This window comes from Perna viridis, chromosome 7 (assembly GCF_037379345.1).
Source record: "Perna viridis isolate PV_CMFRI_1.1 ecotype Kerala chromosome 7, ASM3737934v1, whole genome shotgun sequence".
Classification (NCBI taxonomy): domain Eukaryota; kingdom Metazoa; phylum Mollusca; class Bivalvia; order Mytilida; family Mytilidae; genus Perna; species Perna viridis.
Window position 1 is genome coordinate 14706058 of NC_142451.1, and position 72089 is coordinate 14778146.

The following is a 72089-nucleotide window of genomic DNA, read 5'->3' on the forward strand; positions in this document are numbered from 1 at the left end:
ACTTAATGTCATGAAAATGAAGTCAAAATAAGAAGTTTGTTTGTTGTTGTTGGGGTTAAACGCCCGAGCAGCAATATTTCAGCTATATTCAGACGATGAACATGGAATTAATGATAAAATGAACATGAAGTGATGATGAAATGAAAAAGGGATGGGACACAAGGACAATGGGGTCGACAAATTTTGATTGACACTGGAAAAAGGGAGAGTGGGTAGGGTCGGGCAATTTAGCCTCCTGTGGCGGAGCCCTAAGAGTAAATTGATTTAATCCTAAACTTTGTGACACGGAAGAAAAAATTGAATAGGGTTTTAAATGCTTTACATATAGTACGCGTGTCAGGGGGAACTTTGTAATGTTCAATACCCGATGAGTTGCAATTGAACATCTGCAGACACTTGTTACATCCGGGCCATCGAATGTGTAACTCATTTGCGTTTTGCCTGGTACATGTAAGATAAAAATAGAGAGATTGGTGTCGACAGGTGCCACCCAAAATAGATTATTGTAGGTCATCGTCTTTTCACTTCAATGTAGATAATTTCATGAGTTGCAATTGAACAACTACAGGCACTTATTGCATCAGGGCCATTGAATGGCGAAAAATAGTACAGCCATGTGTTACCCAGTCGTGTTTTGCCTGGTAGGGTAGACATAGAGAAATCGAAGTCGACAGGTGCCACCCAAAATATAAATCGATTAAGGTAGGTCATCGTCTTTTCACTTCAACGTAGATAATTTTACTTCGATAATATAAATTTTTAACATCTTCTACAATAATTCAATCGCGTTGGAAATATCGGCCTGGCTATCGTACTCTTAATCCGGTTGAACTATCCATAGAAAGCATAATCTTTCTTTACATTATATCACTAGACTCCTGATTTTTTTCAACAAGCCATGGCAAGCTTAAAGAGGGTAGATACCTAGTGCCATTTGTCCAGCCCGACAATCGAGACTTTTCATTAAAACTCAGTAGTGATATAAAATAAGAGTACACCAGTTTGTACACAACAGAAAACAAGCTGATAATGATTACAAATTTTGAAAAATATTTTGCAAAATACCGAAGTGTCAGGAGTGGGATAAACATATTAAATGGTTGAGTTGATATTAGGAATTAAACTACCATATTATCTTCCTTGTTCTCGGAGGGTCCGTAATTGACCGCCGTTAGCTCAATGTACCTAGAACTGTCACTTAAACGTAATCCCCATCACGCCAAAAAACAAAAACAAAACAAAACAAAACATAGTTCTTGCTGAATTTTTTTCAACTGTTCAAAAATTGACTTGAATGCCTTGTTTTACTTTCTTAACAATATTGATTTATCCGTTGTACATAGTACGTCCATTACACAGTACATCTAAAAGAGAAAAACAATGTTAGAATAACATTGAGAGTAACAAATACCAAGATCATACATTGATCAGGACTTTGTATGCCATTATAACATAGTCTTCCGATAAAAGCATAACATGACTTTGTTATATCATACAAATGTACATTTGTGCATACGAATAAAGGATACAATTTCCGGTCGGCCTAGAGCTTATGTAGGGTGATATCGGGTATGTCGATCTTCGTTGGCGGTTCATCATTAAGTTTGTACAAGCGAGGCAAGTTAGGAATTGCCCAAAATGACACAAAAATATAATCTGTCGTCATATCGTAGTTAAAGATTCCGTGACCAGCCAAAAAAAACAAAAAATACAATCTTAGAATGAGAGGACATGAAAAAAAAATTGACAACGTGACCTAAAATTTAACCCGTAGATTTGATTAAAAATAAATGGTATGCCTTAGAGGAGGAATAAAATTATCTACAAAGAAGAAGGTGTTATTTTACAGCGTTGAAGAAACAAAACCTACCCTGACTGAGTAGACCACACTAAAAGTGCTTAAAGCTGTATAAAGCCAAATTTTATAAGGGCTACTAGAGAAAGAGAAGCGAAGACGCCCATACCTTCAATCTTAGTTTCCATTATACGCATGATGTATTATCTCTGAATAATCTTGGTTTCATAGATTACCCACATCTCTATCCAAATGGACTTGAAATTAAAGACAACAGATATACCTTCTGCCTCATATCCATACTTTAACTTGTACATACATTATACAGTACGTCTGAAATCGAAACTCAATAACCAACGTGCAATTGGCAATGTACCAACATTTCCTGTCTATGGAGTATAACATTTTACGGACTTTCTCTGTAGAGCCCGGATACTGTCAAATAAGCTGGAAAATCATGCTACAAAGCCAATGTTAATATCACCACTACAAAAATTTTAACTCTAGAGTCAGATGAATTTATCTTTACAATTTACATGAAAAAATATTTTAAATTATTGCATTATAAAATGTCATAACACCAAGATACTGAAAAGAGACCTCGACAAAAATTAAGATTTGAGGTGAAAGAGGCTATTACATGCACTTTTCCACCAAGAAATGTAAACATATGACAAAATATATGGAAAAAAAACTAAAGAAGAACATGGTCATATTTGTCTAACTTATTTGTGAAAAACTGAATCAAGCTAACACAAATTTTGCCTTAACCAACACATCATAACGATGCCTTGAGGAAAATAAATTTATCCCCTATACAAACCTTTGGTATGACTATGTAAGTTTTGTTTGGGCGCAAACACATTGATATGATAGCAAGATAGAGCTACAAAACAAATCTTTAAAAAGTCTGAAAATATGACCTACCCAGAGATCCTTCGCAAATTAAAATTAACAACTATGCTAAAGAATGAAAGAAGGGAACATGATTGGAGTTTACAAAGTGTTCAATGATACATGTTTGTTCATATCTTCCATTCGTCAAAGAATGCAATCTCAGAGTAAGTGTAGGAACGAATATTGATCAAAAACAGCATTGAACAAAGAAGGAGATCCGTAGAAACTTTTCTGCCATTAGAACAACTAAACCGTGCAACAAATTACCGGATGCAGCAGTTTAAGCATCTTCACTAAATAGCTTCAGAAACTGATAATATAAATTTCGGAACAATTACATACGAGGTATTTCACGATTATTATTTTTTATATTAGGTTTGAAAATTTGCACTAAGGGAGAAATGACAAATAAAAGTAAGAAACGCCTAAATACTAAACATCGGGTGTCAGTCTGTTATCACCACAACTGACGGCAAAATTACCTTTCAAATTGCAAACAAAACCAATATGCCTATACCCAAACGCAAAATGATAAAAAAAAAATTTTTGTACGACGTCAACCCAGCAAACGCACAATATCCTGATAGAAGCCAAAGCATTATTAAACTAAAAAATTAACACCTGGTGCATTCACTAATACCTGAACTCTACCAACTTACTGTGGCTCCCGTTTAATAAAGCAACATTCGTAGAAACAAAGGGATGCAATTGAGTATATCAATGTTCAAAACGTCAACTAATTACAAACGACGAAATTTTATTAAAAAATAAGCGACTGACACACTTATACACCAAAATATTTTTTTCATAGCATTTGAATAAACTCCTACAGCAAACTGTTATCATAGTTTCAATATAAGAAAGCTGCGGAATAGATGGAATAATCAACGACTGGCCTTCAAGGTTCCTTAATAATCGTGGTGTGAGAGCAGTACTTGATGGCACATTTTCGAGTAATGTTAGAAAAGACTGGAGTTCTACAAGATGCAGATCAGTACTACATAAATGATGTTTCGCACTCCAGTTTGATATGGCATCGAGTGAGACTCTTTTGTTTACCTAATGTCTCTACTTCAAATGCTTAGTGTTAGCCGATGTCAAATTTTTACCGAATCCGTCTGCTTCGACCCGTTCAACCCTAGAGTGGAATGCCTTCAATGTTCCGGCTGCTACAAAGAAAATGAACTATTTTCAAGGCAGCAGATTAGTTTTAAGTCAATCGTCAAGGTTACAGTACGTGAGTTTGTACTAAGGAGAGAATGTGTTTCCCGCTTCATATGGCTGTCTTTTGGGACTGTATTTTTTTTAATTTAGCTACCTTAACATCATCTAGACATCTAGAACTGAAACCAAAACAAAAAACAAAAAACAAAAAACAAACAAACAAAAATTAATTCCCACGGAACAAATTGTATGCTGATTTATAAAACTAACACTAGTTGTGCTATGACCAACATTCTAGCGGAAATCAAAAGAATGCAATCCAGGGGAAACACACACACGTGGCGGATCTCGGGAGGTGCAGGGGTTGGCATCCCTCCTTTTTTTATTCGAAAATGTGTCATTTTCATGTGTAAAATTGAAAAAAAAAATTGGTAAATAATGTCCTGGCACGCCCTTTTTTTCTGAGGAACAAAAAAAAACACGAAATATTCCATTACAGTTCATGATACACAAAAGAGGAATGAAAAACAATGACACGGCGAACAAATCGGTTCTCATGGCGCAGATAGATACATCGTAACGATCCACGAGTTCATGATGACAACCATAAAACGTTTGTAATGATGACCGCAATCTTGTAGTAACATAACCCTGCTCCGGACCGCGGTACAAACAGTCAACGTAGTTAAGGTAAGCTCTGGTAAGATCTTTGATATGAAAACTCAATAGGCAAGAGCTGAAGGGATGTTGCCACAGAAGAAAGGAGAGTTGACAATACGAAATGGAAAGTCGTTGTGTTTTTCCATCGATCTCTAAATATAGATCATGATATGAAGCTTACTTCACAGTGTCTGTAAAGTCACTCATGTATGAAGGAATAGGTCAGCGAGTAGAGCAGTTTATTTCCACTGGAATATCGAACGTTTGTTGCGCCAACAACACTGGACAAATATTGTTGTCGATAAAAAAATCATGCAGTTTGAATATATCTTCAGTATATTTGGAAGATGGTTTGGAATCGTCTTTTTTTTTTACAAAGAATGAAAAATCTCTACCATTTAATAGATCTACATATCTACCTCTTATCTGAATTGTTATGCTTTTGAGTTTGAATTTTAATTGGGTATGAAGAATAGAAGTGTAAAAGGTTAACAATCATATGTCTTGATGCTTTTGTATTCTGATGAATCTTGACTTGAGAGTTTCCGAAAGATCTTTCGAATTTTTCAGAATCCATATTGAATCAATAGCACTACGAGAGTAACAAGTGACCCTCGTTGAGAGCTGTGAGTTCAGAAGTTAAAAGTTTTGAAGGAGGTTTGGTGGTACGTTTTGAAGATCCAGCTGTGAAGCGTTGTATGGATTCTTGAGGAGGTTTGGAGTCCAATAAATACTTGGTAGATTACAATCGTCGCCTTTAGTAGAGATCAAAAGAGGATAACACAGGTATATGGTTTTCCACTATCTCTTCTTTGAAAACTTCGGTAGTAGTAAAGGCCTTATTACTGCTATTATTTTCTACATCTACCCTGATGATAAGCATTGGGTGCAATGCGTAATGCAGACTTATTTCGGGCTTTGTCTGCTGGTACGCCAGCATAATTTTTCATGTTTAGTAGACAATGTTACGGCTACAACGGGGTCTTTTCTTTGAAAACTGGTGTAGCATTAAAACTCATTGGCTCACTCAAAATTTTCATACACGTTTAAATATGTAAAACCTCACTGAATTTACCCACTCTGACAGTGAATCAATGTCTCGTTTTCGTCTTACTCATTTTCGTGCATTGTCCTACACAGCTGGACCTGCACGGAGCAGCTGAAGTATAAGAATATGAAATAATCAATATTGTTTTGTCTTTGAAATACGACGGAATTTTGTTCGTGACGTTTTTGTGATGGAGGATGGTAGACAAATTGATTGCATCTATACCTTTGCTGACAGTAGGCAGTGGAAGAAATGAACGTTTTTCTTCATCTTACCTTTTAACACAAACTGGTTAAAAAAACTGTCTATATAAGTCTTAAATGATGAGATGATTTCAGAAAATTGAGTGTCATGACTTATTTTGTGAAGGGCATGTAGTTTAATGACAGGTATAGAAAAAAGTTTAGTCGAATTAGATGAGGTCCAAGAGGAATCAATGAAGACATCATGCATTTTAGGTGATGTATAGTGGCGATGACCACAAATCTTTGTCCGTCTTGTATTTTTGTCGAATAAATTCATCACATTGACGTTAGTTTTTTATTGACTTGAAAGGCTTCTTATTTATTTGATGTTGTCATTGCACCCATGAAGTATTGCAGTACCTAGTTTGCGTATACAATATTCATCACTTTCCCTGCGATAGTTTTTACCTATGACGGCACTGTTCGTTGGATGGTATATTTTGTTAAAGAATACGAAATTTCATTGAGAGGATTGAATGATCTTGTTGATTAAAATGTTTATAAACTGTCGGAAAGTTGATTGGTGCTTTATTTGAAATTACTATTCAGGTGTATTTAGTTCTCATCTTTTCAACAGCACCGGTTTTGATATTGTGTGTTGAATTAGTTACAATGTGTGTTTTTGATCCGCAAAGGTAATGTAAAATGGCTATAATAAAATAGTTTAAAATTATGAAACAATGTAATATTTATTATAAAACATGCTTCTTGTCTTGCTAGAAAAAAAATACCATAATTCTTAAATTTCTTTTAAACTATTTTTTCAAATTAAAGAGAAACAAGTTTTATTTAAAAGGTTCAGGATAAATTTCCACTGTTCAGTTCCTCTGGCAGTAAAAGAACCTATCCCGCCTCGAAAAAAAATAGCTTTGGTCGTATTATGTTAATCAGAGCATAACAATTCTTAGATAGGAAAGGCATTCATTATCCTCTTGAAATAGCCGGTCAGTTGCGTCAAAATTGTTGATGTTCATTTGTTAACGTCATGGGTTTTGTGTATAACTGGGATAAAGCAGATGACCGTAACAGCCATTACATTCTTCCCAAGATGGAGGATGGACATTTGGGTAAGATTATTTTTCTTTGATAAAGTTGTCTATTCAAATTATTCAACAAAATAAATATGACAAATAGTCATTCATTCATTAATGCTTGATATTTGAAAACATACGGGTACAATGTATGATTAATGAGAATTTATAAGGTATATATATCGACAGGTAAGACCGTAACGGAGAGACTTCTTTTTTTCTAAGGATGGCCATAACATGCGGCAAGAGATGTCCGTAACACGAGAAACAAAAATAAAATTCGTGATAACAGTTAGTACTTTACAATAATGACAAATGTTGAATTGCGTTAAAATCGATATACTTAAGCGTTGTATTGTAAAATAAAAATACTGTAAAAAATTACTTTGTTGAATAACTTAAATAGAAAACTTTATTAAAGAAAAAATATTCTTACTCGAATTTCCATCCTCCATCTTGGGATGACCTTAACTCACTGAGCTCGCCTTTGCAGGCCATGCCTATTCCGTATTAGTTAAGAAGTATGAAGTGACAGTGGCGTCCTGTATATGTAGATGCTCTGGGACATTACTGGCTCGAAACTATTCTGTTGGAAGTGACGTATTTCCGAAATGACGCATGCAGTTAGGAAGTAAGTGTTTGAATTTTAACACTTACGCTCAGCATATGTTTCACTTACATGTATGTCTAGCTTCCTGTTGGTCGATAAATCAGCGATATAACATGGTAGTTCATCATTTCGACAAAGTCAAATGTAATAAGGGTACACTCATATAAACAGCATAAACTCGTATTTAATTCAATAATGTTGAATAGTGTGTAAAATATGTGGAAATGTTTTTGTAAGTCTTACATAATTTACGTTACCTCAAGGAAAACTATATAAAAGTTCATATAATCAACAAATGAAACTTTTATTGTTCCGGTCCGTTGATTCTTATCTTAGTTATAACAATGAATAGAAAACTAATGCAATTAAGTGTAAATGCTTGTAAGAATCAGGCAAAATGGGAAAAAATAGAAACATGGATGTCAAATCCCCACTGATCTGATAATATCACTCAAGGATACTTTCTCTATTTGAAAAGATCATTATTGGATCTCTGCATCACTGGTTTTGCTAAGAAATTTTTCAATAGAATGTTAGAAAAATGGGATTTTTGACAGAGTTATCAGACCTTGAAATGGTCATTTTCATTTTTTTTTCAATGAAATTATAACTCAATGCACCATGATATGGAAAATATTGTCTTTTTTCCTTTATTCTAATGGTGCAAATGGTCAAATAACTATCAAAATAATGTTTTTTTTCATACCTGCCTGTTTTTTACAGAGACTGACATTTTATCATTTAGTTTTCCTTTCTTTTTTCACCTGTTGACCCGTGCAGGTCCGGGTGTCAAAAGTGTAGGCCTGCAGCAGCGCTAAGCTTGTCGTAAAAGGCGACTAAATAGTGCACAGAACCAGTTCATGTTCATCGCCTGAATATAGCTGAAATACTGCTACTCGGGCGTTAAACCCCAACAAACAAACAAATTTTTTTCAACTGTTCAAAAGGGCCATCTAAGCTATAGTCATTACATGTATTTGGCATCTGTTTCGTAGTTTATAACAATGGTAAATCACGCTTCTACTCTAAGACTACTTGACAGATAAGAACAACTTTTTTAGGATGTTTTTTCTAGAACTATATTTTTGTTATGTTGCTACAAGATTGAAGTTATCACTACAGAAGTTTTATGGTCGTCATCATCGTTATGGTGTATCCATCAGCACCATGAAAACTGATTTATTCAACGGGTCATAGTTTTCCTTTCCTCGTTTGTTTACCCCGGACTTGACTTTTTATGAGCAACTCGGCGGGTGTTTCTAGAAAAGCAGAGGACGCTTACCCTACCGGTGCAACTGGTCCATGCTACCAGTTTTTAGTGGAGTCCGAGTTGCTCATTTACTTTTGTTACTTTGTATGTATGATTTTAGTTACTTTATGTTCTTTGTTGTGTATGTCTGTTTTCCATGTCTGGTCTTTGTCCCTGGATTACATTCTTTTGATTACCGCTATAACCTTGGTTCCCTTGAGTACTCTTTGAATTGAGACCAGTATGACCGCCGTTACTAAAAATAGAGCACATGGATCAGAAAGCAGTTTTTCGCGTATATCGCCAAAAGTTTAGGTTAGGTTAAACCAAAGTCTGACTTCAAAAGTAAAAGTATGAAGCATGAAGAGGTCTATCTCTGGTCAAATTTTCGTGAAAATCTGATATTCCATGTTAGTTATTGCCTTTTTTGCACTTTTGTCGCTAATTTTAATGCTATTACTTTCACAATTCCTATCCTTTGACACTACTAAACAAATGAGAACCAAACTTGGTATGAATGTTTGCTAGAACTGAAGTTTGTCATTTTTAATACGTGGACAAACATGGCTACCGTTCCTAAAATAGAACATATGTGTCGGACAGCAGCTTTTCGCATACATCACAATAATATATATATAGCTGAATTCTATCAAATAGTAAAAGTGTTCAGCCTGATAAGGCCTGTCTTTGGGCAAATTTCCCATGAAACCTGTTATGCTATTTTGGAGTTATTGCCCTTTTTGGAGGTTTTTGTTGCCATTTTAGCTCACCTGGATGAAGACCATGTGAGTTATTGTAATCACTTGGCGTCCCTCATCGTTAACAATTTTTTAAAACTCTTCTCCTCTGACACACAATTGGAACCAAACGTGGTATGAATGTTCCTTGGGGTATCCTGTATAGAACAGACGTGGGGATTTTTCGATCCGTCAAAAATAGAAGATAGGGTCAGATAGTAATTTTTGGAAAATATCTCAATGTTTAAATTCAGCCAAATTGTGACCTGGAATTAATGTGTTCAGCATAATGAGATCTATCAGCGTTAAGATTTTTGTTTTAATCTGTTAAGCCATGTTATAGTTATTGCCCTTTTTAACTTTTTTTTGCTATTCTTAAAGTTATTTCATTAAAAAATCTTCTCCTCTACCAAACCATATCTGATGTGAATGTTCCTTAGGGATTTGTTTCATAGAACTGATGTAGGGATTTTTTTATCCGTAGAAAAACATGACTGTTATTACTAAAAATAGAACAAAAGGGGTCAGTCAGATTTTTTTTCTCATATATCTCCCAAATCGTTTGGTTAGCCTTTTTCAATTGCTAAAATGATCCTTATTTTAAGTCATACAGACTCAACAGGAATCAAGTTGTCAGACGACTCCATTATAGAGTTTTTGTAAAATATGCCTTCTTTTACAGTTTTTTTCATGAAAACTATATTATGCAGAATGAAACTTTCATTTGCTGAAATAATCCTTATAGCAAGGCCTACAAAAGTTTGTGGGTATCAAGGTTTTCGGACGACTCCTGGTTAGAGTTATTGCCCTTGAAAGGCACAAAATTATGTTTTTAGCAGTTTTCAGCCAATATTTTGAAAACTATAACAGATAGAATTAAACTTTCATTTGATGAAATGATCCTTTAAATAAGTCTTACCAAAGTCTTCTTTTGTGTCGAAATTTTTGGACAACTCCTTGTTAGAGTTATTGCTCTTGAAAGGCAAAAACAATAACCAGGCAAGCAATATAAGCTCCTGGTAGCCTCTTGTTAATTATACTCATTGACCAATTAGTAGCAAATGTAGCATGAATGTTTACATGAATATTGTGCTTAGCACCAATTTGAGGCTTTATTATCTATGGACAAACATGGTTTTTGTTACTGAAAAAGGAAACAGTGGTCATACAGCAGTTTTTCGCATATATCTCCAACACCGTTAGTTTAGTCTTATTCTGACATACAGGTAAAAGTGTTCAGTATGAAGAGGTCTATCTGTGGTCAAACTGGTTGGAGTTATAGGCATTTTTGGACATTTTTCTTTTTGCTAATTTTAATGTTATTACTTTCAAAATTCCTTTGCCCTGACACTAGTGAACCAATTATAACCGAATTTGGTATGAATGTTTCCTAGAACTGAAGTTTGGATTTTTAATACGTGGACAAACATGGCTACCATTTCTAAAATAGAACATATGTGGCAGACAGCAGCTTTTCGCATACTTCACCATAGTCGTGCGATTAGCTAAATTCTATCAAGGAATAATGTCAAATAGTAAAAGTGTTCAGCATGATAAGACCCATCAGTGGGTAAATTTCCCATAAAATATGTTTTTTTTTTTTAACTTTTTTATGTTGCCATTTTTAATTAAACTCATGGACTAATTAGAACAAAATTTGGTATGAATGATTATATGGATATTCTATAACCAATATAGGGATTTGTTATTTGTAGACAAGCATGGCTGTCGTTACTAAAAATATAACATATTGATCAGGCAGTGGTTTTTCGATTATATCTAAAAAAAAAAAAAAAAAACATTAGGTTTAGTCTTATTCTGACTTAGGTAAAAGTGTTCAGCATTGAAAGATCTATCTTCTGTCAAGTATTTTTTCTTGTCGATCTGTTTACCCATGTTGGAATTAATGCTTGTCTCAGATATTTTTTTGTGTACTATTGTCAAAATTCTTCTGAGAAACAAGCTACTGGACAGAATTCAATAACAGTTGTTATTATTATTCGTAAGGTATGAGCGTAGGGATTTTTCTTCCATTTAAAACTATGGGTTAATACAAAAAAAATTGAATACAGCTTCTCAAACCAGGTGCGCGATTCGGGATTTTTAGAGCGTAATTTTATCTTACTGCAGATACATTCAGATGAATTCTTTTTTGCGGAGTTACGGTCCTTGAAAAACATGAAATAACATAAACATAGTTATTAGCTTTTTCGTAGATATATATTAAATATTTGGTACATTACCATGACAAACCATATATTAAGTTAAAATTAATTAAACCATTGATTATTTGCTGATTTATGACCCTTAGACGTAGAATGTGAATGCAAAACTCAGCTTTCTGCACGTTTTTTTTTTGTTGTTGTCATGCTTATAGATATGTATTTTATATTTGCATTGGCATATTTTTAACCTTGACAAGTAACAGATCAAGATCGAACTTTGTTATGGTCTGTTCATTTTGTGCTAAGTTAAGGCCCGTAGTCTTAGAAAATTAATGCATAGAATACTTAGTTTTTTGCACTTTTCCGTTAATAATTGTGAATAAAAAAATGATTTCGTTTTCTTCAATAGAAGTTTCTTCCAGTAGGGGAGTTCGTATTGTCATGCATTGCTCTAAAATTGAACAATGATAATGCTCGCTTTTGTTTGGTGTTTTGGGATAAAGTTCTGTTGTCTCCTTTGCATTTGAAAATGTCACAGATTGCCGAATTATGAAAAAAATTCTGCTGGCTTAACAGGTTGAAAACAAATTATGTTTGTAAGAGTGCTGTAACTGTTTAATCCCTTTTGCAATACGGTTTGCATATCAAAGATAAAATGAATCACTAAGTTTGGAAATAACTAGATGAAGAATGTAGCACAATATATTCAAAAGATGATACCAAAAAATCATATTTCAATTAAGACTTTAAATGAGCAACAAAAAAGTTCCAACAATCTTTCAGTTGGTAAGTTGGCTTCAAAACACACTGACTCGCAAAACTATACATACTTTTATTAAACAAAATGTCTACTGAATATAATGAAAATTATGATATAAAAAGTAAAACTATCTCCATGGTAGAGAATGTATTAAAACCCCTTTGGAAGCATGGCTTATACAAATGTATTTATGAAAACTTGAATACATTCTCATTATGTAGTATCCCCGTGCAGGTCCGGGTGTTTAAAAGAATAGGCCTGCAGCAGCGCTAAGCTTGTCGTAAAAGGCGACTAAATAGTGCTCAGAAACCTAGCCGGGTGTTAGGCGCTCTGCCCACAGAGCAACTGGGATATGTGCCCCGGTGGTTGAATGGGGTACCCCTGGCGTGTTACATGCTGGGGTTGTCAGGCTATAATACGGAAAACCTGACCGCAAACCATAGTGGTGCACCGTGTTAGGAAAGTTGCAACGTTCCTCGCACGTTAAAGATCCCTGCAGTGGTATTCGATAGGAGTAGGAACCTTTGCGCTCCGCAACAGGAGGCTAAATTGCCCTACCTTACCCATCCCCCCTTTTTCCAGTGGCAATCAAAATTTGTCGACCCTATTATCCTTGTGTCCCATCCTTTTTTTTTCATTTCATGTTCATTTTATCATCCATTTCATGTTCATTGTCTGAATATAGCTGAAATATTGCTGCTTGGACGTTAAACCCCAACAAACAAACAAACAATCATTGTATAGTATAATGAGTATGTGTCGGTTTGTTTGAATGGAGAAGCCGTAGAAAATGACCATGCGGTATATCCTTGTATTCGTTATATAATGAGTTTCGTAGAAGAGTCGATAGTAACTCCAAAAACATAGCTTTATGAATTAAATTGGGAATACCGATCATTTAAAAGTCATTTGTTGTTGAAACTGCCAAGTGTATATGAAATATATATGTCAAAAATAATTTAGAACTAATAAATGAGCGGACAGAAATTCGAAATGAGGTGTATATTGAACTCGTTCAAATATGAAGTTTTAGTCAATATTAGAAGTAGTTCAATATTCACTTCATTTGTGAAAAAATGGGATCACTTTCATAACTATTAAATAAAGGTGTTTTCCATTTATATTGGTGAATATTATCCCACGAATAGTACGCTTTTGTATTCACTATCTCAAGCGATACATAATTTTCATCTATACAAGTGCAATAACCCTATGTTTTTGACCATTGTCATCTAAATATAATATTGCAAATTCATTTATAAGTTTTGTTTAAAAAGTAGTTCAAATAATTGTAGTAGTTATGCAATCTAATTTTGCAGCATGTTCTACATAGCGATACCCGTTTCATGTCTTAAGACGATTCGGAAAAAACAAATTGGCTTAAACGCAATTACCAAAACAATTTAAGAGCGATTTTTATTTAATATACAATTGCGTAGAACTTCAAATTGAACATCACAAATAATAATCTGTTTCCTTTTCTATGATAATTCAACCCTACTCATTTCTCTTAAGGAAATATAAAAAAGAAGACCATTATTGAAGATGAAAAAGCTAAAGCAGCTGCAATTATTACGAGCACAAAGGCAAAATGGATGTTTTGCAGAACTTGTGGATCGGAAGATGCCCCAAAAATGATGGCTCCTATCAAAATGCACACAGCTGGAAAAGATAAATGAAGTAGATAAGTTATAAATGTTTTCTTACAGAAACAACTTGTGTTTTAAAGGGTATAAACTTTGTCTACATAGCTTGGGTAAACCTGCATGAAGTAAAACAATTTTTCTTTGGTTATCTAATTTTATCTTCGTGGATAATTTCAAACCGAGGAAAATCGATATTAGAAAATAAAGTTTTCATGTTCAACAGCCAGACATTGTGTTCTTAAACAACGAAATACGCAAACTTAACTATTTCATATATTCATTATATTCTTTGTTGTGTATGTCTGTTTTCCTCGTCTGGTCTTTGTTCCTGGATTACATTCTTTTGATTACCGCTATAACCTTGTTTCCCTTGATTAATCTTTCTAGAAGTTACATTGTCCACTAATGTATATAAAAAATAAGTACGTATGAGCAATTATCATTCTAGGACGTTTAGTGTTAAACTTTATGGAATAGTGTGAAGTTAAGTACCAGTCCATAAAAAAAATCAGACACTACCAATGTTAGTGATTCATGGTGTAGAAAAAAACCCATAAAACAAATGATGCCTTTTCAGTCTAGCCCCGTGCAGGTCCGGGTGTTAAAAGAATAGGCCTGCAGCAACGCTAAGCTTGTCGTAAAGTCGACTAAATAGTGCTCAGAAACCTAGCCAGGGGCTAGGCGCTCTACCCACAGAGCAACTGGGATGTGTGCCCCAGGTGGTGGAATGGGGTACCCCTGGCGTGTTACATGCTGGGGTTGTCAGGCTATAATACGGAAAACCTGACCGCAAACCATAGTGGTGCACCGTGTTGGGAAAGATGCCACGTTCCTCGCACGTTTAAGAACCCTGCTGTGGTATTCGATAGGAGTAGGAACCTTTGCGCTCCGCCACAGGAGGCTAAATTGCCCTACCTTACCCATCCCCCCTTTTCAAGTGGCAATCAAGATTTGTCGACCCTATTATGCTTGTGACCCATCCTTTTTTTTATTTCATGTTCATTTTATCATCCATTTCATGTTCATTGTCTGAATATAGCTGAAATATTGCTGCTTGGACGTTAAACCCCAACAAACAAACAAACCTTTTCAGTCTACATATGCTATACTTTCTTATAAAAATAATTATTTCTGCATTCAGATCTGCACGTTTTAAACAATCATTGTTATATTCATCTCGCACTAAAATCAACCACATCAAATAAAATCAGGAGCAATAACTCCCGCAAAGTGCTAATTTCGTGTACAATCTAAATAAATTTCATCTCAAAAGTGTAACACCAGAATGAAAAACTAAAACTAGTTACGTGATCATTAACCGTTTCTGAACAAGACATGAAGCTGACTTCGATGGGTTTTTGACATGCATTCATCACCTTCTGTCTGGTTTTTATAAAGACTGCTACTTAAATCCATCATCGGCTGATAGCGAAATTTTGGCGACAATTTCTTCTCGCTTTTGCAATTTTACGGAACCTGTAGACATGTTCCTAGCATTGACATCTCATTTTTATATCTAGCATAGTTTCCTAACTTACCAGCAGCTATTAAAAGGCCCATTACCACAAACCTAAGGTATGTCTTCATAGGTTTGACGAACATCTTTATTATCAACACCACAGGCGCCGCTATCAGTAACAAGAGCGCAAGGGTTTCAAAAACTTCGATAATGATTATTGCTGAAAAAAAGTTACGACTGATTGACATTCAAGTTGTGACGTTTTGGAAGGAGAAAGTACGAGAGTGAAATTATTTTCTGATACCGAATTTATTTCTCAGTATGAAATATCGTATTATTTTGACTCAAGTTTACTTATAGTTAAAAATGAATAATGGGATACATGTTTTTTAAGGGTCATCGTTTTTTACGGTGGTTGAATTTTAAATTGAATTTCTGTTTCAGTGGTATTTGTACTTATCTGATTGACTTCGTTGCTTACGTATTTTGATTTATTTAGATACCTACATGTATATTTCGTTTTGTTTATTGATGCCTTGAAAGCTTAGATTGATGTTTGCTTTATCTGGGTAAAAGATAAGTCGTATAAGAATTGGATTATTTTGCACATGGAACATTCAATGAAACATTGTTTTTTATATAATAAAGGCATTTATTTGTTGTTTTATTTTAATCAGACAATACTATTGACGTACATATATTTCACTCTATATAAATTTGCACACTAGATTTACAAAATTTCACAATATTTGACTCCGTGATCTTGAACTAAACTATATTTTGTTATTTTTCTCAATTTACTTTCTCGAAACACCAATAACTGCTTAAAGCATATACATTACTTTATTAATAGCATCATATTTCATTACATAACTATTTTTAAATTTTCAAGAGCGAATAAAGTAGTAATTTTTTGTCTCGAAGCGCGCATCAAAATTGGTACGCAAAAAACCGGAACAAGCTCTGAGGTCCCACGGCTTCAGCTTATCTTGCAAATCAGCCGTTGGACGTCAGAGCAATATCGGACTATTCGGACTCCACTAAAAACTGGAAGCATGAATCAAGTGCACCGGTAGGGTAAGCGTCCTCTGCTTTTCTAGAAACACACGCCAATTTTCTCGTAAAATGTCCATGGAAGAAGATATAAAAATTAAAACTAGTGAATTCCATTATTTAGCCACTTTGACTTAGTGTATAAGGAGGTACTTTACTGTGGCTGGAAGGTTTGATGTTCGGTGGGTAGTCAATCCGGTAAGACGTCGAATCTAATAGGAACAGATATGATGAAATTTACTAAAAGATCAAATAACGACACGAAGATTCATTAATAATCACTATCTCCTGGGGCGTTTATAACTGATCCTTTCCAAAAGATGGAACCCCTTTTAACTCATTTTCTACTATGTCTTTAACCACCTATACTAGTTTCGTGATTTTATACGTTTCATCTATTGTAAAAACATGATAGAAAGGACAGTACAGACACCATGAAGTAAGCCTCATTTTAACCTACTTTTAGCGATCTTAGAGATCGAAGAAAAGAATAACTCATGACCAAACTAAACGACAAATGCTTTGACTTGTCATTCCGTATTGTCATCCTTCCTTTCATCTGTGTCAACAACCCTTTAGCACCTGCAAATGGAGTTTTCATGTCCCAACTCATACATTATGCCAGAGCTTGCCGAAACTATGCGAGCTCTACTTTTTACTATCAAGCGTCTGGAACAAGGTTATGTTGCTACAAGATTGAAGTTATCAAAGATTAATGGTGGTCATTATGAACTCATGGATTGTAATGGTGTATCCATCAGCACCATGAGAACCGATTTGTTTATCGTGTAACAGTTTTCCTTTCCTTTTTCGTCTACCCCGGACGAAGAATTTGTGAGCAATTAAGCGGATGTTTTAAGAAAACATGACGCTTTCCCTGCCAATGCACTTGGGCCATGCTGTCAATTTTGATTGGTTCTGGGTTTTGCATTTACTTTGTTTCTTTGTACGTGTTATTTTGGTTATTTCATGTTTCATGTTGTGTGCCTTTTTCCCCTCTCTTTGTTTTATCCAACGATACAAATAAAGACGGAACACTATAAGAAAATGTAAATAACCAAAATTATCAGCAGTCTAAGGACTTTCTTCAATACCTTAAACTAGGCGTGTAGGATACACAATTCACTACATAATCAAGAGAATATATGTGACATACTAAAATTGTATCGAAAGTGAACTCAGATCTAGAACATTGTGTAATTAAAACTTACTTGACCCGCTATTGGGAATGTTGGCGTAACTAACACATGTGGATATACCATCATTTAATGCAACGCACAAATTCCATATCCCAGCGTTGAACTTCGTTTCATTGAATTCATAGTAAAACCAATATGGCGCAGCAAATCCTATTATATGTATAATGAGGGCAATAAATACCATAACTAAAGTTCCGATTTGCTTTTTAGGTATAATATCCATTTCGTCATTTGTATTCGTAGCTAGCGTTTACAATCTTTGATGAAATGATAAAATGTTATAAAAGTCAGTCGTTTTGTATGGATTATTATCGTTCGGTAATCGGATTATCTTGTGATGTAGGAAATGTAATTTATACGGTTCTTATCTGACGTATGTTTCACTTTAATCTGCAAAATTCAAGAACCTGATAATTAAGTAGTAAAATTTGTTTATCTCAGAAAATGGTTTCATTTTGCCTAAGTTTAAATTAATAAATCTTTACAATAAAATGAAATTATTATGATACCATGAATCAGTAAGATCCCCAAAATATTTTTAACATGGAAATCAGCTCACCTGGACGAATATCTATATAAATTATTGCGTCCTTCGTCGTATGCAGTTTGTTGTTCTTAGTATTTTCTTACAAACATTCTAATCTGAAGCAACTCAATAAATAATCACCAAATTTGGTTACCAGCATATCTAAATATTCAAAACTTATTTCAATAATAGCAACCTCGCAATAAACGTAGCTTTTACAGAGCATGAGATTCAAACCTTCCTTCTTATATCACAAAAATGAGGGAGAAAAAAAATCAAAACTTTTTTTCTTTTGGCTAAGAAATCATTACTAACATATCTATGGATGTAACTTGTAGAAATATAATAAACTATTATAATTTTGTCTTTAAACGGCAGTTTATAGCAACTTATAGCAGGTTTCCTCAAGCAAAATATGAAAAAAACGCTCCACGGATAAAATTATCCCTATGATAAGGCTCTCAAAATTATCATTCGTCAAAGTTGCAGAAAGATGTTTTACAACCTGTTGAAAGAGCAATGAAGGGGCCAAGATTCTAGCGGAAATCAAAAGAATGTAATCCAGGGACAAAGACCATGGATAATTGACATATACAACAAGGAACATAAAATAACAAAATTAATACATTCATAGTAACAAAAGTAAATGGGCAACTCGGACTCAAGTGCAAACTGGGAGCATGGTCTAGGTGAACCGCTAAGGTAAGTTTTTATAGAAACACCTACCGAGTTGCTCATAAAAAGTCGTCCAACGTAGACGAAAGAGGAAAGGAAAACTATGACACGTTGAAGAATTCAGTTTGATGGTGCCGATGGATACACCGTAACGATTCACGAATTCATGATGACGTCCACAAAACTTCTGTAATTATAAATTAAATCTTGTAGCAAAATAATCCTGTTCCAGAAGCCTAATAGTAATAAATCTAGTGCGATTCAAAGGATTTGCATAGTTACAGCAATCTCTGACAATGTATACGAAACCTCGATACGCAGGTGCTGAAAAGCGTCCTTCTATGACACTTGCGCATTTTGGGCAGTATATTGAAAGGAAGCTATCTAACGATGGAATTTATTGTAAAATAACGTTTCTTTCAGGTTTTCTCTTGCCACTGGGGGAACGACGTTTTGTAGTTTTTAGTTTTTATCTTGAACAACCTTGAAGACAAAGAGAACCTTAAGTCGAAAAAAAGATTTTTTTATGATAAGACCTACATATTTTCTATTGCTTTAATATTGTAATATCTTCTTTTTGTGACGTAAACATAAGCGACTCAAGAATAAAGGCAGAGAGATTCCTATGAATGTTTTGAACTGAAAAGAATTTTTATATGTGAAATGGGGAATGGTATTTTGTGTACCATGAGATTTTCATAAAATCCAAGCGCTAAAGCAAGGTGTGTCGTACTTGAAAAATTGGCATTATTTCATATCTATAAAAGCAGCGACAAGTAACGGACTAAAAATAATTTTGATAAGGCAGTTAAACCTAACCTCATTTTTCAGTAGAAAATGTTGTTTCAAAATCGAATTTAAAGACGATACATAAGGCCTAGAAATAATTACACTGATTAATTTGTGAACTTATTTTGTATAAGGACCTAGGTTATAAGTAAGGGAGAACATGTTTTAAGCCGAGAATATTATTTTCTGGCTTAAAATTATTAATAATTTTAAGGATCATAATGTAAAACTAAAGCGTGATACATATTAATTTTACACAAGACATTTGCTCAATATGAAAAGAAGATTACGTACAAGGACGTGTAAATAAATGTAAATTCTAATTGTTAGTTTATTATTGATTATAACATGTCATTGTTCATTTGTTCATCTACAATATCAGCCCTAGGACCTTTTTGTTGGCGGTATTATGGTCTCACTAACCACTTCTAACGTTTCCATTACTTTACATGTTAAAAAAAGTAATTTTCAAAGTCTTACTGTGAATTCCCAGGACAAATGACATCTAAAAGCTGCATACCGTTGCGAAGTTTGGAAAATAAGGCTTCCAAAATCAGTATGCTAATGGTACGATGATAGTAGAAATTCTTCACAAAATGTACTTGAATAAATAACACTGAAAATCCACATTTTTACCTGTTCTGCTAAATGACAGTATGGAGGCAAATTACTCACACATGTAAACAATATTCATACACTTTTGTAGTTAATTACATATATGATTTGAAAGTACACATTCTCAGCTTTATTTTGACTACTTTTAATCATAATACACACAAATAATGCACTTACAATGCATATGTCTAGGTTCAGTGTGTTTTTGGTACTACATAGGGGTGTGGCCATTTGACCCGGAAGTGGTTAGTGAGATCTATATTTACAATGGTCTGATAGTATATTTTTGGAGTAGAAATGACATGCTTTGTAACCTGTACTTCAATAATGTTTATTGAATATCTGAGTTATGTATATTATGGATCTTTGATATAAAAAATCTACTTATATTTCTTTTTACAGTGAACCCAAAAATAAATATATAAAATGTATACTTAATAATCATTCGGGCCGAGGAAATCTACCGGTGGATTATTCTTCCTTTGGTGAATCGAAGGAGTTTAATTTGGCCCATTGCCAATACGCACCAGCTTCTTCGTCTTGGCATTGCCTATTGCCCATACCTTTCAGTTTCCTTGTCTTTGTCTAACCCATTATTTGTACACCTCAGTTTCTTCGTCTTGACCTGGCCCATTGCGTATACACTTCAGTTTCATCTTCCAGGCTGAACCATTGCTTAACCATACACTTTAGTTTCTTCATCTTGGCCTGAAACATTGCCCGTACTCTTCAGTTTTCTAGTATTGGCCTGACCTTTTGCTTATATACTACTGTTTTTTCGTCTTTGCCTGACCCACTGCCCATTCATTTCAGCTACTTTGTCTTGGTAAGGCCCTTTGCCCATATACTTTAGCTGTTTTGTCATGACATGACCCATTGTCCATGCACTTAGTTTCTTCTGCATGTCCATTTAAACTATTCTGAAGTGATTGATCTGCCTGACTTTTATTTGGTATTTGATAAAAAACCGGAAACGTCATATCACAGGGCTAAGACAAAGCTTTAGATTTAAAATTAATATACGTGTATAAATTGACAGTTTATTCTATGTTGTAATCATTCCTTTATTTTCTATAACTGATATACAATTAGGCCTCAGCAAGAGGCTTTGTATAAAACAATCGTGTGGGGTTGATAACCAACTAATTGTCTTCTTCATATCAAACTTGCCAACAGTGTAAAGTCGCTGGAAATTTGAAGTAAGGCTCATGGGATTTACAGACTCGTCTCGAGTTTAATCGCAGTCAGATATCCATAATGATATATATAACATATTACAAATAAAGTTTGTTTGTTTGTTGGGGTTTAACATTCGAGCAGCAATATTTCAGCTATATTCAGACGATGAACATGAAGTGGATGATAAAATGAACATGAAATGAAAAAAAAGGATGGGTCACAAGGATAATAGGGTCGACAAATTTTGATTGCCACAGGAAAAAAGGGGGGATGGGTAAGGTCGGGCAATTTAGCCTCCTCTGGCGGAGCGCAAAGGTTCCTACTCCTATCGAATACCACAGCAGGGTTCTTTAACGTGCGAGGAACGTGGCATCTTTCCCAACACGGTGCACCACTATGGTTTGCGGTCAGGTTTTCCGTATTATAGCCTGACAACCCCAGCATGTAACACGCCAGGGGTACCCCATTCCAGCACCTGGGGCACACATCCCAGTTGCTCTGTGGGTAGAGCGCCTAGCCCCCGGCTAGGTTTCTGAGCACTATTTAGTCGCCTTATACGACAAGCTTAGCGCTGCTGCAGGCCTATTCTTTTAACACCCGGACCTGCACGTGGCTATTACAAATAAAGAGTAAGTGTAAACTGATAAAGGCAGGTTTACTTATATGTTTAGAAAGAAAATATATTCTACATACTCTATGATACTTGAGATACTACGGACATTATGTCAGCTTAATACCTTGATCGAAGAATTTTTGTTCTGTATCACCAACGTTTCTATCAGCTGTGGCATTATCAGTTCAGCGTTCATATGATACACAACCTTGCCGAAACTACGCGGACGTTTTTCACCATGCTAGACTTCTTAGAAATAGTCTTCTGGAACAAGGTAACGTTCCTTGCACGTTAAAGACCCTTCTGTGGTATTCTCCCGGAGTAGGAACCATAGGGCTCCGCCACAGGAGGCTAAATTGCCCGACCCTGCCCACCTCTCCCTATTTCCAGTGGCAATCAAAGTTTGTCGACCCCATTGTCCTTGCGTCCCATCCCTTTTTCATTTCATCATCATTTCATGTTCATCGTCTGAATATAGCCGAAATATTGCTGCTCGGACGTTAAACCTCAACAAACAAAAAACTGGAACAAGGTTATAATGCTGCAACCTAAGTCATCTTTTTAAAGCCACCTTGAACTCGTGGATAGTTGTAGTGCATCCATCTCCATGATGAGAAACGATTAAATCACCTTGTAACAGTTTGTTTTTTTCTTTAGTGTAACAACTTAATGATCAACCCTGGGTGGGTGCTTCTAGAGAGGCAGACGTCGCTAACAAAGTAATAAACCTATTATTTTGGTTAATTCAGGTTTTATGTTATGCGTGTCTATTATGTTTGTCTGGTCGTTTTCTCTTATTTTTTGTTATTCATTTACGTTTTAATCTTGGTTCCCATTGATTTCCTTTTGAAGGACAATGGTTCAGCGTTCAAAGGTTGAATTGCCCAGTGCAATAGTTGCTTAGGTGATTTTACTTTGGCATTTAATTTTTCTATAGTGGATTATATTTTGTTTAAATAATGGTCTGCATATATTTGGGAGATTAGTTTTACTTGTGGCATGGTTACTTGAAATAAGAAAATTCAACTATTGTTACTCAGACTTATATTTTTTATGAAGTCTGACATGGTAAAAATATCCCACTGTAACGAGGGTAAACTTCAGCAAAGCAAATGTTAAATGATAAAGAATAATCAAGGAATAATCAAAGATTCTAGCAGAAATAAAAAGAATGTAATCAAGGGACAAAGATTTTTGTTTGTTTGTTAGTTGAGGTTTAACGTCCGAGCAGCAATATTTCAGCTATATTCAGACGATGAACATGAAATTGTGGATAAAATGAACATGAAATGAAAAAGGGATGGGACACAAGGACAATGGGGTCGACAAATATTGATTGCCACTGGAAATAGGGAGAGGTGGGTAGGGTCGGGCAATTTAGCCTCCTGTGGCGGAGCCCTATGGTTCCTCCTCCGGGAGAATACCACAATAGGGTTCTTTAACGTGCGAGGAACGTGGCATCTTTCCCAACACGGTGCACCACTGTGGGCACGATTTCCTTTCATCACAGGTTTAGGCAAAAGATGCGCTTATGATGAAAATGCTTATTTGTGGGAGTTTAGTTTTTGTGCGTTTTACCTTCTTTTTAGTTTTAATACGCATGTATGTACATATTGTTTATTGCTTTTGTTTCTTTCTGTTAGCTACAATGTGTATGTAGATCGACTTTGTTTTCTGTATTTCGTTTAGTCCATGTACATGGATTTTGAATTGTGCTTTTATTCTGACACTTTGGTAATTTTTTTCAATTTTCGTTTATTCTCAAGAAGAAAATAAAATCAGTAACAAGCAAACAGTTAAGTATAGATGCAGGTAGACAAAACTGTATGCCTCAAATCCGATTGTTTGTATTGTGGTATTACGGTTATTCACTTTGTTCCACAGATCCTACCCTCCATTTGTCGGTGATTCCAATACACAAACAGATGCTGCTTATAATAGTAAGGAAAGCTGCAACAACAACGAATGCGAAACCAAAGTCCAAGTTGTGGATCCATTGGTCATTAGCCTCTACTCCGTATATGGCTGTGCCAATTAGGACACAAAGGGCTATCAAAGATAGTAAATTTGAATTAAATTCTGTTAAGATATTTTATACGGTGGCATAATTTTTCTCCTCAAAATATTGCCATTTTTTCAACAGGAATGGTGCATGTACAAAATTGAAAAAAAGGTAGACTAGCAGAGGGTTCGTTGTACATGAAGCTTGAGTGCAAGGTACAAGTAATATACTATATCTTTTAATGCATTGCATTTACAGGACATCAAATTTTCAAATTTCAGTTGTCCAAACATTATGCGTTTTTTTAAACGGTAAAAGAAGAACTTTCGGGTGAAGTATGGTACATACCGATATAACGTCTAAAAAGAAGAAGAAAGAATTTATATCTATTTCGTAGGTTAAGCAATTCATTGATTTAAACACGTATACCAAGTAATATACTATATCTTTTAATGCATTGCATTTACAGGACATCAAATTTTCAAATTTCAGTTGTCCAAACATTATGCGTTTTTTTAAACGGTAAAAGAACTTTCGGGTGAAGTATGGTACATACCGATATAACGTCTAAAAAGAAGATGAAAGAATTTATATCTATTTCGTAGGTTAAGCAATTCATTGATTTAAACACGTATATATCGGGAGGTAATAACAATTAAATAATTTCTGAAATCTTAACACTTTCATCGTTGCATTGTGGTATGCGTTGTAATTTTGTTTGTTTTTTGTAATTAAGTGTACGCTACCTGATACGACTAATATTGAAATAGCTGAAATTTTAAGTTGTATATTTCCTTTGCGAAACACGACCAGTACAAATACTAGAACTAATCCAACACATAGCAAGACCAAACCAATGACTTGCAAAGCCTGATTAACTTTCAAAGTTGCTGTAAAGAGAATACGAATATAATTTAAGGCAAGTTTACCAGAATATGCAACTGATCTAAGAAAGATCTCGAATATAATGTTTGTTTGTTTGTTTGTTTGTTGGGGTTTAACGTCCGAGCAGCAATATTTCAGCTATATTCAGACGATGAATATAATATGCGACATATTAAACATTATCACGTGACTTTAAGTCAAAATTAACACAGTACAAGACTAAAGCTTTTATAGTTGCAAAGTTATTAGGACAAAAGTTGTCACTGACAAATTTTTTTTTAGATAAGAAGCTGCTTTCGACTTAAAGTATCATAGAAGAATAAGTGTACATAACTTCTCATTGTTTCAAATTGTTTGGTTTCTTTTACCTAAATTTCATAATAAATCAATCTTACTTTAGGAAACTTCGGACTATTATTGATTTTTAGACACTATACACCGGCGTATATATTTGTTTTCAAAACGGATCTTTGATCAATTTCACAAAGACAAGTGGTTAAGACAGCTTTGTTCCAATCAATAATATTTCCGTTTTCACTCTGAATATTTATACTTCGAATTTAAAGATTGCCTTTCCTTAATTTAATCAAACCTTTTTATTGAATTTTTGTTCATGTGAATTCTAGATCGCCGTTCTCTTAATACCTATTTTGCTTTTCATGTACATGCATGTGCATTTCTTAACTTAGTCTAAGTTTCACAAGTCTTATATGTTTACTCTAGGTTTGTTTTCACAAAATTTTTATTTAAAAGTTATTTAAAATTATTTTGTAAATTTTTGTTAGTATGATAATAATGCATTACCGCAAAGGAAGAGGGAGGTTTAGCGCGCTATAAAACCTAGATTTATCTAACCAATTTTGTTTGAAATGCCTGTACCAAGTCAGGACCATTGCGGTGCCAGCTATTCCGATGATGTAATATCTATTTATTTTTCTGGTGATTATTTTAAAAGTGATATACATGTACCACACAGATAAATTATGTATGATCCTTTACTAAACAAAATATCTATGTATCAATATTTTATTTCATTAAATAGGTAATCTTTAGGGTATATGTATATATTGATATTTTTGATATTACTCCTATTACTTATGGCCGAAAAAAAAACTAAATCTTTGAAAATTGTTTCTTGTGACTTGTTTTACTGAATGTTCTTATTTATTTACATATCCGATGGAGTTCTGCTTTTGTAAATGTTTTAAAATGTTGCCATGTAAAATATCCTTTTGCCTCACAGTATTTTACAATTTCTTGTTCGTATTTCACAGCTAATGCGAGGTCTAGATTAACTTTTTGTGCATAATCTACTTTTATCTGGACTATTTAATACTGCTGATAAGAGATTCCTCATTGACAAGTGTACAACATAACGGATTTTTCATAGTTTATAATTATGCTATTAGAATTAAGAATGAAACAGCGCACTTAACGATTAATTGAACTTTTACGCCAAGTTGTCACCAATAATTAAAGGACAGTTGTTCCAAAACAATTGCTAAGCTCTTTCCTTCATTTTTAAAGACTCTTTAGGGGTTATTTACTATGGGAATCACATTTCGATACATTTCGTACGATTTGGATGTAGATAAATTTTATATTTATCGATTTTATAAATGTGAAAGCAATATACACAGAAACGGCAGTTACTAAGTTAAAATTGGAGAAATAATATCTACAAAAATAATGGAACGATAGAGGTTATCTTCACAGTCCTATATCAACCATTAAATACAAAATATGCCAGTTAATTATATTGTAAATTTCGATATGTTGTACACCTGTTCCAAGGAGTAATCTCTGGTCACCAGCACTTTAATCAAATATTAAGGACGATCATAATCAAAATATCAGTTGTTTAAAGAAATACTCAATTCCTAAACTATCGAAAGAGGTTCTACCATAAAATTGCAAAAATAATTTGTTTAGTAAAAGCCATGCATTTAAAGAGTTTTTTTTTTTTTTTTTTTTTTTTTTTTTTTTTTTTTGGGGGGGGGGGTAAAATTATTGAAATTGCTACAAAAAACTTTTTTACGGTTAAATGAGCAATCTTTCAGTGTGATTATCCTAATATGATACATTTTGTTGTCGATTCTATAACGACAATTGTATTTACTTATTTGATAAAGATCATTTATTAGAAGATAAAGATTTGCAAAGGGAGGTAATAAATAAGCAAAGGTCTCACCAACCACTTCTAACGTTTCCATTACTTTACATGTTAAAAAAGTAATTTTCAAAGTTTCACTGTGAATTCCCATGACAAATGACATCTTAAAGTTGCATACCGTTGCAAAGCTTGGAAAATAAGGCTTCCAAAATCATTATGCTAATGGTACGATGATTGTAGAAATTCTTCACAAAATTTACTTGAATAAATAATACTGAAAATCCACATTTTTCCTGTTCTGCTAACTGACAGCATGGAGGCAAATTACTCACACATGTAAACAATATTCATACACTTTTGTAATTACATATATGATTTGAAAGTACACATTCTCAGCTTTATTTTGATTACTTTTAATCATAATACACACAAATAATGCACTTGCAATGCATATGTCTAGGTTCAGTGTGTTTTTGGTACTACATAGGGGTGTGGCCATTTGACCCGGAAGTGGTTAGTGAGACCAAAAGTAACAATTATTCGTTGTTATAACATTTGGAGTTACGACGCTTTTACCGCTAAATTATAATGATACATGTACCATATAAAACATATTATTTATATAAATTTAACAACACTGCATTAATGACGGTTCAGCAGTTCTTTTCAAAAACAAGAAAAATCAAAGAGAGGTATTAATAAAGAACCAAAAGTGGTACACACACCATGAAGCATAATAATTAATTTCGAAAGAGAGTTATCAAGAATTCAAGAATTGTTAAATATTTAGAAGGCTATAGTCATCTAACAGCAGTATAAATTAAAATATGTTAATTCCCTAGAAAACAAATTCTCAAAACTGGTATTTGATTTCAGACAAAAGTGGTAATTCGGTCACGACTTAAATTTTCTTATCACAATGTCAAAGGTAACCAATAATAAAAGATTTTTGATGAATTTGATATATTTTAGCACTTGTTTCACTTTATTAGGCACCTCTTTTTGTTAATTAAGAAAACAAGACAGTATGTCATGCCCCATATATTAAAGTGTAGGAGGTTTTTTAGCCGGACACATTTTTAACCCAGGGGAGATAATTTTGTAAAGACAAATGATTACGCGTCAAAGAGTGGCTCAGTTCTTATTGAAGTAACATTGACTTATTTGGTATACAACTCAACTTGATACATCTTTGAATGACAAAGTCGCTTGGCGGCGAAAGAGAATAATAATAATAATAATAATAATACGAAATATTGTTAGGTTTCCCCTTGTCAGGGAAAGACCTTAATCATTTAAAACACATGTATATGCAAAAACGTTATTTAGGTGTCGGTTAAGTTTTAAATTACAAATATTTAATATTCAATACAAATTATAAATATAATACTTACCTGTTAAACGGTTTGAGCCGACGACATTTGCACAAGTCATTTGGACACTCATTTTTGTGCATAATTTCCAGAGTCCTCCGAAAAATTTAGAATTGGTAGTAGGTACTGTATAAGAATACCAATAGGGAACAGAAAACCCGATAATGTCAAAAATGAAAGCAAAAAAGACTAGGACAAGACAAACAGCACGGCGGAAAGTGTCAGACATTTTCTACTTCAAAGACGTACAAATACAATTTAAATTTTATGCACCCTGGGTTTTAGATATGTCGTTAATTTTGAAGGCAAGACTGAATTTCTTATGTATGCAGAAATGGTTGAGTATGTAACTATTTGAGCCAATCAGTGCTTGGATGTACCATCAATTAAAGAAACGACGGAAAATATAATTATCTTTTATGATGCATATGATAACATTATCCCATTATGTATCCATTTACATTGATTTTACCTGTATGAAGTTTACCGTCAATTAGATATTCACCATATTTCTTTATATGTACTTTTTTCATTAAGCATACAAGATTATTGCTATAAATGTACATGTAAGTTTTTTTTTAAATTTTAAGTTCTAAGTCAAAACCAAGCGATTTGAAAGTATATTTACGGCGTATGTTCCGCATTGGATCACTACTTGATTGGCATATATAAAGTTTCTGTCTCTTAGATAAGACAAGAAATCTTCATTTAGATTCAACATTCATTGTAATTGACAACCTAACTTGACATTGATTAGCTGCAGTGGTGTAGTTCTCTTGACAAACTGTGTCGGAGGAAGAACAAAATAACATGGCATAGGAGTATAGTTACACGACTCACAACTGCCTTTTTTACAGGTTATAATCACACTACCCGACCATTTTGTAAGGGCAATGAAATTACAAACATGATTTTTTAAGTGATATGCTATTCACTATTCATCTGCTGTTCGGAGAATATAAGGTTACAGACCACCAATTCTACCAATGAGCGTTTGGAACGAACGCAAAAATAGTCCTATGCAGAAATTACCCCCCTGTTCCTCATAGTGCCGTGAAAATAGTTCTCATTTTATTTTAAAAATTTAAACAGTTTCTGAAAAGAAAAACATTTCTGTACATTTTATAGGTGCATTTTGCTTCTGGATTTCTAAATATACCCCTATCTCGTGAAAACACTGGGATTCCCATGCTATTTATAGACCCTTCATTTGCGGTGACCAGTACTGCACTGCAAGTCCGATAACTCCACATGCCAGTCTGAGGATTAAGAGCTGACATGTGGAATCATGCTGATATATAGTTCTCTGGGTTAAAGTTAACCCAAGTCCATAGAAGCCATTGAATATTGTGAAATTAGCACAGAAGCCTATGGGTAGTGAAATTAGTGGTTTCAAGCCTATAATAATAACATTAATTAAATGCTACGCTCCCACTTTCACGATTGGCTTCACGATTGGAATCATGAACGCTATTTTGATCAACCGTAGTGATAGTATCAGATCGTGGCAATCGTGGTAACTGTTAAAAATTACTACGATCAACACGTGGTTAGCGTATCGTAACACATCGCAACACATTGCATTTATTCGTACTGCTGAATCGTAAATCAACGGAATCGGTCTTGAACATGAATAAAACGATTCGTTGCAATGTATTACGATTACTTACGATCAGATACGAGATGTTCACGACACGGCTGATATACAATCAGATACGATTCGATACGATCAGTTGCGATTCGATGTGACAGGAACAGTCACGATAAGACACGTGCATTTACGACCTTTTGCGATTTCTATATAAAATCTAACTAGATCTGATTTATTAATCAATAAACGAATTTCATTTTGAACACAGCTTCAGCCGATCAAATCTTCAAAAAATTCTATAGATCGTTTAACAACTAAAATCCGGGCTACTGACATGTGTCGTTTACAGACATTTCTTTCTTTAGCATATGTTAATAGTGGTATGGAAAAGGGCACTTCGTCATTGAAATATGGGTTGCCGGTTTGCGGTGGCTTCTTGATCGCAATATGTTTACCATCAAGGGCTCCAGTTTTTTTATTTGCCAATTCTCACCAGGCTTCATTTCTCACGGGTTGATTGAACACTTAGTCTCTGTAAGAGTCTACGATGGCTTGAAAACCTTTGGAATCATCTCGGAAATTCTATAAAAACCAACATCTGCATACACCAGTGACCTATAGCTGTCTTCAGTAGCAAGGTGGTGTCTGAGGGTCACTGCTAGTTTCAGTCTTGGTTAAAGGACTTCTAAGCTTGTCCACTTCCTTGTGCAACTCGGTGGGTGTTTCTAGAAAAGCAGAGGACGCTTACCCTACCGGTGCACTTGGTTCATGTTCCCAGTTTTTAGTGGAGTCCGAGTTGCTCGCTTGCTTTTGTTGCTTTGTATGTATGATTTTAGTTACTTTATGTTCTTTGTTGTGTATGTCTGTTTTCCATGTCTGGTCTTTGTCCCTGGATTACTCTTTTGATGACAGGAGTTTATTTTTTTTTGCAGACCTGGATAAAAACAAATGTGGCCGGAACACAAAACCGCCTTCTTGCTGCTCTCATTGGTGTTTAGACTCGCCGATGTATCTGGTCACGCTGTCGTTTAATCATTTTTTTTTATTCCTTTTTATATGCATACATTAAAATGGCAAATGTTACATTGTCATATGCTTCAGAGTCTAAGTATTGCATTGTATATGTTGTGCATTCTGTACAGTAATAAAAAATTATTGGGCATACATGTAGCTAGGCTTTATTTGTGTAGACATCAATCGGAATAGATTCGTGGTGAATAATGATGATTATATATTCTAATGGTGACAGATTTATCTATTCTAATGGTATTTCAACGCAACATAACATACCTAATTCTTAGTAACGTACGTAAACGTATCATACAATTCTTGATCGCATCCAATCTTTAATATTAATCTTAATAATCGCATCATATAGTGATCATATCGTGACCTCTATCGGTACAATCGCATCTGAACTTATTTGGTCGTAACAAAACGGTTGTCGTATCCTAACAGGTCGTGGTACATGTACCTACAATTTGAAAATGTGATCTTGTCGCAAAAGATCGTATCTACTTGTAATCAAGTGCATATACTCGCAACACATGTTATTCTAGAAAAAGTTTCTCGATCAGTTATAATTTGACAATCTTGGCAATCGTACGAGAGTGGGAACCTAGTAGCATAAAAGAACACATATATTACAGAGGGACTTGTCACAAGTCTCACCACCATATAACTTATCGTTTTTATGGACCTACGTGACTCTTAATCAGCCGATACGACTGAAGTTATCCTATTAAATAGACCTTATGTTAGTGGGGTTACGTTTCTCAATAAACTATATGGTATACCATGTTAACACAAGTTATGGGGTTACTCTCTACAAATAATGTAACACGGTAAATACACCATGGTAGTTTATAATACGGGGTAATCCTATTTAAGTAAAAAAACATAATAATCTTGCATTTTGAACCTATGGTATTGAGTTATTCTGCTCAAATAAGGTAACACGGTATTTTGATGCTGAAGATGACCAAACCAATCAATTCATTTCTTTCATTCGACATCCGGAATATCAAAACCCACACCACGATGCTTGTAAACATTTGTACTTCATTCATATATATTTATCAGTACCAAATCAACTTTACCCAACATAAAAATGTTAAGATAGTATAAGAAATATCCATATCTACAACAAATACGCGAATTTGATCAATGTTCAAAGCCAAAATGACCTGCATTAAAAAAAAACCCCTATATCATAAAAGATGTCATTGTCATATTGACGACGAACATCACTATAAAATCAACTTTATGTTAAAAATATGAGAGGATTGATTATACCCGTTCAAGCGAAAATCCCTAAAAAATGTGACGTCACGAAAATGCCTGCGAAAGACGTCAGAAAAGCAAGGAACGTTATGCATCGTATATACGGGATTTCATTGAACATTAAGAAGTTTTAAATTATGTTGTTTAATCTATGTATTTAATCAAAAAAAAAAATAATAATAATAAAAAAAAATAACGCTTCCATTTCTTAAAAAATATAACTGTTATTCCAGATTCCTGATATTCATACATGTACATTCATGTTTTTTGATGTTTATATGATAACTGTGCAACGCGTGGAGTATTATTCTTCAAATTTCAACCCTCATTTCTTTCTTTTCTTCCTCATTTACCTTGGTTAATATTTAGTTATATTTTTTAGCTTTCAGAATTCATAATAACGATGTTTCTTTATAGGAACCTTTTATTTGAGCACGTTTTATACCGACCCAAATTTGGGTTTGTCTAAAAACAGGACGGGTATTTTCGATGATATAAAATAATTTTGAAATAATTTATATATTTATTTCAAAAAATAAGCTAAGATCTGGACAAGAAGTTTTTCTTACAAAACAATCGCTTTGTTAAGGTGTGATTGTAAACAAATGAAGAATGTGTAATTAAATTATTTGTTTTCTCATATTTAATGTCTAAAAATTATTACATTTCAAATTCAAGTTAAATATTTTCGTTGCTTACAAGAACAGGGTCACAAAAACATAAAATATCCATGTTTGATGAAATGTCTCGCATGTCAAAGCTTTAAGCTCAATTTGAACTTCATGTACATGCAGTTTTGGTCAAAAACACATCTAAAATATTTACAGAACATGTCAATTTTTCTGGCTTTTAAATGCATGCAAGTACACGCGAAATTAACTAGTTTTCTGTATTTACATTATGACTATGCCTGTCAAACAATTTTCACTAAATCTTACAACTTATTTTAATAGCTATTTATTTCAAATTTATGCTAGTAAGTAAAATATGTTATGTTTTGTCACGATAGGGTATTCCTTTTCTGTAGCGCGACTTTAACGTTTTAACATATGGTGTATATTTATAAAACTTCTAAAAAATGGCGAAAGACATATATGATTAAGTGCGGTTAAATCTATAAACAGTAAGCGGAGAAAAGTGCTTAAATCCCATCCCATCCCATAATATTGCACCAAAAACTGAAATGGAGTATTAAATATGTAATTGTTTATAGTAGCGGAGAAAAAAAATGCCTCCGTCAAATCATTTACCATATTCTTAAATCTTATATATATATGTTCGCTATATTTTAAAATACATGTTTTTGAAATAAATTCACGGATTAATAGAAAATCCTGACATTGGAAGATAAATGTTCAATTAAACGTTCGCTCGTGTCCATCTCAGATTATACACATGCTTATAGTATCAACACTTCGTCAACATCTCATTCATGATTCCATGATTTTATTATGTTTTCCCCATTGTAGGTACCCCTGTTGACAATATTGCATTACATAAAATATAAAAATTGATCACTAGGTCAAAAATACTAATACTAAGCAAAATCTGAATTAGAACTAGGCAGAAGTATATGATTTGTGATTCGTGTATTCTTAATCTCAAGTCGTTTTTGATAAAATATAAAACCTGTATTCGGCTAAAAAGAGTGCACGCAAGTGGAAACATAAACTTAGGTGACGGTCTACTATACAGAAAAAAACCGGGAAACTTCCAGTATGGGAATTCTTACATTAATAAAAATGCAGTCAAAAATATTTCACGTTATAAAGCACATCAGAAGAAATGAACAAAGACATATTTGTCTTTTTAGGATGAAAAAAGAAAAATTACTTGAACAGTAATCATCCCCACAAGATTTAGACATACCTATACTTAATTTCCCTTAACTATATCAAAACAAGTGATATCTTTAAAAAAAAAAAGATAGCCGATGCAGTATTTTTTTTCTTTTTACTCATAAGTTTGTACATTTCATTCAAAAAAATAACGCATGGCATGACATTTCAATTTTCGATACAGTTTTTTTTCGTACCCCATTAATTATTTGGCTTTTAGGGAAACAGAATTGCGATCAGGTGACTTGCGTTTCCATAGAAGAGCGTCCTTAAGGCAAAAGGGTAAAAAGCGGAACTACACAGACTGCGTCGGGAAAAAAGCTTTAACGTTGAAAAATTAAAAGTTGTTATTGCATTGCAATCAATTTAATGAAAATCTATTGAGTTACCAATAACAAGAGGCTCCCAGGTGTCTGAATCGCTCATCTGGTTAAAGTTTGTCTTCCAAGGGCAACACATTTAACAAGAGTTGTCCAACTATTTTGACTCAAGACTTTGGTATGATTTATCATAAAGATCATTTCAGCCATTGAAAGTTAAAAAAATTGAGCATCAATCAAAATAAAAAAGAAACACCTCTTAGTACATGAAACTGCTGTAGAAAGGCACAAGATGCTATGAATTCTACCAAGATTCGTAAGTTTCAAAGAATTTGTAATAAAAAGCTTTCTTAGTTGTATAATGTGTAAACTTTCTAAATTCAGAAGGACAAACACGCACATAAAATGATACAACCATTTACACAAACACATATTGTGTTCAAAGTACCTAGAAAGTTTCATAAAATTCGGAAAAGTAGTTTCCTAAAAATATCCCTTGACAATTTGCTTCAGTTACATATTTTATTAAACTTCCAAGGACCATTACTCCAACAAAAATCAGTGGATCATTAATCCATTGTAACATGCACAACTACATACCAGTATCATGTCCTCACTACCTTCAAAGTTTTACGAATTTTGTCGCTATAATTTAAATAATATATGCTCAAGAAAGTGTTATGTGTAGACAGCGCAATAAAATGCCTCAAATAGTGCAGCTAGATATGCCCTCAGAGATCGAATCCTGAATAGATTGGGCAAATTTGGACAAAAAAATTCAAGCTTGAAACCAAGTTTTTAAGTTTAATTCAAAAATGGGAAAATGACCCATGTTTGCATGAATTAAAAGTCCCATAACTTGAAAATATAAAATCCGAATAAAAATAAAATTTAATAAAATAAACTAACTATTCATTTAAATTTCAAGAAACTGCTGAACCATTTGCAGTTTACTGCACAAATATAGGAAGTCTCCCCCTTTTTTTAACAAATATAGACCAATAACTCAAAAACGCAAACTTCTAAATTTATAACAATCTAAAGGGAGCTCACATCAACCAATACAAACCAATATACAAATGTTTCGAAACAATTGCAGCACGTGTGGGAAGTGTGGATAACAGGTAGATGAACAGACTCAGATATACCATAATATGACCCATCTTAAAATACAAGCTTATTCAGGCATGAAAAAACAACTCTCCCCACCTTTTGGTTGGGAGGGACACTTGATTTTTTTTTATTGTGGAGGATTGACTTTTACATTGATAATCTTTATAAATCTACATAATTTTTCTGAAAATTTACATCAGATTTTAAAATTCTGGTTTTTTACATTTTGTTTTGCATTTTCCAATATATGAAATGCTAGTTTGCTTAAACTGATCAATAAGACAATTCATAATGCTTTCACAAATCCATTTTTTGTGTTTTGCTGAAATCTAAAGATTTGCAAAACCACAGTGATAAAAAATTTCCATCTGAAAGTTTATTCACTTTGTGCCAAATACATAATTATACCGATAAATGGGCTCAACGTCAAATATTTTTCATGCTTGTATTCATTTCAGATAGGTATCAACATTGATAAACTAAAAAACACTTGGTTAGCACCTTCTTAGAAACATTCACATCATACATCTGAAATATCAAAATTTAAAACACTGTTAACAATGCTTTATGCTGACTACCATAATAGTTCACGTGACCATGGTTACCAGTACTTGGTTACGTCTTCTGAAATATGAAGTTTTAAATATCATAAGAGAAGATTTCATATAGTAAAAATAAATGATTCATTATTTATAATAACTTTAACAATAATTTATGAAGATTCCCGAAACAATAAAGAATGACTCCTATATATACGTATAACATATCTCAAAAAAACTTCCTGAATTATTGATTCAAGTATTTTTACATGCTATTGCTTCTAAACATGATGTATATTTAAGTAATATATTTCTGTTAAACGTTTTTTTTACACCTGCAGTTTACACGAAGCTAATTACAAACTGTTCTATATTTCTATTTAAGTAATTAATAAATTTGTTCATTTTAGAGTAAAGGGACTCTATTCATACAAAAAAGGAAGATTTTTAACTTCCAGATAATAATTCCTAAATGCTTAAAACAATTTTTATGAACTATGTTTTTTTTAATTCATTGGCAATTTCCAATGACAAGGTTACATAACATTTATGTGATTTCTTCAATAAACAGAATAATGTCAGTCTCAACATCACTTCCCCCTGTCCTAATTGCAGTGTAAAATTTTCTCTGAACTTCATTATTGCTGTTATTCTATATATGCCTACTCCCCTATTTGATGCATGAGCTTTTTAACCTCCAAAATTATTTGAATTAAAATCTAAAGAAATGACCTCCAAATTGATTTTGGATAAAATTTTAAATAGTAAGTGCACAATCAGAGTATGCGATAAAGATTCTGTGAAAATTTCATTAATTCCATTAAGCAGTCATCTTAAAGTGACATAACTGACAAGATATGCTCCCTCTATGTCCCCATAAATTCTATTTGGCGGTGTATGAGAAGTAATGGATAAGAGATAAATAGGTCGCCCATTGGCATGTCCCTATATTTATAAATAACATTTGCAAGTTATAGGACTTAACTCATAAACAGTGCGTATTTCTCTATTGTGCATATCACCGATGTCAAGTTCATAACTTCCATATCATTTATTTGGTTTTATGCAAGTATTTGGTGCCTGTTATTTTGAACGGACTGTCTAACCGAGCAGTGTTCACAATATGTCATTATTATACAAATCTGTTGTCATAATATTCAATACATGTATACTTTAAATCTTAAGAAAATTGGGTAAAAAATAGGAATGAATATGTTCTGAAGGTGCAGCCCTTTTTTTGCATTAAGTCTATCAACACTTTTTCTATTTAAGAGAACAACTAGAAGCGACTAAAGTAAACAAATCTCGGAGGAAATGTTTAAGGACGGTATGACCTCCAAAGGAAAAGGCTGTGCAGAAAAACATCAGTATGCCAGCAGAAGAACAGGATTAGAAATTCAAGTTATAGTAGTAAATATCAAACTCTTACCAATTAGGTTGTGCTTATGCATGTGTTCAAATTTACTTTCAAGAGTGAAAGGACCTTGAAATTTTGCATCCCAAAAGAAATGCCCTCTATAAGAAATTTAGTCTTCGATTAGAGTAAGACATGGTAGGTCCAGGTACCAAAGTATTTAATATTTCAAAGGTCCTGGATCAGAAATTTAGGGTCTTGGATCTTGAACCAACCTAATTTGGACAATTCAGCTTGTTACAAGCTTTGGACACTTTAATAGAATTGTCACCATTAGGAGCCCCCCAACAGGCATATCTACATACCATAACTTACATTCCCTAAATTTCATTAAAATGTTCTAAGCGATTAAGGAGGAGATGCTTTCATGGGAAATGTGCACAGACGTACAGATATAAAGTGTGATTCCTATATACTGACAACTGACGTTTAAGTGGGTATTTTTAGCTTATTTTTACCCATTTTAAATTTTTTGTAAAAAGAAAGAATAGAGCTTTAAAATATAATATGTGCAATGGTGTATACAAATTTAAAAAAAAAATCATTTCATGAATCATGAAAGAGTCATACTGGTCTCAATTCAAAGAGTACTCAAGGGAACCAAGGTTATAGCGGTGATCAAAAGAATGTAATCCAGGGACAAAGACCAGACATGGAAAACAGACATACACAACAAAGAACATAAAATAACTAAAATCATACATACAAAGTAACAAAAGTAAATGAGCAACTCGAGTCGCTCATAAAAAGTCAAGTCCGGGGTAGACAAACGAGGAAAGGAAAACTATGACCCGTTGAATAAATCAGTTTTCATGGTGCTGATGGATACACCATAACGATCCACGAGTTCATGATGACGACCATAAAACGTCTGTAGTGATGACTTCAATCTTGTAGCAACATAACACTGTTCCAGAAGCCTATTTGTTAGAGTTCTAGCGCGATACAAAAAGTCTGTGTAAGCTCGGCAAGCTCTGGCATAACGTATGGGTTGTGATATGAACACTCCATACGCAGGAGCCGAAGGGATGTTGCCACAGATGAAAGGAAAGTTGACAATTCTGAATGAAAAGTCATCACGTTTGTCGTAAAGTTTTGTCAATAGTTTTCCTCTACCATCGATTTCTAAGTGTAGGTCAAGATATGAGGCTGACTTCACAGTGTCTATAGTATCATTTATCTCAAGTTCTTTTGGATATATGCGATGTATCAAATTCCCGAAATTGGGATTGTTCAAAGATAATACGTCATCTATATAGCGGAAACTGAGATTGAAGGATCTAGCCAACGATATTCTTTCTTTCTGATCAGATCAGCTATAAAGTCAGCCTCATAAGAGTGAAGGAATAGGTCAGCAAGTAAAGGAGCACAATTTGTTCCCATTGGAATGCCGACCGTTTGTTGAAAAACAAGTCCACCACACTGGACAAATATGTTGTCGATTAAAAATTCCAGCATTTTGTAAACATCTTCCACTGTATATTTAGAAGATGATTTGGAATTATTTCTTACAAAGTATGAGGAATCTCTACCAAGAACTATATATTTGTATATAAGTGTACCATCTTTTTTGGAAAAACAACGATGTATAATGTTTTTAAGTCGGGATTTCAACTGAGTTTATCTGTTTTTTTTTTACATTTGAGAGCTCCAAATATATGCCAACATTGAAGAATGCCAAAGAGGTAATGGTTAATGCATATTTACAAGGAAATATAATTTATTTTAAAATAAGGACTGGATTGGAAACAGGACAAGGTGGAACAGGGGAGAAAATATGAGAGGACAAAACCAGTCTACTCTAGGGGTATGACCTCATACAGCTGTTATGTGCAGGAAAATAAAGATGACTGTTTTTCTTTCATTTCATGTAAACATCATACAAACTTACTTAATAGAATTTGTGGTGCTTAAATAATAAATAGTTAAGTATCAAGTGAAAGTTAAACCCCAGTCCTTAGTTTTTGTAACGGCACATTGTAGTACAGTTTTGTGCAAAATTGTTGGTTCACCTGAATGCTAACGATTTTTCATTTACAAATTATGCAAAAAAAAATGTCCAGATCTGCAAGCAGGCATTGCCATCTTTATCATATATACATATTGATTTCTTTTATTTCATCATGTTCATTGACCTGTTATATTAAAAAGGAAATAAATAAATAGTCAGCATGCCCTGCCCTTTTTATATTTTTTTCACATAGTACATTTTTATTAGCTTAACTTAAATTTGGCTTATAAATAAAAACAAAACACTATATAAAGCCTGTATGGAGCAATAAAATGTAAAGGGGAGGAAATTTTATAACTTCCTCAACAGTGACATCCATCTTCTACTTTTACCTAATAGCCATGAATTATTAGCAAAAATGTGTAGTTGCAGTAGGTATCTTTGGATCATATTTGCAACTGTTTGTAAACCGTTGATCAAAATGCATAAAGTTGACTCTTTTCATGTTCCAATAAATTTCAGACAAATTCAGTGCAATTACTGAGTGGTCATATGGTTGGAACAAACTGACAGTAGAAGAAAAAAAATGTTTCAAGTGAAGGCAAAATCCGTCAACAAAGAACCCCCAGAACCACAAAGAAAATCAAAGGAAATCATTAAAAAATTTGTTCCTTAGTAAGTGAAAATTCTGAAGGAACAAATTAGAAAAAAAAGATAAAATGTAAACAATAGAGTCGTTTGGTCTGTACACTATAATTAGATTTATGGTCAGATAAGGGGGTTGTTCAGACTACCCTAATTTTCATTCTTGTATTCAATTTCTCTGTTACAAAACACAAGTTAAAATATCAGTTGTAATGGTAAATACAGTTATTGTCTATGTATAATAAATACTGTCTTTACTATAATATATTTGTTCAACCAATTTTATTACGTTTATTTTGTTATGCTAAACTCAGTATGATGTCTGAAAGAAAAATATAAAAACGAACATCTGATTTGAATTTATTCTCAAATAAACTAAATTATGAACAAACAAAAGAGTTACTCCCCATTATCTGAAAGTTTGTAGTGCTTTACATCTTACCATTTCAGTAATTTACAATAACATTACTCTTTTTTGTTCTTTTCTATTTTAGGAAGTATAATTTGTCATTTCCAACTTATTGTCTTGGTTTTGAAACAAAACTTTGCATATGCTATACACTGGTTTTTCTATACACATTCTTTTTGATGTTACAAAGTGAAGTGAGCTCCTAAATATTTTATCAGTATCATTATTTAGCATCATATCAAAATGCACAGGTAATAATTGTCATGATAATGATGTATTGTATAATTATGTTGAAAAAATTGCTTATTTTATCTCATAGATTAATGAACTAGCAGACACTGGAGTGGAGGCATGTGTGATGGGGGTTGATCTTCAAGATCAGGTCATAGAAATGGGCACACCAAAGATGTGCAATTTCTTAAAGGGAAACCCAGATATTATACAGAAAGTGTATTTGCACATTACAAATGGTATATGTACAATATGTATATAAATACAATATCATAAATCGAATAAAAATAACATGCTGCCCAAAGTGCAGTTTGGGTAAGTAGATGTATGGACACATCAATCAAACTTACACAGCTTTGAACTATGATTACAATAAGAAACAGGATTAGGATTTGACCTAATTCGAAAGTGGCCACTTCCATAAATGGTTTCAGTCAAAGCCCACAAAATCAATCCTAACCATCTTTTGAGGGGTATGGTACAATTTCAAAGTGATCCAATACTTTTTACTCAAGTAAATTGTTTCTGGCCCCTTATTCTTAGGTTGGCTCAAGTCCGATGTATGTTTATCAACTGGTCCATATAAGTTATGCGGACCATAATATGGACCACCTATCTATCAAATAAAGAGCATTACATCATTATTTAAGAATTTGTTTTTCTCTTACCTTCTACAAAAATCATATCTGAAAGGTATAATATAGCAATTAGTTATGACAAGATACTTTGGGCCAAATTACAATATAGGAGAGTTCACCAATCTCATTAGTGATGTCATATTCACTTTATTTGCGATTGCATCCCATTAGATGTCAAATTGACTGGCAAATGAACAACATAATAAATATAAGTTTTTTGTCTTTTGTTTTTTGGGGTTTTTTGGGGTTTTTTGTTGGGGGGGGGGGCGACTAACCAGCCAATATATATTGCCATATGACCCTCAGCAGCCTGAACTATTGGTCATTTGATTATTTTCCCTCCAGTATACAATATTTGTATTAAAAACTGTTCTTTCAATTTCTATGGCAATTGTTTTTATATAGAAAATGGTCATGAAGTTTTTAGTTTGAAATGTGTTCAATCATATGCTTTGTACCAGTATATTTAATGCTTAAAATAATCTATCCAATTTCAGAATCTGACATCATAACACTTACCCAAGAAGAATACATGTAAGTATAAAGAGTTGTCAAAGTATATTGCTTTTGTCAAGTGCATACCGGTAATATTCAAAATTGTAAGATGAATTTTTTATGACAGCAGAAATAAACAGTTTTTCAACAAGAAGTCTAAAAACAGTTTATTGTTAAACCTGTGCACTCTTGGTGTACCTAACATGCCTAATGATTCATATTATTTGTAGGATTTGTTTTAAAGTTCTTTCAAGTCGCATTCATCACACAAATTTATTTTATGATTTAATTGTCTAAAAATCATGTATGTGTATAATGTAGATCTGAAACTTTCAAATACTTCATTAAAAACTATTAAACAAATTAGCAAAGCTATAAATACTGATATCAGACTAGACAAACATATTTCCAACTACCAACCTCAAATGGCCAATAGTCTTTTAGAAGTTATTTTTTTGTGGGAGGATAGCGCTAGTAATTAACATTTTTTTGTGCATATGTGCTAAAACATATAAATCTATAAAATTGTATAAACGTTATAACAACTACAATCTAAGTGCTTATTATTCCAGGACCTTACAGAAACAAGATGATTTTGCAATGGTAGAATTACCAAATGATTTTGGTAATTTTTAGTTTTTTTTTAAGCAAAAAGAAATTACCTAGGTTATATGCTTGAATAAGGTAACACCGTACTAAATCATTAAAACAGTCCATTTACTATGTTACATTACTTGAATAGGATAACTCCATATTATAAACTACCATGGTGTATTATTTAAAGTGTTACATTATTTGTAGAGAGTAATCCCATAACTTGTGTTATAGTCGAATAGTCTATTGAGAAACATAACCCCACTAACATAAGGTCTATTTAATAGGATAACACGGGTTGCATCGGGTGCGGTGAGCTGCATGTTTGTAGATTGTACTCCTTTGCAATATGTAGGATGCAGCTGGTGAAGAATAACATGAATACCCTGCCGAAGCACTTTATATCATTGCAGTTTTGTGGGAGTACATATTCCTTGCACTCTGTTTTTTTTTTGTGTAGTCTTGTTTTTATATGGAATCGATTTCTTTCTGTTTGCTACATGTAGATTGTCTTTGTTTCCTGTTTTCACATGAGCTTAAGATAAAGGATACTACAGACACTGTGAAGTCAGCCTCATATCTTGACCTACACTTAGAAATCGATGGTAAAGGAAAACTATTAACCAAACTTTACGACAAACGTGATGACTTTTCATTCAGAATTGTCAACTTTCCTTTCATCTGTGGCAATATCCCTTCGGCTCCTGCGTATGGAGTGTTCATATCACAACTCATACGTTATGCCAGAGCCTGCCGAAACTACGCAGACTTTCTGTATCGCGCTAGAACTCTAACAAATAGGCTTCTGGAACAGTGTTATGTTGCTACAAGATTGAAGTCATCACTACAAAAGTTTTATGGTCGTCATCATGAACTCGTGGATCGTTATGATGTATCCATCAGCATCATGAAAACTGATTTATTCAACGGGTCATAGTTTACCTTTCCTCGTTTGTCTACCCCGGACTTGACTTTTTATTAGCAACTCGGCTGGTGTTTCTAGAAAAGCAGAGGACGATTACCCTACCGGTGCACCTGGTCCATGCTCACAGTTTTTAGTGGAGTCCGAGTTGCTCATTTACTTTTGTTACTTTGAATGTATGATTTTAGTTACTTTATGTTCTTTGTTGTGTGTGTCTGTTTTCCATGTCTGGTCTTTGTCCCTGGATTATATTCTTTTGATTATCGCTATAACCTTGGTTCCCTTGATTACTCTTTCACATTCATGTATTTTGATTTCGATGTGTCGTTATTGTCTAATTATTGTTAATTCAGTATTTTTGCCGATATGTGCATTCATTGTGGTATGTGTATACAGCTCTTGAAATAATTACAATTTTGTTTCCTTTTTTTCAGAAATTATGGAATTGTTCAAAAGAATATTAGAAAAAAATCATTTGACCAGAAATTGCAAAATTTGGCCATAATGTTTAAAACCTGATGGCACAAATATAACAAAACCTAATGGCAAGGTCAAGAGGTAGTATTTTACAAGTTCTTTACCCTTTAAATAACTTCCTATTAAAGATTTAAAAACCTGATGTGAGCTAAATAATATATGACTAACAAATAACAAATGGAATAAAACCAAGCAAATTCGTCTCTCTTCTTTCCAAGCTTACAATGTCATCATAAACAAAGGAAATACGAAATTTTGTTTCGCATGAGGCCTAAATATTTATTATTGTAGATGAAAAATTGCTAGCAAGCTTCCTCCGGCAAAATTAATGGTGATGGATGATTTTTAATACAAACTATGTTAGTTAAACGAATTGGAGCGAAAACTTCGGTGAAAAATAACCCAATGGCATGACATTTCAACCCCTCCACGGAAAACCTCTTATATCTAATTATTTAGAGTAGATCGTTAGTTTTTCTGCCTTCCTTTTAATAAAAAAGAGAGAATAGGACGCAATTTTTTTCTCATGTAGAATCACAGTACAACTACTCTAGTCAATGATGTTGTATCAAATATTACAATGTTGTATATGCTACTTCACTAAGATACTTTACATGGAGGACTGGTTGATAAAAACAATAACTTATTAGTACATTTGTATATTGAATTGGAGTGTTAGTCCTTACATATGGATACGAAACCTAGAAAACAACAGAGAAAGACATGAAAAAGCTTTGAACACAGATACCCGAGAAAGATAGTAAGGATACGATTATCAGAACAAATAACAAATGAAGAATTACGGAGGTAGACCTAAGGTAAGGGACCTAACTCTTAAAATCAGTGATACGTTTGTATAATTTCACCAAAGCCTTTCAAGCTTTCCTTTGAAACAGAATGAAATCAGTCCGAGTTACTTTGATGCTTACATGAGATGGTTGTAAAATTGTAAATACAAACGTTCCAATGATTTGTAAGAGTTGTGTCCCTTACCCTAGGTCTACCTCCTTAAATCGTTGAACAACATAAAAAAGTGATACATTAGTAAACAAGAAATATTGATGAAGTAAACATGTACTTGGAATGAACAACACCTGGATATGATTAGACATGTACTCAGAATGAACAACACCAGGGTATGTACGACAGCATTGACGTGGCATCCTGAAGGAAAGCGAAAGGTTGGTCGGCCTAAAACAACATGGAAGAGGACTACTGAGCAAAAAAGGTCACAACTGGCCTGGTGTAGTTGGGCGTCAGCAAGAATGGCAGCCAAGGATTGACACAAGTTAAGACAGTTGGCACGAAAATGATAGACAGGTGAGGTGAGGTCAATGTCAGAGATGAGACAATTAACAAGAAACTAAAATTTTAACTGACACTGCATCAAAAGTATGCACAGGTCTTAACGATAAATGATATAAGGGATGACCATACGTTCACATCTAGTATTGTCAAGAAAACGAAATGGTTTCGTTAGTTTATAATAGCAAGCCATACTATGCAGTCTTTCTACACAAGAAAAGTTCTTGGGGTTTCAATAGTATTAGAATCGGCTTTAACGGTAATTACAGAACAGACTGTATAGATTGAAGCCTGTCTAAACTGAACCACGAATAATAAAAAAAAACCCTTCCAAAACTAGACACTTTTTAAATCCCTTTTTACCCATTTTAATATTATATGATTATCTTATTAATGTTTTAACTTGATCGAAACCTAAATATTTTCTGTGATTGAAAACGAAACTGAATGTATTTTTATGATCATTTTACTTAGGCCTAAAATATTTCAGTCATACTTCAGTCAAAACCAACATAAAGTTGTATGACTGCTCCTGTACGTTCATGTATTACCACGGAAGTCATATAAATATATACATAAATTTCTGTCGTTGTCATGAAATGTTCCGATCTGACAGGTTCGATAAATCTGTCGTTGTCATGAAGTGTTTCGATCTGACAGGTTCGATAAATCGGAAAGATGCCACATCAAAAATAAATCTCACCAATCTGTATTTGGATGAAAAAGTATCTACGGCTCCTGTGTCAAGTTGTAAATCATTTATTATGAGAATATTAGCAGGCAGTGAGAAGAGTCTTTTTAGGAACATTTCCTCCACTATTATCTGTACTGATTGTTTAGTATTCCCCTTTTCATTATGAAAAAGTATCTACGGCTCCTGTGTCAAGTACCAAATCATTTATTATGAGAATAGTAGCAGGCAGTGAGAAGGGTCTTTTTAGGAACATGTCCTCCACTTTTATTTGCACTGATTATTTAGTATTGCCCGTGATTTACACTTACATGTACCACTGTTGCCTCAGATTTCATTTCTACATATTTTAAGTGGAGTCCGAGTTGCTCATTTACTTATCTTACTTTGTATGTATTATTTTAGTTACTGTATGTACTTTGTTGTGTTTGACTGTCTGTTTTTCCGAAACAAATATATAGTTCTTGGTAGAGATTCCTATACTTTGTAAGAAATAATTCCAAATCGTCTTCCAAATATACAGAGGAAGATGTTTGCTGGAATTTTTAATGGACAACATATTTGTCCAGTGTGGTGGACGTGTTTTCCAACAAAAGGTCGGCATTCCAATGGGAACAAATTGTGATCCTTTACTTGCCGACCTATTCCTTCACTCTTATGAGGCTGATCCGAAAGAAAGAATATCGTATGCCTGGATTCTTTAATCTCAGTTTCTGCTATATAGATGACGTATTATCTTTAAACAATTCCAGTTTCGGGGATTTGATACATCGCAACTACCCCAAAGAACTTGAGATAAAAGATACTACAGACACTGTGAAGTCAGCCTCATATCTTGACCTACACTTAGAAATCGATGGTAAAGGAACACTATTGACCAAACTTTACGACAAACGTGATGACTTTTCATTCAGAATTGTCAACTTTCCTTTCATCTGTGGCAACATCCCTTCAGCACCTGCGTATGGAGTGTTCATATCACACCTCAAACGTTCTGCCAGAGCTTGTCGAAACTACGCAGACGTTTTGCATCGCGCTAGAACTTTAACATATAGGCTTCTGGAACATGGTAATGTTGCTACAAGATTGAAGTCATTACCACAGAAGTTTTATGGTCGTCATCATGAACTCGTGGATCGTTATGGTGTATCTATCTGCACCATGAAAACTGATTTATTCAACCGGACATAGTTTTCCTTTCCTCGTTTGTCTACCCCGGACTTGACTTTTTATGAGCAACTCGGCGGGTATTTCTAGAATAGCAGAGAACGCTTACCCTACCGGTGCACCTGGTCCATGCTCCCAGTTTTTAGTGGAGTCCGATTTGCTCATTTGCTTTTGTTCCTTTGTATGTACGATTTTAGTTTCTTTATGTTCTTTGTTGTGTATGTCTGTTTTCTATGTCTGGTCTTTGTCCCTGGATTACATTCTTTTGATTCCCGCTAGAATATTGGTTTCCTTGATTACTCTGTATTTAGAATCTAATTATCTGATCGTCGTTCATTTCATTTACGGTCACAAAATAACCCCAACAAATAAAACAAAAAATACTACCACGCGGTAATGTTTGATTTGTTTGACTCCAACTGGGAGCATGGACCAGGTGCACCGGTAGGGTAGAAACGTCTGAATGCGAAATATTAGACCCAGCAAACTAAAAAGAAAAACAAATCAACCCACGCGAAACTTTTTTTGATATCACTTCCTGTCAGACTAAAATCAATCTGTCAGTGGCGGCTCGAAATTAATATGTTACCATAATAATATTTTTTCGACCCATGAGGTAGTTGTAAAACCACATTCGATGCAGCTTGTGACCCCTGAGATCATAAATAGATAGTATGTCAACTTTATCTACACTTCAAACCATTCTTTTAGATTCTATAACTTATGTTAAAACAAGTTTGTGGCACGATTAAAAGGTATGATGAGGCAGTTTCTAATAATTCTCTTATCGGACAAGACCTTCAATGAGAGCACGGCTTATATCTCGCATGAAGCAGGCACTACTCCCTTAAACGGGCATCTTAGTTTATCTAAGTTTTGGTGGCGTTCACAGTGCTTGTATGTGTTTGTGTATAAATGTATACTTATTTGTATCTTTGCATTTTATTACTTTTTCTTCTCTTTAGTGTTTTGTATAGCACCCTTCCCCCTTGTTTTGGCATTTTAATGTTCTCGCAAGGTACAAGCAAAATGTAGTTTTGTTTGGTATAAATTTGAAAATCTAGAGATAATTGTTGGTAATCGGAACCTAATCGGAACCTATTTTTTTATCAACTACAGATGTACATTGTTTGTTCAAATGAGTCGGATTGTAACAATAATATTCTATATCGATTTTTTTTGGTTTTGTAAAACACTTTAATACCTCTCTGGTAAAAACAAATCAATGCAAAAATAATTTTAATAGAAGTATTTTAAAATAAGGTTCATTTAATTTTGTTTCTGGTATGATTTTTTTTTCTAACATTCAGTTGGTCGTCTCACTGCTTTTTAATTTCACTCTACAGGATCTACTCTCCATTTTTCGGCAATACCGAAACATAAGCAGACACTGCCTATTAAAGCGAGTACAGCGGCAACAACAACAAATGCAAAACCATAGTTCAAGTTAACAGTGAGTTGTTCGTCAGCTGCTGCTCCGTATATGACCACCCCGATGAGAATAAAAACAGCTAAAAATATATCAAAAACATATACCATACAGATAGAGTCGCCATAGTAAGTATAAAATTGAAAAGTTCTGCAAATAATGATTAGAGGGTATTCAAAGATTTCGGAATTACGATTACTAGTATATGATTAAACCTGGCGTAAATTTCTTTTACGATTACTCATACGAAATCCCGGACCATGAATAGCAAGTCTCACGGAAGGTCTGGCTGCGCGTAGAATGCACTAAGCACGAATGATGATACAGTTTCTACTTGTACCTAAGATCTAGAGTGTTTTAACAAATGTGAAATATCATTCAAAATAGTAACATTTTACGGCATATTTCTAACCAAAATTTATTATGCTTTTGTGCTTCAATTGCTTATAACTATTTCCTTGCCTTATCAATGTATTTTCCCCTTGTGTTCCAAATGTAAGTATTACATCAATTTTGTAAGACGAAATACCATTAACTATTTTTCTTGCCGCATTAAGGAAGTAGACCTAGGATAAGGGACACCACTCTTGCAATCAGTGATATGTTTGCATCTTATTCAATTTCACCAAAGCCTATCAAGTATTCAATTGAAACAGAATGAAATCAGTCCAAGTTACTTTGATGCTTGCGTATGATTGATGTAAAATGCTGTATACAAACGTTCCAATGATTTGTAAGGGTTATGTCCCTTACCCTAGATCTACCTCCTTAATACCTCAAAGCAACTCCAAACACATCTAAAGATCGCTTTTCATTGACAGAGATAGTATATGTATGCCTGTTAGAGTCAAACAATATTCGATTTATACCGCCTAAAACAAGGACGCAATCAAGTCTGAAATATTTGTCCTTTTGCAAAAGAAAAATGGATTTTATATGCTCTTCGTTCTCATTAGCATAGTTGTCGATTTCACAAAAAAATTGTAAGTGATGACGTCATGACGGCATTACTTAATACAATTACTATCTTTAAAAAAAGAAAGCCGATGCAGTAAAATTTTGTTCTTTTTACTATTAATTTTCTACATTAACACATGGCACACAATTTCGATTTTCGAATTTTCGAACGCCACTAAATTATCAGTATTTGGCCAATCGAGAAACAGAATTGCGAGCAGGTGACTTGAGTTTCCATGGATGGGCGTCTTTAAGGTCAAAGAGTTAAAAGCGAAGATATACCGACTACGTTGGAAAAATGTCGGATTTATTATTTTTGTTTTTTTTGTTTTTTTGTTTTGTTTTTTTTTTTTTTTGTGTGTGAAATGAATCACATCACAACAATAGTGCTTTACCTGATCCAATTAAGATGGAAATAACTGAAAGCTTGAGTTCTACATGTCCTTTGCAAAATACAACCAGTACAAACATAAGAACGAGAGACACAAACAGTAAGATCATACTTATCGACTGCATGGCCTGGTTTACTTTAAACCAAACTGTAATGATAACACGAGTAATATAAGATACATGAGCAATGTTATAACTCAACTACGCTCATATCAATTGTTTTTAGAGTTAATTGTAAATGAAATAGCTTGAATATTAAACGATTAAAACAAACGTAACGCATACCTTAACGACAAAAACGATTAACACAAACGTAACTCATAACTAAACGAAAACATTAACATGGTGATCTTTTTCTAAAAAATAATAAAGAAATATATTTGTATTTTCTACTTTATATGTTTCAAATAGCCTTTATGCCAACATTATATTTACATGTATGATAAATCCACTAATTCATCGGAGTTTGGTAAAGTCTATATGGAGCTGAGGGAAATAAATTGTATGCTCAAAATATAATTTTGCTGTAATTTAACTTCAGACAATGTATTGAAGTAGGCAAACATGGCTGACATTTTCATCCCGGCGTTGTTGTTTCTTTGACATATACACCATGCTTCACCTCGTTATATGTATCATCCTATCGTTCCATACTACTAACCTTTTAGTACATACCATTTCGTAATAGATTGTAAGTATGTTTATTTTTAAACCAAATACTTGCTTTTACAAAATAAACATTCGGTTTATAAGTTGCCTATATTAGATTCCAAAGTATATTGTGGTCTATGCTATACATTACATACCTTCATCGTTTGCTACAATAGCTTTTTCACAGATTACTACTCCTGCTGTGTTAGTGCACCATCTCCAAAGTCCTCCATAATATTTGATATTGCCAATGGTGTAGTAATACCAATACGGAACTGCAAAACCGACGACATCAAAAATGAAAGCAAGGAGAACTAACACGAAACAAACTACGCAACGAGCATTGTGAGTACACCAACATGACCACCAACTACTTTCAGACATTTTCTTTTCTTTTTTTTTTTTGGTAGTGGTTTCTAAGACCCTTGAGTCCAAACGATGGTAGCAAAGTATGGAAATTCTGCAGTCCAGTTTAGGCTTCTTTTATTGAGAAACAACTGTTAATGTGGGTATGCCTGCCATACTGTGCCAGGATGTCCCTTTGTTTAAAAATTAATCTTAAATTGTTATTGACAACTGTTTTATTCAAAATTGTATCCATTAACATTGATTTTATCTACCGTTTGTGAAATATTCATTCAAGTATACATGTAATTGTAAAATGTACTTTTTGTCAGATAATAAGATAACAGTCATATAAGACTTTTGTAATTGTTTTAATGGAGCAGGTTGTAGTGGAATATACCTTAATGTATGTGTTTATTTGAACTACTTGTTTTTCGTCTTGAATATGTGTTGAATGTTATGTTTTGTCTTAGAAAATAGAGATCCTACAAAATAAGTTTCTGTTTTCGAATTTGCAGTACCTTCACTTTTCGGTATTTGAGTTATAACAACCACGCTTTTTACTTTGCACACACACACGTATATATCTAGCATGCACGGCTAGGAACATGAGTGAAGGATGCATATACATATAAGTATATAACTCTAAGCTACATCAAAACTATGGAATCGATGCGAGGCTACAAATTTACGATTCAAATTTGGTCGCTTCCTCAGCGGTTATCGAACCCCTTCTCTGCTCTGACATCTATGGCAATACCGCCTGCAGTTAGTCCAATGCTCTAGACCACTCGGCGAACTACGCTTGATAAAATGTAGCTTTCATTAACCGAGTAATACTTCCACATAAGGGCGCAACCATTCGACTTTTATAAGGGGTGGGATCAAGCTTTCTATTCTGCCGCGCTTAGCACCAAATTTGTTTTTATTTAATACATGTACAAGCAAAATATTAGGGCAACAATAGATTCTGATTTTTCATTTTTCCTTATGGCCTTGTGGGATTCTGTTATCGTTGTTTGCTTTACACTCAAAAATCGAACCCGTCTGCCACGAAAACCTGACCATCAGTGGTGTGAGCGTAGAATTCTACTGCTGAAGATTTAACATATATAAGTCTGCCTTGAAACACAAAATTGTCAACAACTTACTTTTGACATAGACTTCGTAGGGATGTAAGAAATTTTAGCAAAAATATAAACATAATCGAGACATTTCAAGATTGCCGCACTGGAATCCTTGTGATATTTCACTTACTTGATCAAGTTGCAGTCGTGTCATGTAGGGACGGATCCAAATATTCACAAACAAAAAGGCAATGGTTCTGATAAGTGTTCCACGCTTTAATTTGCTCCAAGTTTTTTCATCCGGTGCCAAATATGTTTCATCTTCCAAATTAATCCGAAGAATCCTTTTATGTCTATGTACCGTGATCAGAGATGGTCCTAACGAAAATTCTATCTTTATACATCATGAGCATGTTCTCGCTCTAGATTTACTTAGGAAACTATCATTTGATTTTAATGAGGTGCTATGTTAATTCTCCAATTACTTTTGTAATCTGTAATATTGTAACGACCAAGGGTTCTTATAGTTATAGATGTGTAAACGTTACTTGCTAAGAAGCAGGTCGATTTAAATAATTTAATCATTTGTTTATGTCGGAAATCGGCCTTTGTCTAGGTAGTACTTGTAACATGAATCTTCTTTTTTCCTTTGATATTTTTATGGAATAACATAGAGACGACAAGCATGTACCAAAATGTATGCTCTAAATTGAAGCAACCAAATAATATTGCATGAAAGGTCACATGGGCCTATATAATGCAATGAGGAAACAGCCATGAAATAACCAAAACACTAAAACCAATATTGCATGGGTAAGCTCCGCCTCTTTGGGAAAAGATTACGCCTACAAAAAAGCACACATACAAATGTCAATTTTATTAGGTTTCATATAATAAAATACAAATCTTTAAATCTCTGCAGGTTTTCTTTGCCAGACAGAGAACAAAAAATATAATGTCTACTCATTAATTTAAAGATAGAACCGAAAAAATACACATTTCTTTACTTTTGAAACATATTAGCAAAAAAAAAAAAAACAACCCCCAAGTTGAACATAATGTATCGAAATGAAAGTTTGCTCAAATACAGAGCTAAAAGTTAGTGAAAGTTGAAGTTGCAATTTGAAAATTGTAGAAAATTGTAAATATGGAAAAATAAATAGATTTTTTTTACATTTGGGCCGAAAAAGGGGGTCCATGCCCCGAATAGTTGTGTTTAACAGCCTTCAAAAAGACAATTAGCGTAAATCAGTTTAATTCAATTAAACAATACACACCTGAGAGAGAACCAAATCATCGCTTTCTACATTTTCAATGTCAAGCCAATCTGGTAGAGAGAATGCGTCTAGCATACTGTGCGGGTTATTAGATTTTCCCGCCAAACGTTATTTTTTTCTGCACGGACTGTCATGGGCGTGTCATTCATGTTACAAATCATTTATAGCAACGCCTTCCTCGTTAGCCAAATAAACTTCTCACGCTGCGCGTTCGAAAGTTTATTTGTCTAACTCGGAATACTATGCTATAAATATAACTTATGTAATGAAATTGATTTATGGTCAGCTGTCAATTATACTGTTGTCAATTGTTTTCAAATTTAGACAAATTATATGACGCTTTTATCAGCAAAATACATCGGTTGAATCCCTTAAATCTGTTAAGTAAACAATTAGGTTGACAATCGTTATAGGTTTAAAAAGAGTTCATTCTTTATATAGTCGTTGGGAGGGATAGTGGACGATTTTGAGGTAAGTCCACTGATACATTACGATGTACATGGTTGATTAGATGAAATTGTTAAAGTATGTGCGTTTGTATTTTGCAATTTCAATTGGTATTTAGTTATATTGTTTGCATACGATAATTTGGACTGCTTTATTAGCCGGGGGGGGGTAAACCTGTCATTTTCATTACAACTTATGGTCGACAATCTGTAAACACCCCTTTGGCGTTAATTAACTGATGCAGTCATATGGTTAGGTCATGTGACCTGAGCATATAAAAGCCGTTGCAATCTGTAATTCCCTCTCCTTTGACCTGGTGGTCACAGCGCTTAGACGGAAGTCTCGCATAGCGATCGACATCGTCTAAATTGCGATATAAGTTTATTGTGTCACATTAAGGATATTTCTAAAGAGAAGTAGTATTAAGTATTGAGTAATATTTTGGCGAGAGTCTCGTGGTAAGCGATAGACATCGTCTAGATACCATTAATTTAATTGTGTTTTATTCCGACTTGCGGACCAACATTTATCCCCTTTGGAGCAGGTGTCTATTCGGAACACGTAAGGTTTTCCATCCGATATCGACGATACTTTAGAAATCTCGAAAGTCAAAAGGGAATTTCTCGTTCTACTGACCCTGCCATAAATTTTCTTTACCCGGGATACCAATGAAAATCATCCTTATGTAACCTACCAACAAAATGAAACACCCTGTGAATTTTAGAAACACCGTTGTGTTTGTTTGCTGGGGATTCCATTTTCATTCGAGTTACCTCTTTTTTTCTGCAACCGAATCCGAACATCGATTAGAGAGACTTCGAAATTATACCTGCTCTTACGGGATGTAACTGCAAAAACAGGATAAAATATGGCTGCATCCCGAGCTCCGCAAGTAGGGAATAAGGATTAAGTAAAAATAGAATTACATAAACTTTGCTCATTTTGTTTCAATAAATGTTCAGTTGAGTAACTCACTGAGCATACTCAGTGGGAAGGTTCTATTAAGGGTTTAGGTAAAACCTATTGAGTTGATTTTGATTTAGTTAGATTAACTTTGAGTATAGAAAATAGTTATATCATTGTGTTATATAAATAAGTTTTACTGTTCTGACGTCGAGGACAGTTTAACTTAAGAGCGAATGAAGATCCCTAAAAGAACCCATTGAGAAATTTAGAAATGAGCAACATGTTTTAGTATAAACACGTGACACTATACGGTTAGGTCAGTTCTGAAAATTTGGTCTCATTTTGTTGAAATAAAGCTGTTTTGAGGCAGTCCGCACAGAAATTTCAACTGTATTGTCATAAAAAAGTACATATTTTTTGTAATCCTTGGTGTGTATGGAGGTTAAAGTCATTTATAAGTAATTTAGTGATTATTGTTATAAAATCAAGTAGCCATGGTAACAAACTGAAAAAAATATCACTGACTTTAAGTACAAATCAGGGGTGCCTTTCCAAAACAAACAGCCAAATACTATGTTTTAAAAAATATCAGGCACTTAGACACTACCACAGGATGAAAACATGCATATGGAGTAGGTGGAAAAGGGTTAAAAATAATAACATCCTTTTCGTTTCATTTCAGCGATTTCAGCTCCAAAAGTTCGTGCGAAATAAGGTTTTTTGAAAATCAGCCATCTGATGCTTAGGGGAGAACCTAATACGAAAGGGACTGAAACGTTCCGGATACCATTCTTTATTTAAATTACACCTGTTTACCATTACATGTAGTACATCTGTCTATGTATAAATGCTTAACTACACTTAAACAATATATCCACCAAATCTCAACTGTTAATTTTGAGTTTAACAATATTTGACCGGGTCTACTTGATGTGCGCAACAGTGCACCTAAATGTAAGTACAGTGTACCATTACAATGTGACATCGAATGGAATGTCGGTAAAATCTCTTAGAATTCCTGTTTGGTTGATCACATTGAATGAAAGATAATGGTACTTATTAAATATGCTTACCTTTAATTTATTCTATTGTGTATAAATACTTAGAAATAACTTATAAGCATCCTTATATGGGAGTTGGAAGTCCGTTTGTTTACATCATGCAGCAGCCATTGTTTATTTGATGTGTTCTTTGTGTACTTGAATTTTGCGGGAGTGTGTACGCCATCGATTGTACTCCGAAATACGTGCGCTGATTGGTTAATGAGTTATGTAATAAAACGCAGTATTTCCAATGCCAGCAGACTGTTTGTCTCAGTTCTGCAAGAGCAGTAAAGATCTTGAGACCTAGGCCTATTTGTTTACAGATATACAAAATTCAACTTGCTACCATGTCAGTGCCAAGATTATGCTCCGAGTTCAGCCTGGTTTGGTCAATGTATATGTAAATTAGCCATCTGACTGTTTAAGTCAACCTTCACCCGAAAGTCCCGATATATCTGTTTACGTGTCACTAAGACTAGATAGGTTGAATATGAATTAAATTATGTCCTTTGAGGAAATATCAACCCTGATTTACCCAATAATGATAATAAGAATACGTCAACCGGCGATGTCAACCTTCAATGACAACCGACAACCTTATTTAATATCAACCTTCGACCGGACAAAACCTTCGAAAGGCTGTACAAGTTCGGTTATTTGGATGGTTATAAGACCCATGTTGAGAATTTGTTTTTGTCATTGCTATGAAACATTGAATATGATATATATATATAAATTTATGATATCATTTAGAATCCTAACTTTAGTATAATTATTTCAACCTAACACCGATACAAAGACCCACACAACTTTTAAACGTTTCGGTCGAGTCCTTTGTACTTCTATATATGTATGCCACTCGGTAGAAAGAACATAACCGTTACGCTGGTGTCAGAATTGGGATTAATTTTTAATTTGTTTTGGTGGTTGGAATACAGTTGGTAAAGAATTTGTGATGCTGTTGTTTCCGTTAAAATAGAATAAAACTGCAAAAGAAATTTTCCTGCCATTTTTACTTTGTAATGGAAGTGACTTTAATCTGTTTACATGTACACATGGTTTTGCTATTATCACGTGATTATCATATGATTTCGTTATGGATATAAATGGTAGTGAGTTGAGCTCGGTGTTTTACCGTTAACTGTAGAGTCTCTGTATTTTACATATGCTTAATGTGTTTGAAAACGAGATTGAGTTATTAACACATGATTAACAATCGTCGCAATGATTGGTCAATTCAGTAGGCATTTAGTATTTTAGTGAGTTCATCGGCGCGGTTTATCGCTTCTTCTATAGAAAGCCATTCAGGTGTGTAGCACACCGTCTCTACGCTGTAAGATTGTTACAGTCTGTTTAGTTTTAGTTTAAACATATTTTATTTGCATATAAACAAAAGGGATTGAACAAAAGTGAATCACACTTACGAGGTTCTCTCCTAAATACAATATAATATACAATAACAAAATGACATTGAGCATGCATCAACTGTGTATACTTATAATAATCAGTTAAATTTAAAGATAGAAAATAAAGAGAAAGAAATAGAAAAAAAAAAAAAAATTGACAGAAAAGTAGTGGTGATGATGATGGTGATGATGGTGGTAGGAGAGCGGGTACACAAAGTAATATCTTACAAGTTATTAGACAACAGAAAATCTCTCAGAATCTTTGATAAAGGCTAGAACGTGCTTCAATAAACTTATGTTTTGATCATATGTTAATTCCAAACTACCACGTGTAAGAAGTTCAACATCTATTGTTAAAGTATCAGGAATCCAGTTAATGTGGTTTAAAAGGCGTGCTCTTATTTCATCATATAACGGACAATGAAAAAAGAAGTGATTAACATCTTCCATTCTTCCGCATCTACAAAAAGGTGCATCCACTATATTCATTCTGTGCAAGTCATGCTTTAAGGAAGATACAGAATGTCTTAGCTGGGTCAGAATAATATTTAGTTTCCGTGGACCAAAAGAAAAATGCTTTGGAACTTGCAAGATATTTGTATTACTTTTAAAAGCGGGCTTGAACTTAGAAATTGAATCTAGTTCTCTCGTGCAGATATCGAGTTTATTCCATTCTTTAATTGTAGAAGGAAAAAACGACTCGCTTGTCACAGATAGTCTACAAAAAGGCTGCATAATGTCATTTCCATTTCTAAGTGGGTAATTTGTAAGTGACTGGATTTTAGGTGGAATTAGATCGCATAGGTATGCAGGTGCATTTTTATGTTCGATATTATACATCATGTTTAACTTTCTCCTATTACGTCTCACTTCTAATTTTTCCCAACCAGTTTCTCCGTAGAGTTTTTCTGAGTTGGTGAAGATAGGTAAACCTGTCACTATTCTAGCAGCTTCCAATTGAAGTCTTTCTAATTTAGACGAAAGACAAACCCCACAATTATCCCAGACTTCAGGAGCATATTCTAGTATGGGTCTAATGTAAACTAAGTATAATTTCTCTAATGTATTACGGTTAAGTTGGTATTTTAGCTTTCGCAAGATATTCAAGTGTTTTTTAACACTAGTTACAACGTTTTCAATGTGATCGTTCCATTTAGCATTGCTACTAAATGTAACACCAAGATGTTTGTGACAATCTGTGATTGGAACGCTTGTACCGTTTAAGGAGAAATTAAAATCAGGCTTTTCGATGTTTGAAAATACCATAATCTCAGTTTTGTCCGGATTAAATGACATAAGCCATTTGTTTGACCATTTGTCCAGTTCCACCAAATCATGACTGATAACAGAAAATATCTGCTCTCTATCAGAGTCAGAGTAACTGAAAGAAGTGTCATCTGCATACAGTCTGCACAGAGATGTCAAATTCCCTGCAATATCGTTTTTGTATATTATAAAAAGGAGTGGACCGAGGACCGAGCCTTGAGGAACTCCAGCCGACAGAGAGCAGCTGTTAGAGGATGATGTGTTTAGAATCACCTTTTGACGTCTATCTAATAAATAACTTTTAAACCAGTTAACAAGATTTCCTGATATACCATACGAATCTAGCTTACACATAAGACCTTTATGCCAGACTTTATCAAAAGCTTTGGAAAAATCGCAAAAAACAAAACAGTTAATTTCTTTTTTCTCAAGTGAATTTAGGATGTTACTATAAATTTCAAGTAGTTGGTGGACAGTCGAATGTTTTGGAAGAAAACCAGATTGATATTTGTAGATGAGATTGTTGCTGTGAAGATGGTTGTACACATATTTGAAAATTATTCTTTCCATTACTTTTCCAACACAACTTATTAATGATATGGGTCTATAATTGGATGGTAAAGATGTATCACCCTTCTTGAAGAGAGCAGTCACATTTGCCAATTTCCAACTAGTAGGAAATTTGCATTGCTGAATAGATTTATTAAAAATTTTCTGCAATGGGAGAGCGATTTTATCAGGACACAGCTGAAGCATTTTATGACTGATAACATCGGGTCCAGATGCTTTATTTGGTTTTAGAACCTTAATAATATCAATAATTTCAGACTCTTCTATATGTACGTCCGATAATTTATGATTTGTTCGGTTTTGAAATTCCGGGACTTGATGATTTTCTTCATCCAATTTAGTGATTGAACAGAAATATTTATTTAGTAATGCACACTTCTCGTCATCTGCATATGCTATATCATTTAAATCCTGATCGTTTATAATAATCTGAAGTGGGGGTATAGAGTTGGAACCTTTGTTTGACTTAATCAACATTTTCATTATTTTCCAGTACGCTTTGGAGTTGTTAACATTTTCTAAAATGAAATTGTCCAAATTACTTTCGAATTTTTCTTTTGCTGATTTTTTAAGATTATTAACTCTATTTCTCTGCCTCTTGTACTTAAGAATGTCATCGTCGGTTTTTGATTTTAATGCCCTTTTCCGTAAACGGTCACGTTTTCTTATTTCCCTTCTTAATTCGTTATTAAACCACGATTTGTCATTTCGTCTGATGGTAACTTCCCTAGTTGGAATGGACCTCCCCGCGACGGCCAGAAATGTTTCTGTAAATATATCAGTCATTTGATCTACATCTGTACCGTCGGGAAGGAGGGCATTCCAATCCAGAGCCTGTAAATCAGCTGAAAACTTTTCTTTATTCGTTTTATCATACAACCAAATATGTCTCTTAAAGGCTACGGATTCTTTATGTGGGCACAGTAGGTATACTACAGCTGCATCGTGGTCCGATATTGATCTCGGAACATCAAAAACATCAGAAAAGCTGTACGACAATGTATCACTAATAAGTATAGGGTCTAATAAAGATCTACGTTGGTCAGTTACTCTTGTTGCTTTCTTGATCACATTAGTGAGATTAAACAGATTCATTGTGTCGAGAAGTCTATTATTTTCTCTGACAAGTAAATCCGTATTCAAATCTCCACGGATCACTAAACCGTGAGTGTATAGGTAACTTGTACCTATCGAGTGGTTCAAGCGCGTGTAAAATTCCGAATCTGTACCTGGTGGACGATAAACATTACATAATAGAAATTTTTGACCCTTTGCAATAATTTCGACCCAGATAGTTTCATCAACATCATTTTCCAACATATTCATTCGTTTTACATGGATATTTTCCTTGGTTAATATCAAGATACCGCCAGCGAACGCATTTCTATCTTTTCGATGAATGGATTTAGAAAATGATTCTAAATGGATTTATTCGTCCTTAATGTTTGGATCTAAGTGTGTTTCTGTGATGGCAATAATATCAAAATCTTCACAAAACAAGTTTAAGAAATTAAGTTTGTTTCTGATACTTCGGATATTGATGTTACATATCGATAGTGAGTTGTCGGTGACCGATGACCTAGTAGATGATCCTGGACCAGGGTTCATCTCTATGTTACCGATGATCAAAATAAAATGGAGTACAAAAAGCAGAAAAACAATGTCAATATTAGGATTAACTGACTGCAGGATGGACAGATTGACGACGAGAAATGTACATTTTAGATTAATACACAACAATTCAAAGAAGGTGGATTTTGACGGTTTTAGTGGCCCAGATTTGACAAATCTTCTGTTGTTGAATATACCAATGGCTGCCCTGTAAGTACTAAGGTCACTACCCATCATCTAATACAGGGACAGATATAAGGTAAGTTACCTCAGTACAGCCATGGTTATAAAGTGTAACCCGTATCAAATCATCATCACCAAGAGAAAAGATAAACGGATATAAAAATGTACAAAGAGAAACAATATAAAACACAAGATATGGAGACATATACAGGTAAAAGACAAATATCATTTCATTGGGGAATTTAGGGATCATTTTGAGAGATTTTCACGAACACAGAAATGCATTAAAATATGGTAAATCATAAAAGCTGAAAATTTGTATAACTACATGTACTTGTATTTAGTAAATTTAGATATAAAGCATCATTCTAAATAATTGCAGAGATATATCCATCACAATGGATACAGTCTGCACGTTCTTTGCTCTTAACTTATCTACGGTTATGCCGTTTTCTCATAGGAATGTAACATTCCGAGAGAATACTTTGGTTTAGATTTATTCGGACCTTTCGGCTTCTTTATACGCTAATTTATTATGAAATTATTTATATTTCTGGTTTTCTGTCGAGCTACAATTATGGCGCAGTGAACAAACGTTTAGGGTGTTAGTCAGTCACTTCCAGTTGCATTGTCATACAGGTTAATTTTAAAGTTATTAAGCGTTATACATTTATAAGCGATATGCACCATTGTTTTATATCAAAGGCTTTGTACTTGGTCAAAATAAACTATGTGTTTCTAAAAAGAGTTTTCATTTACAGTGTTACAGTTACAGAGCCCAGTGCACGAACGTATCACACAACAGGGTGTCTTAATAAGGTTATTTAGTCTGAATATAAGTAGTTGATATAGACACGTAAAATCTACAAAAGCGAATACATTAGTGTGAATGTTCGAACATTTTCCATCATCTATTAAAAGAATAACACACTACTTACAGTGTATATTGTTAGATTGGTATTGCTGTTTTCTTAGATTTCAAAGTGTTAACTGGCCATTTTCACTGAGAAACTTGCACACAAATAAGACTCCCGTTACAACTTAAATGGATGATTCCTTCAACCTTCAACCTGAAACCTGAACCATTCATTGCCAACATGAAAATAGTGATGATGAGGCTCCTGAAATAGAGCGGGTTGACTCGACCAGATAAATAATAAAGCCAAATAATTCAGATAATATTGAATTAAATATTGATGTTAAGATCTTTTTACAAGAGCAAATAAGGATTATACCACAAGAATTTTTAACCTACCAAAAAGAAGTATTTGTATCCATTTCGCAAATGAATGAAGACTTTGATGACGAAATTTTAACTCTTAGAAGTACCATACAAACAATGGCGGAGAATCACAAGAAAAAGATCAAACAATAAAAAGATCGAAACATTCAATTACAGAGAAAAAATAATACAAATACAAGTCACCTGAGTGAACTCGAAAATGAGGGAACAAACAGAAATGAAACTATACTCTGGGTCACCCGCCCACCTTGGACAAAAAATTGTGATAAAAAAATATATTTCATTTTTTCGCCAAGTGAATGACTGAAATATAAAGCCTATGCATCGACCATTGATTTTTTGCGGTTGACATCATTTTCGGTCCGCTGAATTTGTAACTCCGCCTTCTTAAAATTCCTTACGGGGATTCCCATTGTATACATGTTCTGTCATGGCCGTCTTCATCGCCTAGCAGCATCTAATTTGCATAATTTCTTTTCGATTTTCTTCGAGAAAAACCGTAGACCAATCAAATCGACTTCGCCAAGATATGAAAAATTCGCGCCATTTCTATCACAAAGTGTCCGTTCAATGTCCGCGTTGTGTAAATTGTCTTACCATGCCCTTAAGGATGCTTAACTATCATTTAGGAGCAACGAAGAGTGTGGGAAAATGCCCACGGATTTTGGCTTGAAGAATTGGTGTGAGAGTAATCAAGGGAACCAAGGTTATAGCGGTAATCAAAAGAATGTAATCCACGGACAAAGACCTGACATGGAAAACAGACATACACAACAAATAATATACAGTAACTAAAATCATACATACAAAGTAACAAAAGCAAATGAGCAACTCGGACTCCATTAAAAACTGGGAGCATGGACCAGGTGCACCGGCAGTGTAAGCGTCCTCTGTTTTTCTAGAAACACCCGCCGAGTTGCTCATAAAAAGTCAAGTCCGGGGTAGACAAACGAGGAAAGGAAAACTATGACTCGTTGAATAAATCAGTTTTCATGGTGCAGATGGATACACCATAACGATCCACGAGTTCATGATGACGACCATAAAACTTCTGTAGTGATGACATCGATCTTGTAGCAACATAACCCTGTTCCAGAAACCTATTTGTTAGAGTTCTGGCTCGATACAAAAAGTCTGCAAGCTCTGGCATAACGTATGAGTTGTGATAGGAACACTCCATACGCAGATGTTGCCACAGATGAAAGGAAAGTTGACAATTTTGAATGAAAAGTCGTCACGTTGGTCGTAAAGTTTGGTCAATAGTTTTTCTTTACGATCGATTTCTAAGTGTAGGTCAAGATATGAGGCTGACTTCATAGTGTCTGTAGTATCCTTTATCTCAAGTTCTTTGGGGTAGATGCGATGTATCAAATCCCCGAAATTAGGATTGTTTAAAGATAATGCGTCATCTATATAGCGGAAACTGAGATTAAAGGATCTAGCTAAACGATATTCTTTCTTTCGGATCAGATCAGCTATACAGTCATCCTCATAAGAGTGAAGGAAAAGGTCAGCAAGTAAAGGGGCACAATTTGTTCCCATTGGAATGCCGGCCGTTTGTTGAAAAACACGTCCACCACACTGGACAAATATGTTGTCGATTTAAAATTCCAGCATTTTGTAAACATCTTCTTCTGTATATTTGGAAGATGATTTGGAATTATTTCTTACAAAGTATGAGGAATCTCTACCAAAAACCAAAAATATTTGTTTCTAGGTGTACCATCTTTTTTGGAAAAACAACGATGTATAATGTTTTTAAACATAGGTTTTAATGCTATTATATTCGGGTAATAGTCTTGAACTGATTGTCTCCAAAAGATCTTTCGAATTTTTTAAGATCCACATTGAATTAATACCACTACGGGAGTAACAAGTATTGTGGTAGGACTGTAGACCCTCTTTGAGAGTTGTGAGTATAGAAGTTTTGAAAGAGGTTTGGTGGTACATTTTGCAGATCCAGCTATGAAACTTTGTTTGTATGGATTCTTGTGGAGTTTAGGAATCCAGTACATAGACGGTAAATCACAGTCATCGTCCTTGGCAGAGAGACCAAAAGAGGATAGCACAGATTCATGGTTTTCCACAATCACTTCTTTGGAGAGTATGGTAGCAGTATAGGCCTTATCACTGGTATTATTTTCCACTTCTACCTCTGATAATAAACATTGGATGTAAAAGGTTTTGCAGACAAAAACAATGTTGTTTGGGGCTTTTTCTGCTGGTACGACAACATATTTGTCATGTATAGTAGACAATGTTTTTGCTACATCGGGGTCTTTGAAAACCGATGTAGCTTTGGCACTCATTGACCTACTTAAAACTTTCATTCGTTTCAAAATTAAAGACCTCACGGCCTTTAACCACTCTGACAGAGAATCAATGTCTTCTTGTTCTCGTTTTATCCATTTTCTTGCATAGTCCTCGACGGCGTCCATAAGAACTTTAAAGTTATAATTCCAATTTATGGAGCGTGGTTCACGGTACTAGAGACCTTTAGAAAGGATATTACGCAGAGATTCGTTTTCGATGGTTAAATCTCCTGTAACGACGTGACCAGAAGGACCATATTTGAATGGAGAGTTTTTGCAAGAACAGTCAGGTGGTTTAGCCTTGAAGTCCTCAATCTCGAGGTTCTGCAATAGCCTTTTATAATTGAAAATTACGAAATAAAAAGGTAACCATTTGTTTACTTTAGCCCGATTAGAGTCAGACATTTTGACCCCTTGCTTTTCTGTAGCAGTCATATTTTAATTTATTTTTTTTCAGTGAACTCAAACATTGAAACACGATCGCAATTTCATGTTTACATGGCCTGTAGTGTATTTAGTAGTCGTGTCACAATGTACGGCATTTGCAAACTGAGACGCAATCATTAGAGTGGAAACTCAATTTTTCTTATTTCAAGAATCAGTAACACATACATGTACATGTAACTCTCATAAGTGCATGTAGTTTGTGATATATACGTTTTCTTGTTATATACAAGTATGTTAATCATAATTTTCATGTTATTCAGAATAATGTGAATTGACCAAAATGAAGACCAATGAGATCCTTAGTAGAACTGATTTTAAAAAAGCATGTCAAATAATCATTTATGTGTAAGTATTGATATATGTAGATAGAGTATTGAAGGATATATAAGGAAAAGATCATAACTTTTTTTTCAACATTGATATAATTAGTTCATAATTAATTTTACATACATGTATACATGTAAGTACATGTGTGAATACAGATACATGTGATATGTATTAACAATTTATATACACTGTATATAAATGATATCACATTAAAACTTTTATCGCGGTGTTTGAAATAATTTTCACTTAATCACAACTTTTGCAATCCATGCATAGCACAGTTTTATACATTGTATGTATATTAAGTTAATATTCTATTAAAATTGTAAATATGATTATAAAAGTATTTTTTTTCAAAATAATTTCTCCTGCATAATTAAATTGTATTCTCATTATGTTGTAAAAATAGCCATTCTTGATTGATTTAACTAGACTTGAAATATACTGCACTTTCTTTTTGCAGTCCACTTCACAGTAATGAAGAAGAAAATAAGTTATTGTGTCAAAAGAAACTGAAGAGTACATTTTGTAGATGTGCTTCATCTGTGGAAAGCCTTCATATTTTTATTTTTGATATTTTGCTTCATAAAATCAGATAGTGACTATGCTGAGTTGATTCATGGTGAAGAAAACCCCACCGAAAAAAAAGCTGCTTATTTGATCAATGGTTACTGTTCTTATAACTTTATATTTTGAAGATATTTTTCTTTGCTTGTAGCAATCGGAACTACTCGGCCATTTCCGCTACACTAAAAAATAACCTCGGATGCAGGAAGGGTTTCTTCTTGAAAAATTTGCCGGAATAATTGTAGTCATACGCGAAGTATATACAAAGTAGTTCTATCCACCAGGTGGCACTAAACATTTTAGTTGGATAGCACTATAAATAAGAAAACAACTCTTCTACGAATTTCGACCCAAAGCGAGGAGCTAAGAAAAAAAAGCAATGGTAAAAAAATCAACCAGTTTACATGTAACTATAATTTAGAATTGAATTGGTCGAATTTCTGATAGATCCATCCCCCTAGTGCCTCCGAGGTTTTTTTTTTGCGTAACTAGAAAGGCTTAGGTGCTCTGATTGTGCTTGTAGACCAAACGTTTACCCACAGATGTATTGAACTGCAACTCAATGGATAACCTGAATGTGGTATATGATAATACTATCTGTGACTATGTCTGGTTATACATGAATGGCCTTATTACCTGTAGCATGTGCCAGTCGACGTATTGGGTTTTCTTTGTACCATGATCTTTTCTGTTTTCTCTTGCTCAAAGTATGTCAATATGCAGTATTTATTTTTAAATTTTATTTAGATTAATCATTTAAGGTGTTAAAGGAGCTTTACTGTTAAAAATACACACTAAAATTAGATATGTGATATGAAGTAGATTATGGTATGGAAGATACTTTAATTAAATTTTGAAATATGCATAAGGAGTATTTACATGTAGGTGCAGCCAACTTAAGGCCTTACAGAGTGCATTTGTAGAAACCCAGTTTCTGTTGAATATTAGGTTGATGTAACTGTGTGGGATTTTACAAAGTTGACAAAGGTTCAAATGACTTTTTAAAAAACTCGGTCCTTGAGTTTTCAAGAATTCAAGTAAATGATACAGAATGCATGATGAATCAGACCACGACAAAATCAGTCCAAGGCGGAATCTGACCAATATATTTAATTTTTATGCTTACTCATTATTTAAGGATACATGAGTAGAAAAGGATTTTTTGGTTTGAAATTACAGAATGAAAATATATTTATGTGAGTGATTTTCTACAGGGAGTGTATATATATGTGATATAAAGTGCCCGTTTTCTAGTAGCATATTCTGATTTATTTAAAACTAACTGAATGAAGGGTATTTTAACATCCTTGACTTTTGATAATTTTAAATTAGCCCTTTCAATGGAAGCATATTAATACTTTCTGATCAGGGACAGCCGCTAATATACACTGCCTGTTTCCTCAATCATCAATCATTTCAGACACATACATAATATGTAGTTGAAGAAGTGCTACCCCAGGAATACTACCCTGTTAATATTGAATTTCACTCTTTATTGTTTAATTTACATTGTTATTGCTGGATTTCTATTTGTAGTATAAAATGTCCTTAGAAACATCCACGTTTTCCTCTTTTTTATATTTATAGTCCAACTTTGTTATGGTCCATTTTCGTTTTTGTCTGAATCATCCTGTCACCACTGAAATAAGTGCTGATGAAAATTAAGAACAAAAATGTATATGTATTACAATTATGAAACTTACAGGTCATCGATCTAAAATGAAATTGATGGTACTATTAGATCTTGGATTAGTAGTTATTTGAACCCATAATTGCATGTTGAAAGCTGTGACCTGTGAAATATTATTCAGATTATACGATATGATTTCAACATAGAAGTGTATCTTCGTAAATGACTGGGTACAAAGAAGCATTTATATCATGTAACATCTAGTAAGTACTAGTGATAATGTTGTGTTAATGTTAAAGTTGAATGATACATGTAACTGTATTATTATTTGAAGGTAATAAAGGATGGTGATCAACAACAAATGAGTTTTTATAGGTGGTATATTCCTGTTAAAACTCTGGAGTTGAACTACACAAAAATTCTGGAAATATCTATACAAAAGAACTCCCCTCATAAATATCATTAATTTCTTCACAAATATTAAATATGTGAAGAGGGAAGTGTAAAATTCTGTTAGAAATGGTCACAATTGTGAACAGAATGGTGATAAAAAAAACGCAAAGTAAGGAATTCTAATCAGCCTGACAATTTTCTTTATTTAAAATTCCCTCCCCCTGTTCTGGTTTTAAAGGAAAAGAGGATCTTGTACAAAATCGTTTAAGTTTATAATTGTTTGAAAACACTCAAAAGTTTGGGGGAGGACCAATTTTATGCTGAAGGGAAGGGGTGGCTAGCTGACAGATTTTGGAAATATTATGGCCTATATTTCGTAGAAAACAATTAAATATTCTGACTTCAGTCACTCAGATACTTTAGACAGTGAAATGGAAATAGACATAAGTAATCTTGCCTCAGTAGGTTGAAAATATATTTTTTGACCCCCAGAATTTCAACTATTAAAAATATTCAGAACCACAAACTTTGTCGGCCTCCTCACCGGAGTCAAATGATCGCCCCTTAATCTACAGAACCAGTTTTCGGACATGTCATGAATAGGATGTGATGGGGTGGATTCTATGAACAAGCTCTTCTGTCTTTTTATCCAAAAAATTTCCTCATAGGACATAACATTGCATTAATTACTTATTGAAAAGCTATTCACAACGTGGAATCGGCTTATAAGGCAGACCAGAAATGCTTCTTCAATTCTTGATGTTGACGTCTTTTACCTCTACTGTCGTAGCCTATATACAGCTACAAAATAACGTAATTTCCAAGAATAATATTCGCTGTCAATATCAGCTGATCAGCGTCTGTTTGCAGGAGTAGCCTCCCTTTTCACGGAAAACACCATCTAGAGTGCAATTGTGACATAGGTTAGGCTTTCCGCTTGTGACTTCCGGAAAAAAATGGCCGTCATCTTGTAATGTAAAAACGGCATAGCAACATAACAAACCCTGTATATTTTTTAATCGCCGATCTACGTTCGTGGTATTGAAGTTGCCAATCTTGGCAAAACGCCTTGGGTTCGGGATTATGGAATTTATTTGCGTAAGGTCAGTCATTTTTGAGAAACTTCAAAATTTGATTATCTATTCATAAATACAAACATAATATAAATCAAAACTCTGTTCTGGATAAAGACGATTTCCCTAAAGTTAATAACATAATTTCACAAAAGCACTTGGGTGTTTCAATGAAACCCCAACATTTTGATGGCAGCGAAGATCTGGAGGAAATTTGGCTCAGTTTGAGATTTTAGCGGAAATAAATAACTGGGACTACCCAACAAAATCGCTATACTTGACGGGAAGCTTAAAAGTGGGAGCAAGATCTCTACTAAATGAATTAAATAAGGCAGCTAGGAGGGATTATGATCAATTGGTTTCTGCATTAAATGCCAGGTATTGGTTGGCTGAAAGGGCTGAACTTTTTAGGGCGATATTACAATCTCCAGTAAGGGGAAAAGACGAAAGTTTACCAGAACTAGCACAAGCGATTACAAAAATGACCAGGCAAGCTTATCCGGGCGCTCAATCTTCATTAACAGCGTTCCTAGCCCTTGAACACCTCATAGATGATATATGAGGTTAAAATTGAGGGTGTCAAACCCGCGAAATATAGTTGAGGCAGAGAATCTAGCAGTGAGGTTAAAACCCCTGCGCATATGTCAGAGATACGGAAAGGTCGTATGGTTAGACAGGCAGAATTTACCCAAAAAACAATTTTAAAAAGACCCAAAAGGAATTTTGGTTTTGATAATAGAAATTTCAGTCAAAATCAAAGCAGGGTCAGGTAAATTTACAATAATTTTCCGGGAAACGCAGGAAGGTCGGAGGCAGACTATAATTGAATTGCCCGGAAATGTTTCAGTAGATGAGTCATGGACTCATAATGAAGTTATTGTTAAGTCTAAGATTTCGGATAATAATTTGATATTTTTTTCATACTGGGGTAAATGTTACAATTTTGAGTTCACCGTTTATTGGACAAATTTCAGTTGAAATTTGTCTGGGAATCAAAACGTATAATCATAATGTATTAGTGGCAGATATACTTAATGAAGGAATTTTGGGTATGAATTTTATGACAGCCTATTGATGTGATGTTTTACGGAGTAAAAATAAATTGATAATTAAAGGGGATACAATGCCACATTTCCATTACGCTAGTAATGCTAATTGTTATAGTTGCTGTACAAGAGACCCTAATGGGGACTCAGAAATTATTGTTCAGGGGGAACCAAATGGGTCCATGTTTAGAGGTTCCATAGGATTGATTGAATCTAAGGATATTTTTATTCAGAATAAAGGATTGTTAGTGGCAAGAGCATTAGTAATACGAAAGATCGGCAATATTCAAATAAGAATTATAAATATCAATGATGAGTTCTGTACACTGTACAAAGGTACTAATGTAGCTACATGCTACCAGATCGAAAATGATGATATTTTTTCTTTCAATTCATTCAGACAAAGGATCCAACTTCGAGTAAAATGTTTTCCAAGAGATGTGCAGGATTGTGGTATCCATAAAACCCGTGCAACTCCTTTCAGACCAAATAAGATGGGATGGTTGAAAAGGCAAACTCGACCATAGAGACCGTGCTTTCAGCATTTGTCAGTGCCCACCAACAAGATTGGGATGAATGTATTATTTGCTAATGTAAGCTTATTAGTAGGATAGCAGAGGTTTAAAAAGTCTTCAAATAACGAAGTTTAATGCACCGAAATATAATAAGGCTAAATTTGGTATCATTTTTTAGGAAAATCATTCTACTTTCAAATTAGAATTGTCGTACATACGTATTGAGGTCACAACTTTTGCTTTCTGTGAGGGCGCCCTGTTTACATTCACAAAAACAGGCTGTTAAAAAGTCAATTTTGATTATGAAAACATGAAAAGAATATTAATGATCTCAGTGTGTTTCAAAGTACGGATTGCACGAGACTGTAATTTAAAGTAAATATTGGCATGCTGAAACTATTTACGTAGTTTTTGCAGACAGACCGTGTTTTTGTGGTAATTTTAAGCCAATTTTCATCAATTGTATGACACGCGTACATGTATATCGACCACATTAGGTTTAACTGTAAATATTTTGTAGCCAGGTACCTTCTGAATTAACTCTCAATTTTGTGTAATGATAAGAAGTATTTTTTTAATTAGAAAACAAAAAGGTCAATATCGAAGGTACAAGCTACCTCGTAAATGCGGAATTTCACGTATTCCGTGTACAATCTACCGTATATTGTTGCCAGTCAATAACTAGCACGCTTTAAAATCATTGTGGGAAACCACCGATCGCCAAATACGAGTAGATGTATATTTTGGCGAGTTCTCATTAGCTTACACTCGTCAATTTGGCGACCATCATTTGATTGGCAAGTTCCAAGGAAAATTAACCAGCCAACACGTTATTTAGTAAAACATCCCTTAACATCACACATTAACTATGTTCCTTACATTTTAAGAAGTTTACAAATGTAGCTTGAATATGTCAAGTGAATTTTGGCATGATATGCACAATTTTATTGACCTGTAAAGCATTATTTACGATCTGCAATTTTAATTTCCGGTAAACGGGATGTACAAAAACCTACGCGACGGTCCCGATCTCGTATTAGTATTTAAACGAAATTATCTTGGTAATTTAAAATTTGTTACCTTGCAAATTAGTTGTTTATTGTCAAAATAAAAAAAATGAACAAGAAGCAAATGATAAACATTTTCTTGTTTCATAATGATGAATCTGTTGAAATATAATTTAAAAAAAAATATGAATTCTGAAATGGAGTACTCATTTTGTTACTGTAAAGTACATGAAAAACGTCAATGGGAGGGAATATTCGAAAATGGAACAGTTTTTGATAAATTTTAAAACAAATGAAAAGATAGTTAAAGAAAGAAAAAGAAAGGCAGAAGTATGTCAAATCCAAGAGAAAACAGATGATAGTACACTCTTGTGTTGTTGCGTCTTGCTAATGATATGATGTGTACTGTTTATTCTGCTCGTTTTTTTTTAAGTTTGCAAGAAATCTTCAACGGAATTATGTATTTGTGTTCTTATTTGGGTATCCGCTTATTCTTTCCAAGTGAGATTTATAAGATTCGGTCCAAATTTGAGTATGATACGTTTTAATTCCGGATTATAATAGTCTTTCAAACTTTTGACATCTAGTACGAAGACTAGTAGATTCGAGAGATGATTTTAATGGGGAAGAAATAAATCTTAGTGAATAAAACATTTAGACATATAAAAAGAGAGGTTTGGATCTGGTGTTTAGCTAAATAAGAAATCACAAGTTTGCCAAAACATTTTGGAAAGAAGTACATAAGCTTAACAAATGGAAATGTTTGTTTTTTACATATAAGAAGGCACACTGAAAGATTGCGATGCCATTAATTGTATAGATCCAATAAAACATTTCGACTTTGACCCACAGCATTTCCTTTTTATCCAC

General features: G+C 33.9%; 3 protein-coding genes across 3 annotated transcripts; all 3 read right to left on the reverse strand.

The window, feature by feature from the left end:
- Positions 1 to 13805: 13805 nt before the first annotated feature.
- LOC148611482 (uncharacterized) lies at positions 13806 to 18043 on the reverse strand. The gene is made up of 3 exons (XM_088592078.1): positions 17731 to 18043; positions 15546 to 15686; positions 13806 to 14023 (listed from the first exon to the last, which is right to left on the reverse strand). Exons 1-3 carry the CDS (start codon positions 17939 to 17941, stop codon positions 13872 to 13874), a joined length of 504 nt encoding a protein of 167 aa, XP_088448204.1. The 5' UTR covers positions 17942 to 18043; the 3' UTR covers positions 13806 to 13871.
- Positions 18044 to 23859: 5816 nt separating this feature from the next.
- Positions 23860 to 28767, reverse strand: LOC148611483 (uncharacterized). The gene is made up of 3 exons (XM_088592077.1): positions 28510 to 28767; positions 24864 to 25007; positions 23860 to 24164 (listed from the first exon to the last, which is right to left on the reverse strand). The coding sequence occupies exons 1-3, from the start codon at positions 28715 to 28717 to the stop codon at positions 23980 to 23982; spliced, it is 537 nt and encodes a 178-aa protein (XP_088448203.1). The 5' UTR covers positions 28718 to 28767; the 3' UTR covers positions 23860 to 23979.
- A 19566-nt stretch (positions 28768 to 48333) lies between these two features.
- On the reverse strand, positions 48334 to 51047 carry LOC148611484 (uncharacterized). The gene is made up of 3 exons (XM_088592076.1): positions 50694 to 51047; positions 49893 to 50036; positions 48334 to 48622 (listed from the first exon to the last, which is right to left on the reverse strand). The coding sequence occupies exons 1-3, from the start codon at positions 50920 to 50922 to the stop codon at positions 48447 to 48449; spliced, it is 549 nt and encodes a 182-aa protein (XP_088448202.1). The 5' UTR covers positions 50923 to 51047; the 3' UTR covers positions 48334 to 48446.
- Between the last annotated feature and the right edge of the window lie 21042 nt (positions 51048 to 72089).

Excerpts from the sequence above, each read along its gene's own strand:
- LOC148611483 (XM_088592077.1), bottom strand. The coding sequence starts at position 28,717 with ATGTCTGACACTTTCCGCCGTGCTGTTTGTCTTGTCCTAGTCTTTTTT. Across the intron at positions 25,008-28,509 it reads CGGCTCAAACCGTTTAACAG|CAACTTTGAAAGTTAATCAG; the intron begins GTAAGTATTATA and ends TTCTCTTTACAG. Across the intron at positions 24,165-24,863 it reads TTCAATATTAGTCGTATCAG|CCCTTTGTGTCCTAATTGGC; the intron begins GTAGCGTACACT and ends TATCTTTGATAG.
- LOC148611484 (XM_088592076.1), bottom strand. The coding sequence starts at position 50,922 with ATGTCTGAAAGTAGTTGGTGGTCATGTTGGTGTACTCACAATGCTCGT. Across the intron at positions 50,037-50,693 it reads TATTGTAGCAAACGATGAAG|TTTGGTTTAAAGTAAACCAG; the intron begins GTATGTAATGTA and ends TTATCATTACAG. Across the intron at positions 48,623-49,892 it reads TTCCATCTTAATTGGATCAG|CTGTTTTTATTCTCATCGGG; the intron begins GTAAAGCACTAT and ends ATATATTTTTAG.
- LOC148611482 (XM_088592078.1), bottom strand. The coding sequence starts at position 17,941 with ATGGATATTATACCTAAAAAGCAAATCGGAACTTTAGTTATGGTATTT. Across the intron at positions 15,687-17,730 it reads CATTCCCAATAGCGGGTCAA|CAATAATCATTATCGAAGTT; the intron begins GTAAGTTTTAAT and ends ACTTTTTTTCAG. Across the intron at positions 14,024-15,545 it reads GGGCCTTTTAATAGCTGCTG|CTGTGTGCATTTTGATAGGA; the intron begins GTAAGTTAGGAA and ends TATCTTTTCCAG.